General features: G+C 35.8%; 4 protein-coding genes across 7 annotated transcripts; 2 read left to right on the top strand and 2 right to left on the bottom strand.

The window, feature by feature from the left end:
• The first annotated feature begins 25,945 nt into the window (after positions 1-25,945).
• Positions 25,946-33,127, top strand: LOC110894213 (inactive protein kinase SELMODRAFT_444075). 2 transcript variants are annotated; one of them, XM_022141406.2, is made up of 10 exons: positions 25,959-26,099; positions 27,006-27,422; positions 28,250-28,404; positions 28,506-28,600; positions 28,688-29,718; positions 29,786-29,946; positions 30,180-30,256; positions 30,345-30,492; positions 31,050-31,199; positions 32,782-33,127. In XM_022141406.2, the coding sequence occupies exons 2-10, from the start codon at positions 27,233-27,235 to the stop codon at positions 32,968-32,970; spliced, it is 2,196 nt and encodes a 731-aa protein (XP_021997098.1). In that variant the 5' UTR covers positions 25,959-26,099; positions 27,006-27,232; the 3' UTR covers positions 32,971-33,127. The 2 variants fall into 2 exon arrangements, with proteins under 2 accessions (XP_021997097.1, XP_021997098.1); XM_022141405.2 differs by having other exon boundaries at positions 25,946-26,099; positions 28,506-29,718.
• A 1,049-nt stretch (positions 33,128-34,176) lies between these two features.
• Positions 34,177-34,984, bottom strand: LOC110894212 (PRA1 family protein F3). Its single transcript, XM_022141404.2, has one exon. It carries the CDS (start codon positions 34,913-34,915, stop codon positions 34,367-34,369), a length of 549 nt encoding a protein of 182 aa, XP_021997096.1. The 5' UTR covers positions 34,916-34,984; the 3' UTR covers positions 34,177-34,366.
• Positions 34,985-41,473: 6,489 nt separating this feature from the next.
• On the bottom strand, positions 41,474-59,548 carry LOC110894211 (protein FLX-like 3). Of its 3 annotated transcripts, XR_002566170.2 has the most exons (9): positions 59,404-59,548; positions 55,343-55,883; positions 54,662-54,807; positions 53,448-53,527; positions 49,442-49,523; positions 48,829-48,883; positions 48,438-48,643; positions 41,998-42,115; positions 41,474-41,918 (listed from the first exon to the last, which is right to left on the bottom strand). XR_002566170.2 is itself a non-coding variant. In XM_022141402.2 (5 exons), exons 2-5 carry the CDS (start codon positions 55,870-55,872, stop codon positions 53,204-53,206), a joined length of 840 nt encoding a protein of 279 aa, XP_021997094.1. In that variant the 5' UTR covers positions 55,873-55,883; positions 59,404-59,548; the 3' UTR covers positions 52,911-53,203. The 3 variants fall into 3 exon arrangements, 1 of the variants encoding a protein (XP_021997094.1); XR_004874505.1 differs by lacking the exons at positions 41,474-41,918; positions 41,998-42,115 and adding an exon at positions 53,147-53,287 and having other exon boundaries at positions 48,555-48,643; XM_022141402.2 differs by lacking the exons at positions 41,474-41,918; positions 41,998-42,115; positions 48,438-48,643; positions 48,829-48,883; positions 49,442-49,523 and adding an exon at positions 52,911-53,287.
• Positions 45,498-46,097, top strand: LOC110892492. Its single transcript, XM_035981197.1, has 2 exons — positions 45,498-45,603; positions 45,760-46,097. The coding sequence occupies exons 1-2, from the start codon at positions 45,498-45,500 to the stop codon at positions 46,095-46,097; spliced, it is 444 nt and encodes a 147-aa protein (XP_035837090.1).
• Positions 59,549-72,089: the final 12,541 nt, after the last annotated feature.

Below are 72,089 nucleotides of genomic sequence, written 5' to 3'. Positions count from 1 at the left end.
AATTTACAATAAGCTTTAGTGAGTTTGAAACTTCGAATGTCATATTATAAATAAATCTTGATCACTATTCAATCATGTTTATAACATGTGATCATATACACAACTTTAATTTAGCTGCTTCATTGAAGACTGTTTATGTACATAAACAATGGCATATTAATGTACAAAGTCAAATTGTACAATATATAATTGATATAAGATGTCTTCTCATCAAGTACAATATAAGAAAATACATATAATTAATTTGCCTTACTGTCATGATTGAATATTAAAATATATCAAGAACACTATTAAAAAGGTTTATGGTAATATGTAAAGGTGATGATTATACAATGCATCACTTTATATTATGTCTCTATAAGAAATGACTTATGACACAACCTTATGAAATGATATTTTTTCATCACTTGTAAGAAATATATAATTTTTTTATTTAACATATCATCTACATAAATTAAAGCATATAAAAGACGCAATAAATTGCAATAGTGATAAGCCTATTATTATAGGTTATGCTCTAATTTATCGACATCGTATGCGTTAGCTTTCAAATTAGTGGTGTTCTATAAAGGACAAAGTTGATATATAATGAAAGCCACAATAAAATCATACATCTTGATTAATAGTAAGATAACATTTATAAAGAAAGATGAGTAAATCAATATATGATTTTTTTTACTACTAAAATATAGCTATAACTTGTTATCAAACGGATTAAAAATTATATGATAACATCTCATGTAATGCCATATAAAGCACCAAATTTCTTATTCTTATATATCAAATAAGAACACTATAAACATATACTTATCATATTGTATTTCTAGTTAAATTGTTATGAACAATCACATTAAAATTTATATGTTAAATACAAGTTTTACACATCAGAAGTGAATGTACATGAACATATTAAATACTAGACAGACTTTTTCATAGTATAATAATCTGTCAACTATTGTATACTACAAATTCATCTCCATCAAACGTTATAATGGAGAGTCACTATCACTTCTTAATGATGTATTCATAACATAGTCGCTCTTAATGATGTATTCATAACATAGGAGTTAAGGATGTGTTAATGATGTATTCATAACATAATTAACAATATAATTAAAATTAATAAAGAATGAATTAAATGATATTCAATGACTTTAATTTCTAAGCATTAACCAACATTAATATCATTTAAAGCGTTCTTTAATTTCTTAAGAACACAATTGTGTCACACCCCTAATTTCCACGTGTCACTGATGGGCCCGGTAGGGGATTATCGTGACGTAGTTGATATCATCATAGTCAAACAACACAAATTATAATGCACAGCGGAAGCAAAGATAGATTTTATTTCAACTTAAATTATTGTAATATTCGAGTATCACAAAATGTCGAAATAGAATACACAGGCAGAATCAAATGAAAAGGAAACTTCATTTCAACAGACTTCATGCATCCTAAGCTTGCGAGACTTCTATGGATGCTTAAGGAGTGACCAGCCTATTACGCGTAGTACCTGCACTTATTCTTTTTGGAAAATACGTCAGTTTACACTGGTAAATACAATTTAACTGACTCATTTTGAAAATGTTTAAAACTGATTTAAATGCTCGTGGCATAAAACTTTTTATAACTTGGGATAATTATTTGCTTAATAATCTTGTAAAAGAATTACATGTTCGTTCTGCGTTCGGTAGCCCGGGTCATGCCGGGTTAAAGATTAATAGACACACCACTTAATATAATTCCGCCGCGAGACTTCTCTCGTACCGACGATTATACATATTGTACAACACTACGGGTGTACGCCTACACCCGAGTGCTAAGGTCGTGGCCATTCTTTGAATGATGCCAAGGATATCCGGGACATGGTCATTAAGCCCCCAAAGGCGTTAAACAAACAAAACAGCATTTTCAAACGGGTTAATTTGACTGCACATAACCAAGACCGGTTAAGGTCAATTCCCCGACCAAGCGGTATTTTATATACCGTACCCCAAGCCCGTATAGGGAAAATAAGTTAAACGTATTTACCTGAGCAAAGTATAAACCAAATATAACGAGTGCACGTAGCTTTTACTGGGCTCCTAGATCTGGAAATTAAGGTTTTAATAACCTATTAGAATCCTAACGGGTCTTAAGCTTAGACCGGTTAGTTTTATATAAAGATTACGGTTTTAAATGCACAATAAGGCGAAGACCGTTCTAGAATGTGGTTTTGACCAAACAAGCTTGCACACTTGTTTTATATGGGTAACATAATCACATTCTGGATTTTGAGAACAAAAAGATATGGTTTGACCCGTTTCGGCTACAATGGCCAAACTAGTCACATGAGCCGATTCGAACGCGTAAATTGCGTAACGAGTAACCATAAGAGTCAAATACAAGTTTCTGAAGTCAATATGCTTAAAATATGTTGTGATATCAGAATGATACCTTCCATTATGCCCCAAATGATTTTAAACCAAAACTATGCCTTATAAGGGCGTTTTGGTCACTTTATAAGGTGTAAAAGGGTTAAAATAATAACCTGAGTTACAGGTCTGAATATATTAGTAAATATACTTAATTTACTAAGTTATAACAGTAGGGTAGCAACTCTATGTGAAATTAATTATCTTTGACCTTGCTATGCACCGTAGGGGCATTTTGGTAATTTCACATGTGCCAAAAAGGTCAATTCTGGAATTCTGAGTTCAAAACATTTGCCTACTGTTTAAAATATAAAAATTCACTAATTACATCAGTAGGTTCAATCCCTTAAGCTTAATAAGGTTCTAGAGCATACTTATGTGTTAAAAATGCCTAAAAAGGCGATTTGGAGCCATTTCCGGGTTTTCTGTAGAAAACTGATATTTTTAATATTCCAGAAGGCTCAAAATAATTTATTTATCATAACAAATCAGTAGAAATTGATTTGAGGTCAAAAGGTTTTGTAAAACTCAATTTATGGCTAAAAAGGGTAAAACCGGCATAAACCGAATTAATCTTAGAACACTAAGTTATGCTCAGCCTAAAAATAAATAAAAATCACCAAAAATCCCAAAATATTATTTCAAAACAGCGGGTAAAAAGTTTGGTATAAAAATTTAGGTTTTGATAGGCTATAGGTAATTTACGCCATTTGATTAGTAAAGAAGCTCTTAATTACGCTATTGAGCATAACTCTTAATCTAGACCTCAAACTGACTTCAAATTTAGGGTGCAAGTATATAAATCAGTAGCTAAGGTGCCTACCCTTTTACATTTCAAAATTCACGTTTTAAGGTCAAATGGGCATAATGGTCAACATATAAGCGATTAACGGAAACATGCATGTGAATAGGATATCCAATGAACCAAGTTGTATAATCTCAGAGAGTTATACTAACATGTAAATAGGTTCAAAAGAAGCTCTAAGACAATCCTAATCTTGGCTAAAACGGGTCAGAACTGAAAGTCAAAGCAGAAGTCAAACTTTGCGACTTTCGGTTCCAAACCGAGCCTAAACTGAAAATTGTCGAGTTGAACATGTTGGAACATGTTCTTACATTAATTACCAAGTTATTTTAATGATCAAACAGGTTGTATGTACCCTACATTGCTAATTATGCATTAATTCGCAAATAAGTATTCTGTTGACTTTTTTTATAATAAGCTTTGACTCGACAATTAGCATGGTTAGAGTGGGAATCTGGAAATACCCTTTTAAGGGTTTGTTACCAACATAATTACCTACTTAAAGGTACTTTTAATTGGGGATATTAGTGAGTAATTATTGACTAATCCCGAAGTCAACCCTTAATTACGATGGTTTGACTTTTAGCTAATTAATTAAGCTAAAATGGACTAAGGATGATTAGGAACACTTACAAAGATCCTTAATAGGATTATGGACTTAATGAGAACTTGTTGTTGTCCAAGGAAACTCCAGAGAATGCTCCAAGTGAGTGACACAATGAATGATCAAAGTTCACCACACTTCACTCCCTTATATAGTGACCAAAAAGTTCTAGGATTAAGACATGGAAGTCTATGATGGTCACAAGATCACCCCAGGTGTCCCTAACAAGCTAAATACTGCCTAGCAAGTCCCTTGTTTCGAAAACCATCCTTTTAAGTCGGTGTAACTGGCTGAACAGGCAGCTGTCCATTTTCTGCTGCCAGCGACTGGCTTACGGATCGTAAGCCTAAACTCTTGCGGTCCGTATGCAGTCCTTGCGGACCGTATGCTCAGATGGTTGCGGTTCGTAACCGACCTTTGCTGAAAACGCCCAGATATGCATCTTACGGACCGTAAGCCATGACCCTTACGGTCCGTAACCGTTGGTCAGAGGACAAAAGTTTGAAAACTTTCAAGCTTTGACCATGCAACCATACAAGTCCGAATTCATGCCATCTTTCTCAGTTGTGGGACCTCCTTACACGGCCATTGCATGCTTGTAAATGCCTTACATGTTTCCTACTTTAATTTGGAACCTTGTGGGACTTGGAAATTGACGGAAGTTACAAGGAAAGCTTGAATTCTCATTATCTCCCATTTCTCACTAGATTAGGATTAAAATCAGAAATTATTGTAGTAACACTTATTAATAATCCAACTTCCTTACAAAGGATGGAGTTTTATTTATTTAGAATTAACCGGTAAAAATATATATAAGATATTTATCAAATAATTTATGGATCCTGGGATTTATAAATTCGGGTCGCTCAGAGGTGTTTTAATAACATGTCGCCCTTGGGTCGTTCAGAGGTGTTTTAATAACATGACGCCCTCTTAAAATCCTACCACGCATCTTTGTATTTGACCCGGTTTCTGACACATTTGTCCCACATGACACGTGTCTTTATTTCGTTGGACAGAAATTTTCAAGGTGTTACAAATTGGTTTATGCATAAATAAACGTATAACCAAATATTTAATCCTATAACATCACTAAATCCATTTAAATTATGAACTATACAAAATGAAATATAGTATATACATCATTTATATCTTACCACCAATACAAGCAGATATACCTAATACAATTGCACTGTTTAGTCCATAAATATTGAGTTCCATACTTTGTGATATTGAATTTAATTATTTTTTCATGAGTTCTAAAAACACATATAATATTCTCTAGATTGCAAATTAACTTCCTCAAATCAAAATAATTCAACAGTTTTACTTATAACTTAACAGGGTTAATATTTAACATCCTCAAATCAAACTAATTCAACAATTTTATTTACAACTTAACAGGGTTAATAAAGAAGGATAAATGTATGATCATGGTGGCTCAAGGAATATACAGATGAGCATCACTAGATTGTAAACATTTTAGTTTATCGATAGCGATCATGTGAGGAGATCAATGTTAATAATACTCATATTTATTGGGATAGAAGACAACCCAAGTATGTTTATTTAATATTTAGAGATCATGCAAAAATCACTAATTACTGACACCTTAATAATTAATTACTGAAATTTACATAAAAAAATCTAGTCCACATTATACGAATCCTTTTTTTTTTTTTTAATATTGGATCAACATCTACCTTTTTTTATAAGGTTGTATCAAATTCTTTCTGATTAGAATACTAAATATATCAACCAAAAATTTTATAGAAACCATTGTTTTTGTTAGTATCGTTTTGATTTGTTCAAATTAATTAAATAACATCTCAATGATTGAAATCTTCAATATTGATCCAAAAGATTTGTTTTATGATATTCAAAAATTTCTTTTCAATATTTTTATGGTAATATGTATGATGGCTTTTGGATGCTTGAAATTGAAAATATAAATTAATCATCCAAAGATTTAATATGGAAAAGTAATACAAGATTAATAATTAATAAATCTCATGAATCAAAATAAAGCTTACTTGTAGGATAGTCACGCCGACTAATAATCTTTTGAGAACTTTGATTTTTGATGACGACCTGGATGTGAATTACCAGAATTCCGTGTTTAGAGTCTCGTGCTGATAACGTGTTGTGAAACAACGACATACTAGCAACCAACGTATAACTATAAACATAAAGAACAAGTATTATAGAAAGTAAGAGAGAAAGAGAATAGGAGAACTCATTCTTATTCATGTGTATGTATGAAATACAAAAACCACTATTTATAGGGCAATCATTCAACACAACTTAAATGCCAATGGGAGTTAGGCATGTGGATAGTCATATCGTAAAATATATTTATAACAATCATAAAATACATTTATAACAGGTCACAATTTCAATCATTATTATTAATAATTTGGGCAATTGGGCCACTGTTTCAATCGGGCTTTTTTATTCTGCAAGTTTTGATTGGTTATTATTTTAAGGGTATTCTTAGTATAAAACCGAAAAAAATAAAAAAATACACTACGAATACGCACTTGAGCCGTAGTCCGTGCTACAGCTGCTAATGCATTTGGTCCGCCCATGCATATAGGTCATGTGGTTTTCGAACATTTACAGTGCATATATTTGTGTGAGTTCTGCATATTTTAGGAGATAGTTATTAGACCACCCGTAGTGGGCGGCGTCCGGCGTTTTCTACAGCCAAACACGCCCCATCACGCCAAGCACCCCACCCCCGTGGGCGTGTTTGGGCGTTTTTTCGCAAGAAATCACCCTCTAGCGTGATTTAAGACACACTCAAATGGAAAATCAATGGCCAATCAGATGTATCCCTCTTTTTCTTGGTCAATCCCCTTTTTTGGTTAGTTTTTTTATTTAATTCTTTAAACCCCTTTTAACATAATACCCACATCCCTACTACACCCATTTTTAGAAAAACGCCCAATAATGCACCTTGTTGACTGGACCGCCACATGACGGAAAACGCCCAAGGGTGGGGGCATTATTCACCCATACCACTACGCATGGTCTTAGTGAAAGAGAAAGATAAAATATTGTTCGTTTATCTATACTTGTAAAGACATTGGTCCCCTATATACTTCTAGGCGCTAGTCGGGCGGTGAGGTACCGCCTAGGGATTAATCGGGTTTAATAGGGTTTAATCGGGATTAATCGGATTGGACTTTTTAAGTATAATTTTACAAATTTTTTTATATATAGATAACTTTATACTTTTTATTAATAAATTTACAAGTTTAGGAGATAACTTTATACTTTTTATTAATAAATTTAAAAGTTTAGGAACCATATGTAAACTAGTGAAAGATAGAGGGGGTTAAATGTTAAAATACCTAAAATTAAATGTTCAAATAGGTTTATAAGTAATATTTGGGCTGTAAAACAATGGGCCAGATTCAAAAATGGGTCAAATTTTGTGTTTAATGGGCTGTAAAACATGGACCGATTAGTCCGATTTTGACTGCCTGGGACCGATTTTGACCGCCTAAGACCGATTTTGACCATACCCGCCTAATTGGACCGACTAGCTAAAAATTAGTCAGTAACTCACTGCCTAGAGCCTAGGCGCCGATTAATCGGCCGCCTAGGCCGATTTCTGTAACATTGGTTGTGGGTGCGGATTAAAAAAATGTAATAATAAAGGTATAAAAATATTATTTAATTAAAAAATAGAGGAAAAATACATTGAAATTTAGTATAAGTATATGAATAGTAATAGAGCAGCTGATGTGAATGCTCTTAATTAACTATAACATTCAAAAGTGTGTAATGGTTGAACAAAACAAAATGTGGGTGATATAGCTTAAAGTAATACATACATTTGAAGCTATAGATATATGGTAGTTGGTCTATATTTTCAACCCATTTTTTTATATTGGTTTAGAGATTGAGAGTCCTAAGGTCGGTGGGTGTGGAGGAAGGTAGTCCTTTGGGGATGATCTGTCACATAGGAGGTCACGTTATCAGGTGTAGGGGATGAACCCCTTTATATATATATGTATGTAGTATGTATATGTGTGTATGTTGGATAAGAAAGCAAGGAGGAACGTCGGGAGCGGCTAGGAGGCGACGTTGGCGACGGGGACGGACCTAACGACCCTCGATGACCCTGGGACGTCCCCCACACCCTTTTAAATTAATACACCTAATTCATATAATATCAAGGTTTTTGACGCCGTTACCGGAGATTACGGTTTCTTCCATAGAAAGACCCGAGTTTCATTTAAGGAAGGAAAAGAAAACATGTCGTGTTCCCGAGTTTCATTTAAGGAAGGAAAAGAAAGGAAATGACAGGAAAACTAGGCTAAATTCTTTAATTTTTCTTTCCTTCCGATTTGGGAGGAAGCGGTGGGAAAGTCATCTTTTTTTTCCTTTCTCATCATTTCCTTTCTCACTTTTGCTTTCTTTTCTTATCCCTCATTAAGTTAACTCGGGAACAGAGCGTTATGTTCACTTTTATTTTCAGTTTTCGTTTTTGCTGTTGGTCAGTTCTGTTTTAGGCATAATGGAAAACATGAAAACATACCTGATTGCAGCAGTACAGGCCAACAGAGAATCCAGATGGAGACGCAGCAACAGTGTTTGACATGATTGTCAGCTTGGTCTGGTTCCTCCTTAGGGTGCAATCTAATGATGGTGATGATAAGAAACCGACAAGGGAATCGGTTATGGAGAGGGAGGCAAGATTGATGTTATGTGCTATTAGGGTTTTTGAAATTGTCTAACCCTTTAACCTCCACATTATTCTCCTTATATATGCACCCAGGAGGAAACCCTAATTAGTTAATAAGAGTAATTAGGCCCATCAACAATTACCAACTAATTATTTAATAGGATTATTATATATTTTGATCCATATAATGTAAATGATTATAATGGCTACTAGATTAAATATTATACCATAATATATTTAATCTTACATTCTCCCACTTAGCCGAGTAATCATTTACTATGAGTATTAGATAAGCCTGATCAGGAGTTAACACTCATTTTAGCCTTAAACAAGTACTATAGCAGAGAAATACAGTCGTTGAATCATTATGCAACTCAGGACCCCCATTAATCATACTATAGCCTTAATTTAAGACCTAATCGTCATGATCAAAATACGCGTAAGCCCTTTGTTTGATTTGTAACTATATTTGTCTATATGCCATTATGCTAGCTTGACATATTCTTAGAGACACACAAAATCAAACTGATGAGGAAAATTAACTAATACTTAGTCATTCATAGTACGATATGCAATTGCGCACGACCATTAATTAATACCCGTCTATGAGCTCTCTTAACAAGACTTATGGGTAATAGCCCTTCAGTTATAGGATCCTTAAGCATATCATGAATGTATTCGATACAAAACTTAGTTTCCTCAGTTCGTTCATAAACGAATAATTAATTGCGTATCGAAACTTAATGCAGCACCTCTTGAACTGTTACTGTTCAAGGAGTTATGGTAGCTGACTTTATCACACTAATTCTTCAAAACATTAATTATATGGAGTTAATAAACTTATGAGTCCACTGATAAATTTCCAACAACATTTAGTGGCTATATTATGTCGTTATAACTTAGGTTGTTAATATCAGTGCATTATAACTCCTCCATGAGATAGGTTTTGTCTGCTGACATAAAGATGTACCTAGAATTACATTTTGTAATCTTTAAATATCACAAAGTTAGAGTAATAAACCGGTTTTAATTCTCACTTCTTCTTTAAATTTTAGTCTCTCGTTTCCTTTAAAGATATTGTAATACTCCATTAGATGCTACACATTAATCTAGACATATCTAGTGTGTTGCAATGTGAGTAATATCTAAACGAGTATAGACTTAAACTTACATAAGGCTTCCAATTAATGAAGCATAAGAAATAATTTCATTTATCCTATTATCCTCTATAGGAGAGCAGTATTTTGTTACATATGTAAGGACCCATTTAATGTTAAACTTATGGAACGAAACTAATGTCCCATTGGGTCTATCTCGGTACGTTATGATATCTATTACATAAGAGACATCTCTGAGATCTATTATATCAAAGTTTGTGTTAAGAATGCTTTGACTTATGTAACATATACTTGTCAAAAGAATATCATCTATATAGGCAAGTTTATCTTAGTTGCTCCCACTCATTTTGAGGTAGGTTCATTAATCCACTTGATTCTTGATGAAAACAATTACGTTAGCTTTTCATCACATTATGATGTTTGCATTAACCCATACATGGATATTATTGGCTTACAAATAAAGTGTTCTTTAACCTTCAGTTTGAAACTTTCAGGTTGTTTTATGAACATGTAAATGTGTTAGCCAGTTTGTTACGGAAAATTCTTTTAATGTTCATCTAATGTAGCTTTAAACTATTATAAGCTACTAGAACAGTGATAATTTATCTCTTCTTAAGTATAACCTTTGACAATCAATCATGCCTCTTCGTGTCTTAACGCTTATATCAGGATTTGGTTTAGTTATGAACACTCTTAGGTAATTCAATCAAATCCCAAATGTTACACGAACACATAAAATCAGTTTTACTAGAAAACTGTTTTATTCCATTCAGATGATTGATTTACGCTAATGGCTTGATTTTAAGAGATAGGATCATTAAACATTTCCAAAAATCCATTTCAACTTCATTAGGGAGGGTATGTAATCATCAAAGTTAGTAGGCTTTTAAACCTAGATGACCTCCTGAGTTGATTATGGGTTCATTAGAAGTTTCATTTTTATGGATTAGCTCTTGGTTAGGTTGCTATCATTTTCATTCTAAGTTTGTAAGGGTTGGTGCAGTATGGTATACAAGAGGCGTAATCGGAGTTAAATTCAGAGTGAAATTTAATGACACTCTTCCCCCCGCCTCTTGTATTCCTTGCAAAACATGATAAGGACTTTGACTGCTCCCACCGAGCTTAGAAATCTTTAGGAACTCAGCATGCTTAGGGTCAATATTTAACAACCAACAAATTCTAATAGAGAAAACAAATTAATGACGTTAGTCGTTGTGATTTCTCTTGTTGAGGATTATGTTAGTTTAGGTAAGAAATCTAAGTGTGCCCACAATTAAGCAACAATGAACCTTTTGTAAGAGTAGCATTAGATTTTAAGGAGACAAGTATTGATGGAATAGTGTCATGATGGAGCGGTGTCTTGTACAAGAGGTGTAAATTTAGGTAATGTAAAATTTTCACTCACCCACCTCTTGCAACTATTGCAGGTTATTATTAAGACACTTAATGCTCCCACTGATCTTTAATATCTCTAGAATGCTACAAGAGAAGTTTCAATGAGCTACGTGACGTGGGAACCTATCATATATACGTTAGACTTTGTTTGATTTCTTTAATGTCCAGATATCACAAGAAACTTTAGGGACATATTTAATAGAAATCTTATTAAGTACATATATGAATAGAGTTCTTCTAAGACAGTGGGCCATATGTGACAAAATTTAGATACAAGTTGGATAGTCTTTTAAATGATAAATGAATTATGTCTGGATATTCCATTTGGAATAAGTTCCGCGAATGTCAATGAATGACTTATGATGGACCCATACTTATTCCTTAATCCAAGTAATATTTAGGGCTATAACGTCATGATTTAAAATCACTTAAAATGAGATTAGATGAATAATCATCCTCATTAACCATGTTATGATTTCTCATGAATTTTGGTTCTAATGGATGAAATTTATAAGTCTCATTTTCCTTTTGTCAAATTCTCATTTGCATGATGACAAAAGTTGTGAAAAAGTAAGGTGGCATCTAGTTTCATCTTAGTAATGTTTCTATCCAGATATTTAGAACAAATAAGAGGAGAGTTTAAGATAAGTGTGACTTTATGTTGACTATGCAAACCTCACAACCTTCATATCATTGCTTAATCATGATACTATATTCTGATTAATATTCAGAATTTGTAAGGTATCGAAAAGCTTTGTTAAAAGACTGCTTATTATGGTTCTTATAGCCTTAACAGTTAGTTTTGTCACTAACTCTCATGTTAGTTATTTGTCGAGTTCTGGTAAGGAAACGTATGGAACTAGAGTCAACTAATCATGTGTTAATTGGAATATTAAAGAATTATCAGCCTTAAATATCATTAGTAAGTGACTATCTAATTAATTTGTCCAACTGTTCTTTAGAATAATGGATAGTCTCGTTGCTTATGCCTAGTCTAATTAGGGGTGTTCAAGATCGGATAATCCGATTTTCGGATATCCGAAAATCGGATATCCGAAAATTTCGGATAGTGAATATTGGCATCCGAACCCGAATCCGAACTTTCGGATATCCGAAAATCGGATATCCGAAAGTTCGGATTCGGATTCGGATGTCTAAACGGGTATCCGAACTTGAAAAAAAAAAACAGAAAAATTATTTTCTAACTAAAGCAAAACTAAACAACTGATAATAAATTCAAGCTTAAAAGTTCAAAGTTCAAACCACCACAAAGTATTCAAAACAATCCAAAGTTTTAAACAACTAAACATTCAAAACAAGACTTAAGTTCCAAAAGTTCTTATAATAAAAACGAAAAATCCAGCCACAAGCCCTTGTAAACATCCACTATTCGTCCCATGTAAACCTGCGATAACGTAACATATATTATCTATATATACAATATATCAATAATACATTTTTATATAAGTGAAATATATTTAAAATCTAACCATATTGGTATGCCAAAATACAAGAAACATTGGCCTGGATCATCCCTTGTAAACCTGCAACAACTGAATATATAATATATCAAACACATGTTCTATTCACATGGCATATGCAGATATGCTTTACCAAAAAATGAAAAGACACAATAAAAAAAACATTCTGCCCACATGTGAATCTACTAATGGAGTTATTAAAGTTAGGGTTGTAAAATAGTCAGTTACAAACCAATCAAACATATGAGAATTAGTTATTGGTTTAAGAATTTAAGAAATGCAATTCAGTATTGGACTCTTGATTTTTTCTATTTGCACGACCCATTAACATTTTGTCCATAACAAGTTTTAACCATTTGAAACGAGGTATAACTGGAATCCAACCCTGTTTTTTATATGGTCCCAGCAGAGGAAAATAAGCCCAGCTAAACTATTAACCCAAAATCACCTAGCCCAATAACCAGTCAAGAAACCCAGCCCAGTAAGCACTTAAAGATAGTGGGCTGAATTGTACAGTTAAAGATTAATAGCTTTGTGTTAACAGCTTCAAACTACAATATAATAGAACAAAAAGAAATACCTTAAACCGGCTCAGCCGGTTCAGCGGCTTCAGAAACTAACTCACAATCTGAATTAGATTCATTAAGATTCTCCATTGGAATAGGTAACTGTAAAAGAAAACACATAACAACAATTCAACAATCAAATATGGAAAAAAAACAAACTCAGTAGATCTAAATCTCTAATACATTAATGAAAAGTAAACATTAATGTAAAAATCAGTAGATCTAATATATTTATAACCAATACTATATCATATAATCGACCAACATTTTTCATCATCATAAAAAAGTCTAAACTGTTGAATAACCATGTTAAATTGTTAAAGCTTTTACCTTTTGAAGATCCGATGAAGATGTGAACTCAGAACAGAAAGCAAACAATCCGAAAATTAACAATCTGATGAAGATGGTATCTACATGAAAAAATCAAACGATCTAGATGAGAAAATCGAACCTTAACATCGGAAAATTAACAGTTAGATACAAGATCTAGATGAGAAAATCAAACCTTTTGTCACCGGATCGGAGAGGTTGACGTCGCAGGGGGGGAAGACCGGAGAGGTTGATGTTCGACTGTTCGTAGGGAAGACCGGAGCGGCGCTGCTTTGAGATCCAAAGAGAAACCCTAGTTTCTCTAAGTGTGAAACAAGTGAATACGTGTGGTGTGTGTGGTGTATTTACTTACTGGTGTATAAAATATATCTATTTTTATTATTTTTTAAGATTTCGGATTCGGATAATCCGAATATCCGAAAATCTGTAAAACTGACATCCGAATCCGAACCCGAATTTTCGGATTATCCGATTTTCGGATATCCGAAATTTCGGATATCCGAAATTTCAGATATTTCGGATACGGGTTTTCGGATATTTCGGATTCGGTTTCGGATTCGGATTTTTTTGAACACCCCTAAGTCTAATGGCATAATTATGCAGTGAGATTTTCCCTTGAAGAACCTTAACGTTGGGATTAGTACTTGTAATTTGTCTATGGACCTTAGAACAATCCTCTTTTAAACTATTAGTGGTTGTAAGGTGAATAACACCTTATTTTCCAGCTTCAAACATTTATTTCTTTGTACATATGTTGCTTATCAACACACTCATTATACTTTGGTACTTTTGAGTGTTATAGCTGATTTATAATGCATCAAATTGTACAAATGAAAAACTTAGTATGTAATGTACTGGAAAATGTACTTATTTCCATGCGTAAGCCCTTAACTTTATGGGTCATGGTATTGTACATTATAATGTATTCACATATACCACTTAACCTTATAATTTATAATTTTAAATGAAGACATGCACCTTAGGAGTTCTTGTGATTATTCCACAATTATAGATTAGTCTTAGGAAAAACTTAATCTGGAATAACTTTTTAGTGACAGCACTTATGTTACAGAGTTCTTGATTATCATAAGAGACATGATGTTTGATTTGTCCTATTCATCATGCTCTACCTTTCTTCTGTAGTGCTTTATTAGAAGAGAGCAATAGGATCATCGTGTCTTAAGAGATAATCAATGATTTAATTTAAGAGCTAATTCTTATAGAAACTTTAAGCAAAACATATTAGATTTAGGAATTAGAGTGGATGAGACATAAATTTATAGAAGAAAATTATAGTGAGTAAAATTATGGGTACCAAGAATAAGGCAGACAAAATGATCACAAAAATTAATTGAGGATCATAATATAAGGATCATTATGTGAAGAGGTTGTGATATGTCTATTACTAACATCAAAATAATAGACTACTTAAAGTTCTACTTAAACGAAGACAAAACAGCTTTGGCCAGAAGTGTAATCATTTAAGCATGTGTGCAAAGTGGTTGTAACAAATCAGCTTTGGCCAGAAATTGAGACAATCACTTTAGTTATGCACTTGTTAAGTATGCCATCTATGAAGGAATTAAATCAGCTTTGGCCAGATATTAAGACATTCATGTTTATGATGCACACTTAACATAGCTTTCGTAATACTTGAACGATAAGTAGATGCATCAAATCAGCTTTGGCCAGAAGTGATACATCAGAAGCTCATTCAAGTTAAGCCATTTTGGTTTTGTAAAACATTATTTGATCCTCATTAATTAACTAAGTAATTACAAAAACCAATCATTTAATAGCAAACCACCTGTTAGCGCGGATCGAACTCCGCGGTGAGTTCGATGGGGGGTGCAGGGGGACAGCGTGCCCCCGCACGGGTTCGGGGCGGAGCCCCGAGCTAAATCTTAGTTCACATTAGACAGCCTAAAATAATGAGGTTTCGAGTCAGGTCTCGACTGAGTTATGAGATCTCGAGTCAATTATGAGGTCTCGAGTCGCAACCTTGTTGTCTCGAGTCGGAACCATGGTCTCAACCACTATATTTTATGAGATCTCGACTCATGGTGAGGTCTCGAGTCGCAACCTTATGGTCTCGATTTATGACCTTATGGTCTCAAGTCGAGACCTTTGTCTCGAGCTATAAACTTTTGAGCCCTTATGATTTTGAGTCGAGACCTTATGGTCTCGAGTCGAGATCTGTTGGTCTCGAGTTGTGAAGGTTTAAGGACCTGATGATTTCGAGTCGAGACCTTATGGTCTCGAGTCGAGACTGATGGTCTCGAGTCGTAATCTGATGGTCTCGGCTCATTAGAAGGTATCTCGAAACTTCCTGTTACAGCTGTGAATGTGAAATACAACTGAAAATTCGAATTTTAAGGGATTGTATGATAATATTTCCTATTTTAGTCTGATTTACTTTTACCAAAATATTTCGAAAATCATAATCTGTTTATCTAATAACAGTTTTCGAAAATCTTAAGAGGACAAAATCAGATCAAAATAGGAAAAAACACTTAATAATCCGAATCATATTCCAAAACATAACAGAATTTTCGAATTTTCCTAAGAATGTGATGAACCCTAAAAAAATAAAACATGAATTCTGGAAACCCGAAACCTGAATTTTTTTAAGGTTTTAAAACAGATTTCGGTCATAAACATAATCCAGTTGACTTTGAATGAACATATAATTAATCATTTTCCCGAAAACAGGGATCTTGAGTCGATCTTCATGACTCGAAACCGGCTGTTACAGTTTTAAAGTTACAAAAAAATCCGTTTTCCAGATTTCTATCCGAGAATTGATGGATACGAAAACAGAACTGACTAATCAACATATGCTCTGATACCACATGTTGGTCAGTTCTGTTTTAGGCATAATGGAAAACATGAAAACATACCTGATTGCAGCAGTACAGGCCAACAGAGAATCCAGATGGAGACGCAGCAACAGTGTTTGACATGATTGTCAGCTTGGTCTGGTTCCTCCTTAGGGTGCAATCTAATGATGGTGATGATAAGAAACCGACAAGGGAATCGGTTATGGAGAGGGAGGCGAGATTGATGTTATGTGCTATTAGGGTTTTTGAAATTGTCTAACCCTTTAACCTCCACATTATTCTCCTTATATATGCACCCAGGAGGAAACCCTAATTAGTTAATAAGGGTAATTAGGCTCATCAACAATTACCAACTAATTATTTAATAGGATTGTTATATATTTTGATCCATATAATATAAATGATTATAATGGCTACTAGATTAAATATTATACCATAATATATTTAATCTTACATTTGCTCCAATGTTATCTTGCAGATTCCTTAAAGTATGTTCACCGTGAAAGTGTTATCAACATGACAAAGGCAAAAACCGAAGGCTGACTTTTTCTTGGGTAATCCTTTTCTCCAAACCCTATTATCCATAAAAAAAAAAAAATATTTCTTGGATAATCCTTTTCTCCAAACCCTGTTATCCATAAAAAAAATATATAAAATCTATCTCCCAGTCCACCTTGAAGAATGTTCATACCATGTGTAGAAATCGAAAAGGTAAATTTCCTAGACCTGTGGATTGAAAAGTGGTGGACCGAACTTTCAAAACAGCTGTACTGGGTTTGCCCCATACAAAAATAACGTATGTGTGTTTAAATTTTTACAAATGAAAGATTAGGTTGTATTTTAATGTATAAAACCGTTGTTAAAAATGAAGGCATTTAAGTTCCAATCGATCTATATATCCATAACCTAAGCCTTATCAACACACGTAAACAAGAAATCTAGCAACTAGATTAAATGACTAAACTAGACATTTTATCAAATAATTTGTTACTATTTAACTCATTTGATCACCATCAGTGACTCAATCCATCCGACTCAATTCAATGTTTAAGCAAGTTTTTAGAAACTAAATTAGTATTTTCATGAACTGATGTGTTATTTATTTCACTATTAAGATCGACGATGACTGATTATTTTCATTACTTTATATCAAAAACGTATATTTTTTTTATAACAAGTAATAATTTTTATATGGAAGTGGTTTCTGAAGTTGTTAAAAAAAGTCCTCGAAAATTGCAGTGCAATAATATTAAAATAATCGAAAGTTGTGTGGACATGATCCGTGGAGAGTGGACTGGAGCCGCTCGCCGAAACCACCACAACTGACAACCGCGACCGTGTCAGACCACCGCCGTTCATTATTTATTACCGCTACTGTTGACACCTTAACGGAGGTCTCACTTCTATGGGTAAACTTAACGGAGAAAGTAACGGTGATAGGGTGTCCCTGAATGAATGTGTGTCACCGTTACTGCATTGATTATTAGATTTTAAAATATTATATTATATATTGCAAGAGGGGACTAACGAGGTAGATTTTCATAGCTATAGGCCATGGTTTATTCTTTATCTACGATTCTACCCCTTGTCTTTTATATCGATTTTGTACATGTGTTTTTGGAGACTAATTTACTATTTGATTATTATTCTTTTAACAATAATTTTATACATATTTTTTTTTTTAAATTTCTACTCTTTAAATAGTTATGTTTAGAGAATTTTGTTGTTTTATTTCTTTATGTATCTAACCAATGTAATGTGGTTCTAATCTGGGGTGTAAGTTTATAACAATTCCTGTATTGGTTTATCATTTTTTCTAACAGCTAAAATTTAGATGTGTGTTAGTTAGTTGACCATTATTTAATCGATTAACTTAGTTGGAGAAAATAAGAAACTATGTTGTAATTAGTTAGTTGACTGTGAAGTGGGGCTAGCTCACTTGGTAGAGGCTCTTGCCTTTTAGTGGAAGATTTTAGGTTCAATCCCAAACAAGAGTGAGTTAGCCATTCAAAAAAAAAAAAAAAAAATAGTTAGTTGACCACTAATTATTGGTTTATAAGTCATTATAGTGCTCTAGTGATAACGGGTATTAACAGTGACGGAGCCAGGATTTTTTTTTCATTGGGTCCATTTTTTTCGGTGTTCAAAATTTTCATAACAAAACGTTAAAATTTTCGGGCTGGTCCTTGTTCGGGTCGGGTCATAGCGAGGTTCGAACTAGAAAAAGGAAAAACAAGCTATTTAAGGATTGAACACATGACCTCTTGTTGGTAAATAGAGGGATTTACCACTACACCAGGTTTCCTTTTATTTTTATGGTGTCCACCTTATTGTATTTATGGGGTCCGTATACAATTTATCATACCGAATCTACTAATTTTTTTAAAAACATTGGGGTCCGTGGACCCCGACCCACTCTATGTGGGTCCGCCCCTGGGTATTAAAGTTTCACCTATGGTGGGTCCGTGTGAGTTTTGCTCTCAAGGTCTCAAGTTCGAGTCTGGGTGATAGGTTTTCTCATTGAGGGGTTTAAATTGGGGATATATTGTGCGAGGGGGCTCTCTAGGGCGGATCCGGTTAAGAGAACGTATGCTAGACCTCTCAACATTCGCGAATAATTCACACCTTAAAAAAACAAGGTTTAGCCTAACAACTAATTTAGGGGCTGTTTGGTAGCCTGTGAATGGTCATTAAGAGCCTACTTTTTAATGGAACCATTAAGAATTTTACCAATGAAAAGGTAGAAAAATGTGACATGTGATGATTTATCATTCAGATGTTACCTCTTAATCATTCAAACTTGAGGTTACCTCTTATTCATTCAGAGGTTTTAAACCATTAAAATGTAGCATCTGAATGGTCATTAAGAGGCTACCAAACAGCCCCTTAGTTATTAAACATAGCTACAATAACCCTTCCCGTACTTTATCATGCATCATAATGCATTTAGCTAAGGGGGTGGCAACACTTGCCGAATTGGTAGTACCATATCGGTTAGAGGGTTGGGGTTGGGGTTGTAGAACCCGATAAAAAATGTGTGTGTATAAGCTAGAGATAGAGAGAGTAGTGTGTAAGGAGAGAGAATAGTGTAAAAATACGGAGTCTTTGTTTTAGGGCAGTGATACCACCAATATTGTGTTTTGGGATAATTGAAGATAAAAGTAAGAAATTCCGTGTACATTTCCCGATCCCCTTAAGATTCGAACGAGTTTCACTTGTTTTAGAACACAAATATAACAAATTAGAGGACATAAAAAGGGATTGAATAGTGTAAACTGTTTTAAACTCAGTTTAGTCATAAATTGCTTATAAATATATATATATCCCTCATTTTATAGGAAACAAAATGACATTTAATAGACCTATATCATCGATGTGTATATTATGTTGTTATGTGTCAGCTAGCTATTATCATCGACATTTGACACAATGTCTAACGGTAGGCATGGTATTATGACGTCCAAACAAGTTGCAAAATTCATAATCAATTAAGGCATTCTTATTAATGCCACAAGTGTGGTTGTATTAACCAACCTTTACCTTGTTTTAGAGTGGTCCATGCCATATATATTCCTTGCAGCCTTCAATGGGTTTGGACCGTTTGGTTGTACTGCTTAGTGTATATGATATGCATGCATGCCGGATAGGAGCGGGAATGTTCGGTCCCAACGATAACTTTGCCCCCTTCCTATCAGCCCTAAAAAATGGTTGTGAGTAGTGAATTTATCACCGAACCTCCTAATTGTTTTATCGGCTTTTAATTAATTTGTTATTGCTAATTTTGTTAATATTTTTTATTTTCACTTAACTTTTAATTTAATTTAATGTTACTATAATAACTTGTGTTCATTACCTTTTGAAAAAAAAGAAAAAAAAAACTAAAAACATAGTTTTGTTTATTATTTTTTATCAATATTTCGATATAAATTTTAATGAAAATCGAGTTTTATTCAAAAATAAAGTATTTTTGGTCTCGTAAACAGTTTGATGTGCTTGACTCTACATTTCGAATTATGATGAAACCGGTTACCAAGTTGTATTTAAAATTAATTTTAACGACACCAAAGTTATAGTTTCTAATAAGTAAAGTTGAAATGTTTAATCATGTTATTTTTAATTCATATTTGTTTTATGCTCAATAAAAGGTTTTATGTGATCTTATCTTTAATTTATAGTTTTAGACCTTTACCACAATGATGCTGTCCATAGATCAAATTATTTCGTGGATTGGATTTCACTTGACTGTCTACGGTTCCATTGCGTGTGCTCGGGGTAGAAGTTTTGTATAAATTTATCGCCATGCTATTAAGTATTTTGATTTAAGTTCTTTTCTTTCTAAGAGGTGGAATAGAATAACCCGGTTGAAGCGTAATGATCATACGTCTGTAATGCATTGTCTGTCCCATAATGGGTCCCATTCTTCTAGCCTTTCCCCGAAGTCGATGACTATTCATCGCGATTACCTTGACACCAAAGGTTATAACCCCGTGTATTACACGGGTTGAATAAATAAATATTATATACTAAATATAAAACAATATATTTTTAAAAACCTCATTTATTAAACGGGCTGAATAAATGTAATTTTTTATATTAAATAATAAAACAATATATCTTTCAAAACATTTATTATTGTTGTTAGTAATATCAATGATTTTATATTTGTAATTTTGTTTGGTATTATTTTATTAAAAAGTGCATGTTATACATATAGTTATATTATGTGTTAAGTTATTGATGTCATCCAAAATATTTTTCGATTTTATGCCACCATATAGTTAAGAATTATTAAGTGAATATTCAATTTATGATAGTTATAATTTACTTTTTAATGTACAGTTAACTAATTTTGAGTGAATGTTCAATTTAATTTTAAAAATATTGATCTCCTAAAGAAAATATAGAAGTTCAATGGCTACACAATTTGGTGACTAAAAATTTAAAAAAAGAATCATAGGCTAATCGTAAATGTAATTAATTAATGGAAGTGTATGATTTGATATAAGATTGATTCAAACATGAATAATATTAAATACGGGTATATTTAAATTTTAACTTTGTAGATAATATCTTACTTAAATATAATTATAAAAGATTAAACTAAAATAATAATCATCTATAAGTGATGGAAACAATACATTTCTGTTTTAGTTAATGTGAAATTCAAATAAATAATAAGCCTTACTTCAACATTTTTTGGAAAAATTTAAAACAATACATTTCTCTTTTAGTTAATGTGATTGAGTAATACAATTGTTATCAAGTTTCAATATTATTTCACTAAATTCATTCATATATATTTTCCTCTGTAATTATAAAGCTATTTAAGTTTCAATATTGTTCTAGTGTTGTAAAACAAATGATAGTTGTTGTAATAAAATGGCATACATGGAACAAGTATGAAGCATTTTTTTTATTATTCAGGAGTTTTCTTTTTTGCAATTACCTCATACAATAAGGGTTTTTTTTAATAGCTAAACGTACATGTCTTTAAAAAACCAGACTTTTTGCAATTACCTCATACCAGAAACAAAACAGGGGCTAGAAACTGAAAGTCACTCACAGTACAAGGATAATTAATATAGTTATAGATAATAACAAAGTTTGTATTTACTTCATTTTTTTTTGAACGGCAAATTTTATTTACTTCATTTATAATTAACGAATAGTAACAAAGTATCTTTTGTTTTTATCGGGAAGGATCCACTAAAAAGTGGATTTTCCCTAAGTATAGGGCTGCAAACGAACCAAACGTTCAGCGAACAGTTCGTGAACCGTTCGGCGGGAAGTTCGTTTGTGTTCGTTCGTTTATTAAACAAACAAACACGAACAAGAAATTTCGTTCGTTTAGTTAAATGAACAAACATGAACAAAGGTCGTGTTCGTTCGTCTATGTTCGTGATCATTCGGTAGCGTGTTCGTTTGTGTTCGATAGTTCATTAGTGTTTTTAGTTTTTATATTTATTTAAATACTTTAAAATTTCGACAAATTAAATATCTAATAAGTGTGAGTGTATTATATATTCTGTTCATGAACGAGTTTTTGTGTTTATTTGTTTCCATTTGTGTTCATAAACATTAGTTTGTGCTCATTTGTGTTCGTCAACGTTCATTTTTGTTCGTTGCCTAAAATTAACAAACAAACACAAACGAACACGAACAAATTCCTTTTCTTAACAAACGAACACGAACATAGAATCTCGTTCGATAAGTGTTCGTGAACGGTTCGCGAACACATATATTTCTTAACAAACGAACACGAACAAGGTCTTGTTCGTGTTCGTTCGGTTCGTTTGCTGCCCTACCTAAGTAGCCTAGAAGGACTGTGATGATAACATGTGACACTCCTAATAAGTAGGAATGAAGGACATTTTGGTCCTTATAAATAGGAGTGAAAATGATATGTGGCACCCTTTTTGTTTTTTAAAAATACAAAAAAAATCCAGTACAAAAAAATCTAGCACAAAAAATATAGTACAAAAAAAATATAACACAAAAAATGTAGTACAAAAAAATATAACACAAAAAAAATCTAGTACAAAAAAAAATACAGCACGAAAAAATTCAACAAAAAAATGTAGTAAAAAAAATCAAGCACAAAAAATTTAGCACAAAAATATAGTACAAAAATCTAGCACAAAAATGTTATATAAAATAGAAATACAACACATTTTAGTGGGTTTTTTAGTCTTCATATTTTATATAGCCTTAAGTTAAAGATAAAAAGATGCTCGATTTTACGGTGAAATTTTTATAAAAAAAATAATGTCGTATAAAAAAGTTATGAACGTTTAAAAAATGGGGGTAGAAATGTGGAATAAGCATGTGCCTTGCATGTGCAGAGAGAAAGTCCATAAATATTATTTTCCTAAGATACCCTTACACTCCTCCTTTCTCCTACACTTTCATCTTAACCATAGATTTGAAAAATGAATGGTTAACATTACAAAAACATATATACATTCTTCCCAATGAAAGTAGCTTATGCAAAATATGAAATAAGACTCTAATTAATGGGGTTTCTATGTGCTCATCGATGACTAACTAATAGGTAACTTTTTGACACGAGACAAAGACATATTGTTTGCAAATTACCTTCATATGTGAATTTTAGAGAGCAAGGGGTGGAAATAGAAGAACATGACAAAAGTATGCAAATTTGATGTAGATTTATTCTTGACCTTTGGTATGTCATTTTAAAAATTTATACAAATTACCATAAGGGTAGAAAACCTAATTTCTTTAATAAGGTAGTATAGGTTAATGAATAGTAACAAAGTAGATTTTGTTTTAGATCAATTTTTTTGAACGACCAACGAATCCTCCAAATGAGCTACTACACTCGTCTCTGAACCGGGGAAAACCCTCACCTAGGGCCGAAGCCCGTAAACACTCGCCAAAGGCACGATAGTGCGGTGAGATAAAACCCGATCAGTTCAAGTGTTGAACTAGCGATCTCCACTTATTCGGCTAGTCTCCCATCATCACCAGGTGCCCTAAAAAATAACGGGGAGGACACGAATCGAACATGGGTCCATTTGAACATCAAGTCTCTCTCTTGCAACTCTACCACTATCTCATTGGCTGTTTTAGATCAATTAATTAATAAATATTAATAAAGTTTGTATTTACTTCATTTATAATGATTGAATAGTAACAAAGTATCTTTTGTTTTAGATCAATTAATTAACATCTATAAAACTTCGTTTATAATTAGTGAATAGTAACAAAGTATATCTTTTGTTTTATATCAATTAATTTTAACATCTATAAAAAGATGTGTACATATATATTTTGTGGAATAACATAAGTAACTCTTAATTACTCCTATGGCTAAGTGGTGGAGTTTGAATAAAAAAACAGTGAAGGTCGAACTCTCGACATCCAAATAAGTGGGTGTCAGACTCTTAAAAATCCAATAATTTACATTTTTTCCCGGTAAAACTAACATTACGAATGAAAAATCAACAAGGACCGAAACACCAACAAGCCACAAGAAAGTGGCGCCTGTATCAAGGTTATTCTTTTGGACAGAGAGAAGACGTGTTACCATCACAAACATGTCGACTTATTTAAAATTTAAAAGTTATGTAACAAACAAACAGGTAATAAATGCACTTGTACTAGTTTAAAATTTTAAAATTCTTGAAAAAAATTAACCTATAAAATATACCTATTTTCAAACATGTTCAGGTTAACCATATTATCTCACGCTCCTCGACGGAGACAAATTAAAATGATGTACAAAAGCCAAACTTTTAACCTCTTCCTTGGTTTATCTACGATGTTCGCTGTCTCATTCAAAATTTTAGCTATTTCACTTTCACCCCTTCTTGTTTTGTTTTCTTACAAAATCTACCCTCTAACTCACTATGCATAACTCTAATATTTACTTCTGTTTAGTGTTTACTAATAATAAAAACTAGGAAATCAAATATAACTGTTAGCTCATAACCATCTTAAATAGAAATGAAAATTCTATAACTAATGGAGGAAAAATCACCAAATAAACACACATGAAGATAACGTATTTAGAATGTGTTTAACTGACCATTAGGTCCTGAGTTCGATTTTCATAAGAGAGTTTTTCCAAATTTATTAGGTTTAATTCTAAATTGGTGTATAGACATTATTGCCTAATGAATATGGATATGATCAGATAGTTCCGCTAGTAGCACGATGATACTCTAGTGATCCGTCAATGATCCAGATTTACTGTTAAAAAATGCAGTTAACTCATATAAAGAGTACACTATTTAGAGGTACGCAAGTCAAAACCCGAGCTCAATTCGTTAAAATTTCAATTTGAGTTAATACACATGAGTTCAAGCTGATTTCATATACAAATTGAAGCTTAGCTAAAGACTGAAATTTATATACTTATATACCATGCTTGATTATGTTAATAAGATTAAACAAATCTATTACTTTTTTTTTTGGAACAACACAAATTTACTACTAATATAATATTTATAGTATTATCTATATTGTCCAAAATTATATTACACACAATAAATTTATGATATATGAAAATAGCTCACAAGTCAAGCTCAAGTCTCATACACTACTCGAGACGAGTCAAAATTTTTGAACTCCTACTCAATAAAAAGTCTTGTTTGGTTGAAGAAGTTTGAAGCTTTTAGGTTAGAAGATTGAAACTTTTGGTTAAACGCTTATACTAGTAGCGTTTAGAAGGAGCGACAAGCTTTTAGTAAAAAGTGACTATTTTAACCTCTAAAGATAATGAATTTTTTAGTTATGTCAATTTTGGTCATTTTATACATTTTATTAAAAACCTCAGCTGGTCTGCCAAACACCTAAATACATCTAAAAAGCTACAGCCACCGTCTACCAGCTACAGCTACCAGCTTTCAGCCACTAGCCAACAACTTCTAGCCACCAGGCACCAGCTACTTTTGCCAAACATACTACAGTACACCTGACTACACTCGTTTTTCTTAACGTTTGAGTTTTAACACCATAGTTTGCTATAATTCTGAACTTCACGGGTGTAAACGAAAATATCCAAATTTCGATAGAACCACGTCTCAAATTAATCAATCTTTTTTCATGTTCTCGATAATAGTAGGTTTTACTGAAAACGAAGAAAAAGGTCAGCCCTGTAGATTTACCCAAAACGGAGGGCATTTTCGTCAACCCAAGTCTCCTAGCAAACACAATAAAACCGTGAGTGAAGATGAAGAAAAACATCACACACACACACACACAAACATCTCTCACACCTTCACTTCACACATCGAACAAGAAGATAATCCTTTAAATCACATCACATTCACATTCAACACCTACATATTTTCAGATTCCTGAATCCAAATCTTCATTACACACGGTAATATCATATATACATATATATATATGTATACACACACTGACACACACAAACACAATCTCTGTATGTATGTAGTTACTGTAGCTGATTTTGTTGAATATATTCGAGATTTTCGTCATGTTTTTGTGTTTTGACTCATGAATTTCGTGCTTGCATGATTATACGTTGAGTTTGTTTTGTATCAACTCGGTATGAAGTTGAATCGGTGAGTCGTTAACTCGTGATGTAGTGTGTTGTGTTAATCTGTTATGTATGATTTATATTTTTATCTAGTAAGGAGGAGTTGTAAATAATCTACGGTGGATATTCATCGGTTAAAGTGTTGAGTCGTATCTTGCATTGATGTGAAAGTTACAGCCATAGACATTTGAACCTCAATGTCATGTCATTTGATTGATTTATTTATTTATTTGTTTATTAGTGTGTCAGCATTTATTTTTACGGTTGAGAGCTAAATATTTTTTTTATGTAATGGTAAACTAACCTACTCCTAAATACTCGTGTATACGTGTACTTGGATTTGAATTAATGGGACGTTGAGAGCTAAATGTCACGGAGTTATCTTTTGAGGTTTAGTGTGGCATTCTCGGTTGCCCGGGGATAAGCTAATCCATCCCGCTCTTGATTTGGGTCACTCGTTTCGTCCTGTCTTTTGGACTTATCAAGAGAGTGGCAACAACTCTCGACTAGTGGTGCGTTTGTCGGATAGAAACGGCTAGGCACGTATACTTTCTTAATCCGTTGAGGCCGTTCATGATAAAGTCCTGGATTAGCCGGTGAACCTAAGCATTCAAGTACAAACCCTAGCAAAACGTCCTTCAAATAATTGGCCCGTGACATAAAAGTCTTTTAGATTTTGGAAGTTCACCTTCGATTTGTTATTCTAACTGTCGATTTGAATTACAGTGTGCGGAAAGCAGCGTTTGACCGTAAACGTGTTTCGAACAAGTTGGTTTCGTTTCGGGACAGAGAGGACAATTCAGTTGAATTTGTTTGTGCATTGAAATTGTTGTAGAACCATTCTGCTTTAGTAATTTATGCACTGTTGTTATCCTGTGAAGAAGTTGTGGAATTGGTGTGATGCATTTTTCGGGCCGGGTCAATTGAAGAAAGAATATCTGAAGTAGTGAGTTATGGGCTCAACGGGTAGAGAAGAGAGAACGGAGAAGCTGGAAACGGGTTCGGATGCTGCTGAGAAAATAGTAGTTGCTGTTAAAGCATCTAAAGAAATCCCCAAGACTGCTTTGATTTGGGCTTTGACTCATGTGGTTCAACCAGGGCATTGCATTACATTACTTGTGGTCTTGCCTGCACAAAGTTCTGGTAACATTATAATACTTTTATGACCATATTTTTATTTTGAGTGAATTTCAAGGATTGCTCTTTATCTTTATACCTATTTACAGGCGCTGTCCTTTATGTTCAAAATTGACGAGTTTTGTTCTTTATGTTTTCATATCATACACTTTGTCCTTTAGGCCTAAATCAGTTAGTTTTTTCCAGTTAAATTTGGTCATGTGTGTGCAAAGGACATTTTTGCCAATTCAAAGGTTGCAGAAGCTTTGAGCTGTAAATCTGCCATTGAACTTACCTTTGAATTGACAAAAATGCCCTTGTGTGCAAAGCACATGACCAAATTTAACTGAAAAATCTAACTGGGTTAGGCCTAAAGGACAAAACGTGTATGATATGAAAACATAAAGGACAAAACTCGTCAATTTTGAACATAAAGGACAACGACTGAAACTTCCATTTGAATGCAAAACTCACTCTTTGAAACTTCCATATTGATACAAGTCAGTCTTGGTCGGTTTCCACTTATCTTCATGTTAAACATAGCATGTGTTTGCGACTTTGTTTGTGTATATATAGTGGCATACCTAAGATTTATTTTCTGTGGGGGCAAACGAGGGCCTTAACCAAACTTTCAAGGGGACGAACAAAATATGCTTGTTTTTTTTACGATCACAAGACTTTGGGAACCGTGAAAACTGTATAATGCATTTGTGCTTTGAGTGTGATACACAAAACGGTTATGCACTCGCCTCTGTTTCTCCCTCCCACCGCTTCTGACTATCATTTATACACTATGCATTATGCGGTTCTCAACATAATTGGTGAACCAAACAACCCGTTTTTCTCTAATGTAGGTAGAAGATTATGGGGGTTTCCGAGATTTTCTAAGGACTGCGCTAGCGGCAGCGGGAGATTTAATATCGGAACAAGCTCAGATCAAAAGGTCGAGATTGCAGATTCCTGCTCCCAAATGATCCTTCAGCTTCACGACGTTTATGATCCTAATAAGGTTTTTGTCTTTCAATTCAAAGGGTTGGTTAACCCATTGTTTGATACTTAATTATCTACTTGGTTGATAGCGTAATGTTCCTTGTGCGGATTGTATTACAGATAAACGTAAAGATAAAAATTGTGTCCGGATCGCCATGTGGAGCAGTTGCCGCGGAGGCCAAGAGAATTCTAGCTAGCTGGGTTGTATTGGACAAGTATGTCGAATTAAATTTGCGAACGTTTATAACGTTTACACTCTTTTATTGCTTTCACTTACATTTTGGTGAATATAACTTTTGCAGGAAGCTCAAACATGAACAAAAGCAATGTATGGATAACTTACAATGCAACATTGCGATAATGAAAAAATCACAGCCGAAAATTCTTCGTCTGAATCTAGTCGGTTCACCTAAGAAGAAACCCGAAGCTGACTGCCCATTACCTTCATCAAACAAACCGTCTGAAAAACTAACGAAAAACCGAAACAAATCTCTCGAATCCGTTCGCGGGTCTGTCGTTACACCAACAAGTAGTCCTGAGGTCTTTACCGCAACTGAAGCCGGAACCGGAAATTCATCAGTCTCAAGTTCTGACCCGGGGACTTCACCGTTTTTTATCCCGGTAACGAATAGTTCGTTAAGCAAAGATAAAGCATTAGCCGAAGAAGAGAGTCGGGATCTCGTAGAGTCGAGTTCGGACTCCGAAAGCGAGCATTTGTCGTCAACTTCCTCTAGCTTACGGTTTCAACCATGGATGGTGGATGCTGTCGTATCCAGCTGTCAATCGGTTCAAAACCGCGAAGAAGGTTCTCGACGATATAATTCACTAGCCGAAACGTCTACATCTCACGACATGTTCCGAAGGTTATCAAAGATTGATAGAGATCGCGAGCATGGAAGCCATAGAAGTGAAGTGGAATTTAACGGTAACGTTAGAGAAGCTATATCTTTGTCGAGAAATCTACCGTCGGGCCCACCTCCGTTGTGCTCGATATGTCAGCATAAGGCACCGATATTTGGGAAACCACCAAGGTGGTTTACTTACGCTGAGCTGGAGCTTGCGACCGGAGGATTCTCGCAAGCTAATTTCTTGGCCGAAGGAGGATTTGGTTCAGTACATCGAGGGTTACTTCCGGATGGTCAGGCGGTTGCCGTTAAGCAACACAAACTAGCAAGTTCTCAAGGGGATCAAGAGTTTTGTTCAGAAGTCGAAGTGCTGAGCTGTGCTCAGCATCGGAATGTGGTTATGTTGATTGGATTTTGTATCGAGGATGGGCGGAGGTTGCTTGTTTATGAATATATATGCAACGGGTCATTGGATTCTCATCTTTATGGTAAGTTTTGAACCACCAACCTCGTTTACATACGCCTAATGTATTTAACTACATCTTTAATGTCCAGGACGTCATCGAGATCCGTTAGATTGGGCAGCAAGACAAAAGATTGCAGTTGGAGCAGCCCGAGGCTTGAGATATCTTCATGAAGAATGCAGAGTAGGTTGCATTGTGCATCGAGACATGCGGCCAAACAACATCCTTATCACCCATGATTTTGAACCATTGGTACATTCTTCTTTTAAGTACATAACCCTTAAATCCTTTTGAGGTACATTGCAATCATATTTAGATGTAACCTATGCGGTTATAGCGGTCCAAAAATTAAATAGCAGTCAAGGGCCGATATTTTGAGATATAGGTTATAGCGGTGGGATATCGGTAATTTTATATCATGCAGAATACATATATATACATATATAAAACGTAAAACATATCATTTTTTTTTAATATTCTTGAAGGTAGGGGACTTTGGTCTAGCAAGGTGGCAACCTGACGGTGACACCGGAGAGGAAACAAGAGTAATCGGAACATTTGGGTTAGTCTTTTAACGCGATTCCATTTCTTCTGGTTTCGCACCATCTCCATAATATAACGAACAATAATAATTTATTTTGTGGTTATAGATACCTGGCTCCTGAGTATGCACAAAGTGGCCAGATCACTGAGAAAGCGGATGTATATTCCTTTGGAGTTGTACTGGTGGAACTTGTTACAGGACGGAAAGCAGTGGATCTTTCCCAACCTAAAGGCCAGCAATGCCTCACAGAATGGGTTAGTTTTTAGCAACCGTTAAAGTTAATAAACTGATATTTTGACCTGTTTCTCCACCCGCCTGAACCCCCCATTTTGTCACCTCTAAAATATTATATCATATATCTAAGAGTAAAGTACACGAATGGTCCATGTGGTTAACCAAAATTTTGTATTTAGTCTCTAGTTTTCCCAAACTACATGGATGGTCCAATGGTTTGTACTTTGTAACGCATTTAGCCCTCAACTTTTGCCAGAAGTACATGGGTGGTCCCTATGGTTTGCATTTTGTAACGCATTTAGTCACTAAAAGTTGGGGACTAAATGCGTTACAGAGTGCAAACCATAAAGACTAACTGTGTACTTTTGGAAAAGTTGAGGACTAAATGAGTTATAAAGTGCAAACCATAGGGACCATTCGTGTATTTTTTTAAAAGCTAGGGACTAAATCCAAAATTTTGGTTAACCACAGGGACCATCTGTGTACTTTATTCTATATGTAACTTGAGGTCCATGTGTAATTAGAGACAGTGATTAACACATTTCATCTTAATTTTTGTTTCTCACATCTTTGATAGGCACGCCCATTGTTGGAAGACGATGCCATTGATGAGTTAATCGACCCACGGTTAGGGAACTCTTACTCGGAAGAAGAGGCGTATTGCATGTTGCAAGCTGCTTCTCTGTGCATTAAACGAGACCCACAATTACGCCCTCGTATGTCACAGGTACATCTTGGTCTTAGTACTCTTCTCTCTCTCACACACACACAGTGAGGGGTGTGAATTTATGACACGGCACAAAATTTGCAGGTTTGGGTTTAGTCTAAATGGATTCGGGTCAGTTTCAGGTTGAATCCGTGAACCCATTGTGCTAGACAGGTTGGATTCGTGCGGGTTGACCCATTTAACCCATACATAATATATCTTAACTTTCTTAAATTGTGTTTTTATGTCGTAACGTAAATTGGTTGGGTATTTTGTGCCATGATTATAACTTAAGTTAAAACAAAAATCGAGATAATATTTTATAATTAAAATGTAATTGTTTAATATACATTTATCTTTTTTGTTGTAAAGTTTTAAATTTAAGAGTTAAATGCCATTTTAGTCCCTGTGGTTTGGATCATTTTGCCAGTTTAGTCCAAAGGTTTTATTTTTCGCCTGTGGATCCAAAAAGGTTTCACCGTTGCCATTTTCGTCCACTGGGTTAACTTCATCCATTATTTCGGTTAACGGGAAGGGCAATTCGGTCATTTTATTTGGCCGAATCGCCATTCTAGTTAACAGAATTACATATAAAATGACCGAATTGCCCTTCTCGTTAACAAAATAATGGATGAAGTTAAGTAGTTAACCCAATGGACTAAAATGGCAACGGTGAAACCTTGTTGGACCCACATGTGAAAAATGAAACCTTTGGACTAAACTGGCAAAATGGTCCAAGCCACAGGGACTAAAATGGCATTTAACTCTAAATTTAAAATAATAATAATGGTAATATGTGAAAAAAAAGTAACAAAATTTGGGTCAAATGGGTTGTGTTTTGGGTCAACCCGCAAATATTCGTGTTGTGTTCGGGCTCATGTGTCAGATAAGATTTTCGGGTTTGGGTTGGACCCGCAAACCCGACCCGTTTAACACTCCTCACACACACAGAAACGGGTCGATGCAATCATTTTTATTTACATGGAATGGGAACCCAGTTGATGTAGTGCGTGGTACGATAAATGAAGATTACACGTTGATTCTACGAATACCCGTGTAGTTCTTCCCCAACCCCCAAATTGTAACCCCAAAGGCCACGGAATTTGAAGTGAAAAAAAAAACAGTTTTCTCAAAATTCAATTCTGATTGTTCAAATGACTAGGGCAATACATAAATAGAGACAGAAATTCGAAATGGGCCCTAAAAAGACAACGGGCCAAACACAAGCCCAAAAACAAAATGCCCAAAATACTTGAAAAAACATAAAAATGGAAAAAACTAATAGAAATAAGCGTTTTTTCGGCCCGGACGATGACCCAAACCGCCGTAGGCGGTTTGCAGCAAGATAGAGCTTGTTCTCACGTTCGAATCGCCTGCTCGCACGTCCCAAACGGACCCCCGTAGCCCAAGTTAGAGCCATTTTAGTGAGGCCCCTTTGGTTACGCGGTCTTGGGCCTCCAAATACGAAATAGCCCGTTCCTCTACACTTGGGCCCGCATCACCAGTTGACCAAAGTCCAAAGTAAAATTTGAACCTTTAAAGTCCAAATTTGCACACAAATATGAACCTTGTATTGAAAATTTGATGATAATTTTGTTGTCAGGTGTTACGGATACTAGAAGGGGACATGATCATGGATTCGGGTAATGACGTTGGGAACAGGAGTGGTAGAATTTACATGGATCATCAACAGAGTCCGATTCAAGAGACATTCGAAGGGTTTAGCAGCAAACTTTCTCTCGACTCAACGAGACCTTGTCGGCATAGACAAAAAAGCCACGACTACATGTGAAGATCCAAGGTAACGATGCAAACGCCAAACACGACCAGCTTTTTTGTTCATTTTGTATGCTTTTGTCCTTGTAGAGGACATGCTTAGTTAGTGTTTTGTAATTTATCTTGCATGAAGTAAAAAGTGCACAAAGTGTCGGTTAAATTCCCGGTGAATATATCTTTTGAAAGACAAAACAAGGGAATCATTATTATCAAGAATGGTATGCATCTGCGCAAAACCCGACAGATTGGGACTTGAAAGTTTGTAGATATTGGTACAGATTGTATAGAGCTGGCAGGGTATCGGTTCGGTCCTAAATCTGACCATGACTCGGACTTAACTTGTGGCCTGTTCTTTTAAGTTCAATTAATGATATCGGGTTTCGGACTGGTCTCAGTTTGAACCAGATGGAGACCAGTCCGAGATCCAGTTTTTCCTACCAAGGAGCAGACTGATTATGTCGGTATGGTTTGGTGCCGGTTTGGTTTTGTGGTCTCGTTATGCTATATCGTTGGTCATTCTAATATCAGATATATGAAAAATGAAGTTCTTTTTTACTAGTTTCAAGACACCGGCACCCGCTTTTATACATTTTTTGGGCTGCAATCCTAATCTACTTTGCATCAATAATTCTAAACTACTCCCTTAGGGTTGTTCTTTTTTATCCGAAACCCGACCTGAGTCTGAAGCCACCGGAACCTGAATTAGAGAATACCCGAAAAACCCGAACCCGACCAAGCTGAACCTTAAATGGGTTGGTTATCGGGTAAAATTTTCCCAATCAAAAACCTGAAACTCGAACATTTATTGTATTCTTTTTATAGATTCTTTTTATAGACGCGTTCCGTTTAAAAATATCATCAAAATTCAAAAATCATTTAAAAATATCATCAAAAGTTTTGGGACTTTTGAACACATTATCATACCATATTTTTAAATGATTTTTGAATTTTGATGATATTTTTTTAGTGGCATAATAAATTTTGATGATATTTTTTTAGTGGCATAATGAACTTTGATGATATTTTTTAGTAGCATAATGAATTTTATATCTAAACCCGCAAACTGAATAACCCGACCCGATGAACCGAATAACCCAAACCTGAAAAACCCGAGCTTTTATCTGGTCGCTTTTCCCTAGCCAAAAACCCGACCCGAAAAACCCGAGACCCGAAAAAAACCCCGAAAAACAACTCCTAACTCCCTATGCATACATGAAGTTGCTTATAGCAAATGTTTGAATTATTCTATCAAAGTCAAATTTTAGTTTGGTGTACAAATTGAATCTCATATAAACAACACACATAGATACAGAGGTAATTTCTGTTCAAAAATCCAAACAAACAGATGTGGAAATTAACAAATAAACACAGATCACCAATTTATCACACCGAAAAAACCGAGAAACTACCTTCTACGACGAAGAACCAACCGCATAACCACCCGCTTCAACATCATCATCACACAAGTCATCCGTCCGCCTCAAAACCGCATGAACAACCACAACCGCCGCTCCAACAACAACCGAAGACAATATATTCTTTGTAGCGTCCGTAAACAACAGCAAAACGATGGTTACAACCGCTAGAACCGTCAACACCACACCATCATCAATCACGCGGTTAAAAACCATCAGCGGCTCATCGCGAAGGAAGTAAAAGAACAACCATGCTGCCATCAACACACCTAACACGATCAATGATATCGGGTGCCATAACAGGCTTAGGAATAATATTATTAGCATTATTATCGCGTAGTTCATTCGGAAGTAGTTTATGTTTGTTTTGAACCGTGGAGTCGCTTCGGAGATGGTGTGTGGGAAGTTAAATGAGGCTAGATTGAACATTAGTTTCCATGGCTGGCGAGTGCCCAGGCCGGTTTTAATGGCTTGTTTTGCGCGGGTCAGGTATTCGAGATTGGTGGCGCCGGTTGAGGCGGTTGGAATGGTGCCGTAGGTAGTCATTGTTGCCGGAGATTTGTGAACGTTTGGAGTGCAAAATGAGGAGGAAGATGAGGGTGTTGATGTAGAGGGACAAGGTGCTAAAGCTGGCATGTGATTTCCACAAGGTATATACTATATAGTATATACTATAATGCTATTGGTTGGACGGCTTGGTTTTTGACTTTATTTTTTCAAAGAAAATAATAAGTTTTGTTTTTCTTGAAAAAGTTTGTTAAAATCATTTTGGCGTATAAAACAGAACACATGTCCATATCCCATGGAAATGAGATTCACATAATCACAGGCTAGGAATCAATGTGTTGGGCAATGAAATGTTGGTGGACTGGTAAGGGAGAGAATTAGTGTTTTAGGGGACCCAGGTTCGATTCCTACTCTTTCTGTAATTTTCTACGGCACCTGGTGATGATGGAAGACTAGGCGAGTAGGCGGAGATCGTTAGTTCGATCCCTCTGAGCGGGTTTTACCTCACCGCACTGTCGTGCTTTTGGGCGAGTGTTCACGGGCTTCGGCCCTAGGTGAGGGTTTTTCCGCGGTTCGGAGACGAGCGTATCCCAATGTGGTGAATTTCGTCAGTAGCCTATTTGAAGAATTCATTAAACGTTTAAAGGAAAAAAAAAGAATAAATGTGTTGTTTGTAACCCGTACCTTTTTAGCTACGTAAGCTTTACTTCAACACTTATCGGATTTTGGTGCACCCCAAATATTACTTGTTTCGAGAATCTTATCCGTTCTCTCTTAACTTGTTATATTTAAATATTTTTTTTTTCTAGAATGCATCTATTTGTGAGAAAAAAAATTAAAATAATGACTCGTTACATTTTAAATTCGTCAAAATAAAATTAAATACATATATTTTTTTTGCAAAAAGTATGTGCATGTTACATAGTCAAATTTGCATTTCTTTTACAAATAGCATACAAGTGTGGGGATGGATAGTGACTTTTTCGTGCTCTCTTTTACATTTACAAGGACTTTATACATCAACATGATGTTGAGTGACTTCTTTTCGTGAAATATTAGGAAATGTGTTTGTTTTTTCTCTGATATTAACAATAACTTAATCGTAACATGCCCATCTTTTTTAGCTGGTATACAGATATTACCTAAACACAACAAATACAAAGGTCGGCGGGAATAGTGCCTCCAATTGATTGGAGGAATGGGGCGGCAAGGGGAATAGTGTCAGGCACCGCACCTGCCTGCTGCCTGGCACTTTCTTATTGGCCCAATTAGTTTATGATTTTATCCCCGTTTCAAAATTATGATTTTGCCGTCCGTTTAAAGTTACGTTTTTGCCCACAATTAAAAATATATTCACCCTTTTGCCTCCAGCTCAAAATTATGATTTTGCCCTCGGTAGAAAAAATACGATTTGACCCTCAGCCAAAATTAAGGTTTTGCCCCAGTTCAAAATAAAAATATGTTTTCCCCCTAGCTAAAAATTACGATTTTACACCAGTTTATTATTTTACACCCACTTTAAAATTACGTTTTTTCGTCTCCAGTTTAAAATTACGTCCCCCCCCCCCTAAAAACAAACATATGCTTTTGCCCCCCGCTCAAAATTACGATTTTACCCTGATTTCAAAAATACGTTTTCGCCCCCAGTTCAAAATAAAAATATGGTTTTCACTGGTTCAAAATTACGATTTTACCATCGGTTTAAAATTATGATTTTGCCCACAATTCAAAATAAAACATAGTACTGTTTTTTTAATTGGTTGAGAATTATTCGGCCATCGCCCCGCAACAAGAGCAGGGCATCAACTAATTATTACAACAAAACTTTTTAACTAGAAGGGTAAATAATGAACAGAAAAACATATGTTCTCATGATAACCGGAGTTGATGTATGATATAGGATTTGACAAAACTCAACAACCCTTGGAACGAACCCATTGGAAGGAGATTGGGGTGAACCAAACCCACACTACGTGGGACCGGTGAACATAGTTGGCAACCAATGTGGTTCACGTATTGTTTACAAGTGGCTCATTCAATCAATTATCACATGTGATTGGCTTAAAGCTTAATAAGGGAAGAGCCAACGATGAGTTGTCAAAATATATTCAAAGAGTGTGTTTCGACATCTATATTATTGTCCCTAGTGTGCCACAATAAATTATTTGATCACTACTTGATTGTTTATAGAAACTTATAAAAATTATATAAAGATAATTGAAGATTGGACAAAGATCTAAATAATACCATTTAGATAAAATTCTTTCAAAATCTTTATTTTAAGTTTTATGTTTATAGGTATTAAAAAAGCAATTTACACCTATAAACAATATTAAAAGAGCAATTTACACCTAAAAAAAATTCGTGCCCACACTCTACCGACGAATGAATCAATATTAGGAATAAGCATGATAACATCACAATGCAGTAACGCTTATAGATTTCAAAACTCATTCATTTATTTGGTGCATAATCGTGTTGATTGTTCCATAAGAATCAAACGAGAAATCCAAAAATTACATCAAACAATCTAAATATTTTTTTTTTTTTGAATGACTAACAAATCCTTCAAATGAGCTACTGGGAAAATTCACCACATCAGGAGACACTCGATTCCGAACCGGGGAAAACCCTCACCTAGGCACGAAGCCCGTGAATACTCGCCCGAAGGCACGACAGTGTGGTGAGGTAACACCCACTCAACTCAATTCAAGGATCGAAGTGGCGATCGACTCCTACTCGTCTAGTCTCCCATCATCACTAGGTGCTGGGTCACTTGGAACACCAGGTCTCTCCCTCACCACTTCACCACCAGTTCATTGGTCAACCAATCTAAATCTATATTGTTTTTTCAATCCTACAAATTAATAATTATAATAGGTATATGAGTAATTTAGGCTTTGATATTTCTCCAATGATTTCTAGCCCTGTATATTCTTTCATCTCCTTGAGGTATACTTTATCCTTTCTCAACTCTCTCTATGTGTTACGTCACTCACTTTTTCCCATTTCACTCCACCTGACTCTAAAAATGATTTAACCCGGTTAAATCCACCTAACCCTACTTTTTAGTAGTTTTTGGTCCAACAATTTTTTTAATTAAATCTCTTAACATCCCGTTGACATATTAACAAATAATCCCTTTAACACAAGGAGGGAGTAATGTCGACATGTCACCCTTAACGCCCCCAGTGTTAGGGTAAACCCAAGGGCCTAAGATTTGAATGGCACATTTTTTTCACAACCTGTGACTTGCATATGAGCAATTTTTGGCAGCATGCATATGTACATGTAAATTTTGAAGTTAAAAAAAGAAAAAAATCAATGGCATAAAATTTTTACCAAGCAACATGTAACATAAACACAGCTTTAACTGTTAACTTATTTAACTCACAAAACTATAACAACGGGAAAAGGTGGTTACTTAAAACAATGAAACATGATATGCAAGTAAGAAACAAAAACACAATTTTGTAAACACCTAAATGAAAAAAACACGCTATGCACATATGCATTAGGTTCAAGATCAAGCAAAACTCTTGAAATGTATGTGGTTCCTAGTATTATAGCCGTTATCACCTTCAGAAAGTATGCATGAAAGGAAAATACATGTGCATTATACCTCCAAACAAAGAAAATAGGACGCATCTTATGGAAGAAAAGAACAAAAACATGGTATGCACATTTAAGTTTATATTACTCTTGTAAGGTATTAAATCGTCATGATGCGCATACGAGCTTAGTGTGCCCTAATGTCTCATTTATAAGCTTTGTACCGATTAGAGAGAAGGATGCAATAGAGGAGCGGAGAGTGACTTCATTTTCAAAGACTGAACCCAAGACCTCCCCATCCCAAACCTAAGTGTTTCAAAGGCTTTGCCTTTGCGAAGGGACCACTACCCTAAACACCGGTGCTTTTATTTGTGAAGTGTGTAGGATTTTTTGGAAAGTGCAACTAAAGAAGTCCACGTAAAATTAGTCAGGAAACCCTTTTTTTAACTGCAAATTTAGATCACTGACAAACCACTGGTAGGGGTGAGCAAAAGGGAAAACCCGACCCAACCATTACCCGACCCGACCCGAGAACCGATTAAACATAAAATACAGAACCGATTCACTACCCTAAATATAGGGTCGGTTCCGGTCATAAGTCCAAGTCGGGTTTCACCATGAAAAAAACCGAGAACCGACCCGACCCGACCCTATTCTATATGAAAAATTGGAACCGATTTAAATACCTAAGTACTTGGGTTCGGGTCGGGTTGGGTATTTTTCGGTTCGGTTCTCGGTTATTTTCGGTCCGGACCTAAACTTGCTCACCCCTAACCACTGGAGTATCATTGTGCCACCAGCAGAACCACCTGATCATATCCATCTTCACAAACAACAATGCTTATTTCCTTAGGGGGCGTTTGGTTCGCGGAATGATTTGGAATTGGAATTGGAATTTGTATAGGAATTAGAATTTGAAGGAACTGGATTTGGAATCTAAACATTCCAATTGGAATTGGAATCTCAATTCCATTCTTGTTGTGTTTGGTTGTCAAATGAATTGAATTTCATCACCCCGGCACCCACAACCACCAGTTCGGGTCAAAATGGTAAGGATCAAAACGGTTCGCGTCGAAACGGTTCGGGTCGAAGCGGTTCAATTCGAAACGGTATTGGTCAAAACGGTTCGCGTCGAAACGGTTCGAGTCGAAACGGTTCGCGTCGAAACGGTTCGAGTCGAAACGGTTCGCGTCGAAACGGTTCGCATCGAGACGGTACACGACGAAACGGTTCGACTCGAAACGGTACGAGTCAAAACGGTTTGCGTCGAAACGGTACGGGTCGAAACGGTTCGATTCGAAACGGTACGAGTCGAAACGGTACGGGTCAAAAATGTTCGCGTCAAAACGGTACGAGTCGAAACGAGCATGGGTCGAAACGGTCGAAGATTCCAATGAATTTATTTTAATTCCTTTATATATAGGAAGGATTTTGAATTCCTTTAGTTAAAGGAATTTGAAGGAATTCATGCCTAATTCCAATTCCATTGTCAACCAAACACATGAAGATTGAAATTGAGATTCCAATTCCATTAAATTCTGTAAACCAAACATCTTAAGGGCCTGTTTTGTATGAGGTAATGGAATGGACGAAGGAATGGAATGGACGAGGGAATGCAATAGATCATTACCATTCCATGTCTTGTTTGGTTACCATGTGTGAATGGAATGAGTTATTATTGTGTATTGTTCGGTAGGCAAGAAAAAACGGAGTAATAATCAGCGGGGAGTGGTGGTGGTGGTCGGTGGTAGTGATTATGGGTGGTTATAGGTGGTGGTGGTGGGTGTCGGCGGCGACGATGGGTGGTGGTGGTGATGGCGAGTGGCGGTGCGGCGACGACGACGAGTGGTGGTGGTGGCAAGGTGGTGGGTGGCAGCAGAGGTGACGATTGGTGGCGGTGGTGGTTGCGTCGACGATGGTGGTGGTGGGCGGCGGCGAGTGTCGTTGGCGGTTGGTCGCAGCTATGGGTGACAACGGTGGCGAATGGGTGGCGGCGGCGGCGGTCGGGGTGAGGTGGTGGCGGGTGGCGGCGATGGCGTTGGTGGTGGGTGGTGGTGGTGGTGGGTTGTGGCAAAGGTGGTGGGTTGTGGTGTTTTGATGAATGGTGCAAGAGGGGTTCAAAAAAAAAGGGATGGAATGGAAAAAAAAAACATGGGGAATGGAATGAACGATTTTGAGGGAATGGAATCCATTTTGAAATGGGTGATTCCATTCTATTGACCAACCAAACACCCTTTTCTTCATTCCCTCGTAATCATCCATTACATTCCACCTCTCATTCCTGCATACCAAACACTACCTAAGTGATGGAATTCAAATTCCAATTCCCTTAAATTCCATTGAATTAATGTAAACCAAATGCCCCCTTAGGGTTTTCCAACGACATGTCTTCTCAGAAATGAGAATGAAGATGTAGGTGTTTAAAAACATCTTGAATACATGAAACTATAGAGCATTATTTAGGAATTATTAAATTAAATTAGTTATTGTACTCTCTCATCCTTTATTAAATCTCATTAATCTTATATACTTTTATTAAATCTCATTAATCTTGTATCTAACTACACGAATGCCAAGCTTTTTAGGTATGGATCAAATAATCGAATTGTCCTAATTTGATTCACATGGTTCTCACAAAAACAATGATTCTCATTTGAACCACTTTAAATAAAAAATCGTGTAAACCTTGAATGCTTTTAAGCATGATTGTCTAGATATAAATATTTGTTGGTAATCAAATATATTTCTTTTTTTATCCTTAGATCCTATCCTAACGAATCTATATATTTATAAAAATCTGTTTCGTTTGTGGCAATCATCCCCTCAATATGGTTGTTCTGCTCCGATTAAAAAATAAGTTTGATTAACAATAATATAATTTATCACGATCTCATCCTTATTCCTATATTATAACACAAAATAACAAAGTCCTATGCAACTAATTAATGCTACAAACCCCTACACGTCAAGAAACGACCAACCCTCACAATTTATAAACTTATGGGGTACGTTGTCAGTGTCACAAATAAAAAAAAACATATTTAATTTAGTTTGAATGGTCTGATGTTATAATCACACCAATCATATATTATGTTTTCCTCCAAACTTCAGAGAACGTTATTTACATTGTTGGATATGATGTTCGATATAGCTTTTGAACCAAATTATACATAAATAATGTTAAAAATTTTAAGTAGATATCAGAATATGAGTGGTTAAAAACAGCTCAAAGTGTATGCTTAGTTTATAAAACCACCCCAAACATCACTGAAATAACATAAATTGATCCTATTTGGCACACTAAATGTTTATAAATGGATTAAAAGTTATGGGTAAAGTGTATTGGTTCAACCAAATCCAACCGTTAGTGGCCCATTATCCAACCCACCCGTTTTGCCACCTCTACGGTATTAGTCCTCAAAATAACAAGGGTAAATGAAAGTACTGATTAAAGTTTACCTTTTCCAGTGCACAAATCCAACTGGAAAACCTGCATATGTGAACATTAAGTATATCAAAAAAATATGTCATCAAGTAGTCATGACAGTAAACATGAGTTGGAAACAAACCTTACATGATCCTTGTGCTCACGCAACAAATACAACAATACTAATCACCCTCAAGACAAATTGTTCTAACCTCGGGAAAGTCAATATTAATTCTCATCACTTGTTATAAAAGTCAAACCTGATTGACATTAACAAAAGGGTCCTAATAAAGACACACCCCAAAATCTTAATTTCTACAGGCCGTATAGCGTTATATAACCCGTATAGAATAATCTGACATGACAAATATTAGGTCGTATAACATTCTATACGGGCCGTATAACATTATACGGGTCGTATACATTATATGAGATTTGGGTTGTATAACATTATATGGGCGTATAACATTGTATACAGGGCGTATAATGTTATACGGCCCGTATACATGGAGACAAAAAAACATTCTCTGCCATTTTTTTTGTGAAACAATCAGTTATACGGCCCGTATAATTCTATACGGGCCCGTATACATCTAGGGGTGTGAAAATAAGATTTTAGTGCGTGGGAATAGTGGGAGCCTAACAAAAAGCCACATACAAAATTGCCACAAGATACTTGATTTATATTGCAGGTTAGCATAACAATCCTAACATGATTCTGGGGTAAGCGAAAGAAAACTGTTAAAAATAACAGTAAATAACGGAGATCGCAAGATGTGCTGATAAAAAAATGGGTTATTTTCAGTATCGGTAGAAACTAGAAAGGGCATTGACTTGACTTGCAAATACCTTTCATCCTTATTTAAAATATTGTTAAATATTTACTGTGTTAGTTATGCTACAAAAACTGTTACTACTATAATGATTGAAACCTTCGATTAAAAAAAAGAAGTTAGGAGGTTCTATGCATCAGAAATAGACTTTTGGTGAGTTTCAACCTGTTTGACCTGTTCCTGTTAGCTTAACGTAAGGATTTGACCTGTTTTACATCACCCATTTATAGTTAACTAGATTTACTATATATAATTAACTAGTTAGAAACCCGTGTAGTACACAGAGGAAAATAAGAAAACGATTGAGGAATTTTAATATAAGTTGACCGCAGGTCGTGGAAGTAATGATTGTTAATGCCCTTGTTTTTCATACTTTTAACTCTTTTTTCTCTCCGTACATCTCCAACGTCCACTTTTCTTTTGCCGGAAACATCACTTTTCCGGCAAATCTTTTCTCCTTTCCTAGCAGGTCACCGGAAACCCACCGGAGAAATTTCGTTCGGAGCTCTGTTTTTTTTCTCGTTCGGAACTCTGTTTTTCGGAGCTCTGTTTTTTCTGTTTTTCTAATTTTTCTAATTTTTCTCTCCGTACAAGGCCAACGTCAACTTTTCATTTTGCCGGAAACATCACTTTCCGGCCAATCTTTTCTCCTTTCCTAGCAAGTCACCGGAAACCGTTTTTGTCACCGGAGAAATTTCGTTCGCAGCTCTGTTTTTTTTCGTTAAAGTCAGAAATTTGGAAATTCAGAGGGTATTGGAGCGGTTTTTTTTGTTGGATCAGGTTGTGATTCAGTGGATTAGAGTGGTTTGGTTGATGATTCGGTTGGATCTTGCGACGGTTTTGTGAGTTTTTGTGTGTGAAATTGGTTTTGCCAAGGAAAAGCAGAAGAATTTGGGGAATTTTTGATGGTGTGTGAAAGCAGGGCTGAGGTGTCGGTCAGGAGTTGGTAGAACTTTCGGCGAATTGGTTTTAGATACATCTCCGGCGAGCCTGACTTTGCGGCCAATATACTTTTGATCCAGTGGGGCTGAAGCTTACAGGCTATACCAGGTGTTTTTTATCCAACTTTTCAATCAAGTAATATCTCTATATCTCCATATATTTAAGTATACAATATTAATAATATCTATATCTCTATATATATTTACGTATACAATATTATATACATGTAATATAAGTTTTCTATTATAAAACACTCTTTGAATTTGAATTAAAAATAAAAATAAAAATAAAAATACATACGTTTATAATATTATATAATTATTTTAATTTAGTTTAATACTTTTATTTAGTAAAATAAAAGGTCTTTGTTATAATACATTACTGTAATACATCACTTATTGTGTGAGCTTACTTATAACTCTTTATTTGATCATTAATTATTGAATTTATACGCACCTTATTGATTAGTGTTTGTTTTGTGATCACCCATTGACGCTGTATACCCATTGTACGTGTTCTATCGAGATTTTGCGGTATCGATTTACTTGTGACGCGTGTGCTCTTTTAGGTTTATCAGGTGATTTGTAGCAATCATAGACGGTAGATATCATGACTTTTCATTGAGATCGTGTTCGAGGACGAGGGGTTCAGGGAGGGGAAAAGAAAGGGGGTATAGTTTGCGTGTGGCTTCGTGGAATGTAGGAACCCTTAGTAGTAAGTTGTTGGAGATCATAGATACACTTAAAAGACGTAGGGTAGAGATAGCGTGCCTTCAGGAGACTAGGTGGAACGGACATAAGGGGATGAGCGCAATGGGTACAAGTTGTTATATTCAAGGGCTGGGCTGATGGGGTAAGGAATGGGGTAGGATTTCTAGTGGCTATAAACTTGTACAAAAATGTGGTAGAGGTGATACGACACAAGGATAGGATCATGGTGTTGAGATTAGTACTAGGAGAGGAAGTAGTGGCAATTGTTTATGCTTATGCTCCACAAGTGGGATTGGGGGATCAAGAGAAGAGAGATTTTTGGGACTGCCTAGACGGAGTTGTGAGGGCCATACCTAGGGAGAAAGAATTTTCATAGGAGGCGATTTTAATGGCCATATTGGTAGGCATAGTGATGGTCGAGGAGGAGAAGTGGCTTTAAGGGAGAGAGATATAAGGAGGCTAAGAGAGAGGCGAAGAAGGCAGTGTCAGAGGCGAAGAACGCAGCTTACAAGCGGATGTATGATCGACTGGAAACAAAGGAGGAGGAGCATGACATGTTCAAGATTGCAAAAGCTAGAGAGCGTAGAAGGCAGGACTTAGGAGCAGTGAAGTTTTTAAAGCGAGAGGACGGGTGCGTTTTGGTCAAAGAACACGACATTAAGATGAGATGGCAAGCGTACTTCTACAATCTTTTCAATGGCGGGAGGGATTACCAACAAGAAAATGATGATTCACCTACTCAAAGGCGACTACGAAATAACGACCACTGTCGACGTATCACACGGGATGAGGTGAGAAAAGCCCTTAGAAAGATGGGAAGGGCTAAGGCAGCTGGGCCAGACAACATACCGATTGAGGTATGGAAATGCTTGGGAGAAGGAGTTCATTGGCTAACTATTTTATTCAATCTTATTTTCAAATCTGGGAGAATGCCAGATCAATGGAGGAATAGTGTAGTAGTTCCTGTATATAAGAATAAAGAGGACGCCCAATGTTGTGAGAATTACAGAGGGATTAAGTTGCTAGGACACACTATGAAATTATGGGAGAGAATAATTGAGACGAGAATCAAAAGAGAAACTCAAGTCACGGTAAACCAATTTGGTTTCATGCCAGGGTGATCGACTACGGAAGCAATACATATTCTAAGGAGATTGATGGAGAAGTATAGGGAAAAGAAACAGGATCTACACATGGTGTTCATTGATCTTGAAAAGGCCTATGACAGTGTGCCACGTAGACTGATTTGGGATAGTTTGGAGAGTAGAGGGGTTTCTGGGAAGTATATAGACTTAATTAGGGATATGTATGTTAGGACCGAGACTAAAATGTCTGGGCGCCTGTAGGGGATACTGATTTTTTCCCTGTGGAAGTAGGACTTCACCAAGGGTCTGCTTTGAGCCCTTTTTCTATTTGCAGTTATCCTAGATGAGTTGACAAAGTTAATTCAGGAGGCTCTCCCGTGGTGCCTAATTTTTGCAGATGATATTGTGTTAGTTGCTAATAGTAAACAAAGCCTGAATGCGAGGTTAGAAGAGTGGCGAGCTACTTTAGAGGGCAGAGGTTTAAGGATTAGTCGATCTAAGACTGAGTACTTGTATTGTGACTTTAGTGGAGTAGACAACGACGAGGACATTCAGATCACCATTGACGGTCAAGTGGTTCCGCATGTGACTAAGTTCAAGTATCTAGGATCGTTTGTTCAGAAGGATAGGGAGATAGATAGTGACGTTGCCCACCGCATCCAGGTTGGATGATGTAGGTGGAGAGCTGCCACTGGGGTATTGTGCGATAGGAGGTTTCCAACTAAATTGAAAGGGAAATTTTATAGGGTTGCAATTAGACCTGCTATGTTATACGGAACCGACTGTTGGGCCATTAAGGATGTACAAGCACGCAAGATGGATGTGGCAGAGATGAGAATGCTAAGGTGGATGTGTGGACACACAAGGTTAGACCGGATAAGAAATGATGTTTTTAGGGAGAGGTTAGAAGTAGCTAGTATATCAGATAAGATAAAGGAGGGAAGATTGAGATGGTTTGAACATGTTAAGAGGAGGCAGACGATATAGCTAGTTAGAGTAGTTGAAACTCTCGAGGTGGAGGGATTGAGGAGTAGAGGCAGACCCAAAATTACTTGGGATGAGCGAATTAGGCAGGAATTGCAAAGATTGCACCTCTGAGAACATGGTCCATGATAGGAGCTCGTTGAGACGTAAGGATTAAGGTTAAGAATTTCTAGGGGAGGGTACAATTGTGTTTTAGGTGGTGTACGGTCGTAGATATGTAACTATGTGTATAGGCTGTTTGTGTTGGTATATTTGTCTTGTTTACCATGTACTCTTTCACCACTCATGTTTTTTTTGGTAGCTTCACACACACACACACACCCCTCATGTTATATTTATTTCTTTCTCGAGTGTTTTGGAGCCGAGGGTCTCACTGGAAGCAGCCTCTCTATCCCTAGGGGTATAGGTAAGGTGTGCCTACATCCCACCCTCCCCAGACCCTACCAATAGCTTTTGCTATTTGTGGGATTTTACTGGGCATGATTGATTGATTGACCGCTTGTCGTGGATCAGGCTAGGTTAATAAAAAAGAGGGAAAAACAATGTTGGGGTCATAGAATTATTCCATGAATTAAGTATAAAGATATAATAGATATTAGATACGATTAAAAAACAAACAACTACAATAATAATATAAATACATATTTCGGGATGCATTACATCGGGAACCAATGTTTTATTGGGGAACCATTTATGGTTAAAAAAAAGTCAAAATTTGGGATGCAGGAACTTGATCTCGAAAAACTGCAAAGAGTGATTTGCAGTGTACATTATGATACCTATGTGGCCAGAAGGTAGCCACGACTCCCGTGAGTGAATCGGTACAGGATACGTTACATTGGACACCAAAAACAACAAAGATGATGGATGGTTTAATAGGAAAAGTAATAAGCAATAGTGGGGAAATTGGCATCCAAAATATTACTTGAAAGCAATAAATGGTCAAATAGGTGGAAAACAACCCATAATATTTGTAATGCATAAATATCCTAAATCATTATTAACATAAGTTACTATTTATAGAATATTAATTTTGTTATAGCTTTTGGCATATTATTTACTACGGATATTCTGGGCAAGATGTGTTCATAACAGGTCAAATGTGTAAACAAAATAAATTAGCATAAAACAACAGGCTGAAGTGCACTTTTCATGCATAGTACCTCCTAAGTCCTTTTATTCAAAAAGCGTAGATTGTTAACTGTAAAAATTTTATAATCAGACTTGGCCTATTAATTAATTATAAAAAGAGTAAACTGCCATTTTGGTCCCTGTGGTTTGGGCACTTTTGCCATTTTAGTCCAAATCTCAAACTTTTTAAATCTGGGTCCCTGTGGTTTCACTTTTATTGCCATTTTAGTCCAAAATTCAAAAACCTTCTTTTTTAACTGTTGAAAACTGGTTGTTTTGTCTTTTTGTGCAGGGACATTTTTGTCCATCTCAGGTTTTATTATAACATATCAATAACTAATAACCAGTTTTCAACAGTTAAAAAAGACAAAACAACCAGTTTTCAACAGTTAAAAAAGGGGGTTTTTTAATTTTGGACTAAAATGGCAATAAAAGTGAAAACACAGGGACCCAGATTTAAAAAGTTTGAGATTTTGACTAAAATGACAAAAGTGCCCAAACCACAGGGACCAAAATGGCAGTTTACTCTTATAAAAAAGTAATAAATGGCAAAAAAGTGTTTCAGACCAACCCAGCTCAACCTGACAAATAATCACCTGTATTTAGCTGTTATCCAATTTTGGTATAAAACATCAACTTTTACGTTAGAAGGACCGGAACCTGTTAATAATCAGTAATCCAAAACTAGGATGCTTCTAAATTCAACAATTAATTACTGAAATCTCAAAAAACACCGGGTGCATCACAATGCTGATTAATCTTTATGGTTTTCTTGATAATTATTTTTCAGTGGATGACACTTGCGTGTTAACAGGATGGGCAACGAGACACAAAACTTGCAATAGGATGCTATCAATCAAGTGACAATAGCAAACACACAAATAAAGAAATGCTTACCATATGCCATTGTGGTATGAACATAATGGAAGAACCGAGAAGTTTGGGATGTGTGGTGATGGTGTGTCAACTCGGGATGCTTATGTGGCAGATTTATTCAGCTGATAAGGTCGTTGACAGGGAGGGCCTCGATCTTGTCAGCTACCCTGCTAATGTAACACAATAGGGGATTGCTGAGAACAGTGTAGACAGTGGCGGCCACTTTCCTGACACAAAAGCACAAATAAAAGAAAAACGATCACAAGTTTAACAACCAATATTTATTACATTGACGGTAAGAAAATGCAGGAAGACCTATCGACTGAGAATCATCATGTAAAGTGCGATAACCGTATTCAGATATAATGTATCCGATTTAATGAATAAGCCATAAGGAAGAGATTCAACATACCTTTTCAGGATAGCTTCTCGTGAAAACTGAGACAACCATGAAGATTGCTGTAAGCCTGTAATGCAAGTTTATAAATATAATATTTTAGAACAAAACTTCATAATAGCTTTCAGCTGATCATTTGTACCCAGGCCCCTTGTTAATTTAATTAAACTCATTATTGAGAATTTTGTCAAGTATTTTGAGTAATACATGAGATATAATATCATTTAAATTTGAAAAACAGCATTCAACTGGTGGCAAATTCAGGACGTGGGGCACCCAATCAAGTGTGAAAAGACTTTAAAGTTTAAACCAGAAAATCTAAATCAAAATGGACATAAACATGTTATTATCAGCTTCGTTCAGACCCCTTCATTGCAATTCTACTAGTTATGACATGTCGCAAAAATAAATGCAATCAGAGAGAGATGCTCCCTAGGGAGATGTTTAAAAGAAATATCATTTCCCTTTCATGAGTCGACTAAAAATCATCTTTCTGTGAATTCTGATTACTTGTGTAATTCTTTCACGCCATATAAATATAACATATTGAAGAGCATTTTAAGATGCATTTAACTTTCTCCTAGTTGTTTATTTGGTTAATTGTAATAGTCAGGATTTAGCACCTTACCTATTTTCGTACTTCAGATATAAATCATACTTGCCTTGCCAAACCATAAAGAAATGCATTTCACGTCTAGAACAATGTTCATCTGCAACAAAACAATCGGAGAACAAATATTATGAGAAAAATAGTTTATATAAATTGCTTATTTAAAAAGAGCCTTGCAACATATGATAACTGCTTCAAAGTCTAATGTCTCACCAAACTACGTATACACATGAAAATGAAGAGAAAAACTAAACTATGAGTCTAATTTTAAAAATTGACAGATTACGTCCATATCCAAAACTAATAATTCATCTATCTTGATGAAAATGATGTTTAAAAGTGGCCCTAGCCATAGCTACTTCATATTTACTGGTGGCTTTCCACAACAACAGGGAAGAATATGCAACTATAGATGCCTTGTTATCCATAACTTGTTACTATGAATGCGAATTAAAACCAGACCCAAAGCCTTAAGGTATATTCATATTCATCCATAGAGAAATGGAGAATGGCATGCCAATAAGATTTAAAAGATTGATTTGACTTGATTCGTGTATCATACTAACAGTCCGGCGGACATAGTGATATAGTTGCTTTGCCTGCAAGTCGCAACACGAGCTCATAGTGTTCCAAAACATGTCGCTAAAATTGGAGGTCACTCAATATAAACCTAGCATCTCTTTTGCACGTTGGTTTTTTTTTTTGAACGGCAAGCTAACGTACTCCCATGTACTCCTATACCAGCACCTTGCAGGATTTGAACCGTCCACCTCGGGAGGCACCTTACCACCACACCATGTCCCTTGGGGACCTCTTTGCACTTTGGTGATGTGGGATTTCACTAAGGTGTTACAACTCGGTTTATAAATAGAGTTTATCACCCCTTGAAAAAGACACATTACCCATATCCGATTATAGCTCTTGGTACAAGTATAACTTCATCAACCGAAACCCTAACCAACCATTGCCGCACTAATAGAGACCTTGTTCCTAGATATTGTGTGCACGTAAGCAACTCTTGTTCATGAAATTGAGCGATTTATCCAATCAACCTACTTCAATTAATATCAGTTGTTTGAATGAACGCTTTTAGGGAGTCTAACATTGGTTGCTCTCTTCAACCTTTTTTAGTTCTATACTTATCCAAGAACTACTCGTTTGGTTCCTCGTTCCCATGCATGTCGTCATCCACCACTAGAAACCATATCCAATTGGTTATGTTCCATTATAGGACTATCAATACTATTCCCATGTAAATCCCATTCATGCTTTGTCTTCGTGTTTAAGTCTTCTTCGTATTTCAAATTCACAATCCCGATTTTTCTTGTTCCAAATTTGGCCTTATTGCGACTTGTTTCTATTACTACTACTACTCCACACCAAATCCGATTGAAGGCTTCCTCGAAATTCTCCATGTGTCACCCTTTAATCCCGCGAAGCGCTCTGAAGTCCCAAACACAAATTGCACTTGTCGTAGTTCATCTATTTACCTTCATGATGTGCACTAATTGTTCGTGACCTTGTTCTTGTTCTTGAGTACACGCATCACAAAACCCCACCATCCCTATTGCTAGTCAGTTGCACTTTCAAAAGCAATGTATCACACGTTTGAGCACGCGTTTGGGGGTTTTCTCCCTCGTAATCAATTGTCCGCTAAAGTGAGAAAGAGACATATTCAGTTTCCTAAACAAGTTTATCTAGTTCCCTATTTGCAGCCTTGTATCTTTATACAAATAAAGGCCATCACCTCATGAGAAAGAGACATATATCTCTTGAGATCTCATTTGTGATTATAGGAAACACCTCATGAGAAAGAGACATATATCTCTTGAGATCTCATTTGTGATTATAGGAAACAATTAAATCCAAAGCAATAAACCTACTATAGAATGACCTTAGAAGCATGGTGTGCAAAGTCTAGTCATTTGTAATCTCTTCATATCGTACTGTGTCCGTATCCAATGTGCCATACTGCCATCTCATGCGCAAATATTGATGCACTTGAGTCTCATCAAGGCGAGTTGTTTATCAAATTGCAGTATTGCCATTGAAAAGAAGACCATAAATCGATTCTCGTATGTAACTCATTGACCATCCAAAAGTTAATCTCATAAAAGATGACATGTGGAACCCGAAAGCATGTCTAATCTCATCACTCCAAGCCTTCTAAGATCTATCTAGTAACAACACAACTAAAGAGTAGATGAAACCTCAAGTTGAATAAGGTGGAAGGTGAATACATGCTTTACTAGAAATTATGAGTTGAAAGTTCATTTCCACATTGGAGAAACCCTAACTCCTAGAAAGATGTGAAGTAGTATGGATAGAGAGAACGGAGTCGGATAAAAAACACAGTTCTATTAGTATGCAAGTTAAATATAGAGCTATAGGTAGTTAGGTATAGTTCTATAGTGAGCAAGAACCTCGTACAAACATCAATCTAAGTAAATAAAGTGCAATATGTATATGTAGCTCAAGATATATTTACGTATAAGCAAGAACCAATTTTACCCACGAAACTGAGACACGTACTTGTCTATCATAAAGTACATACCAGAAGTTAGCCCCACGTCAAACGCCACATCAGCCTTCTTTCAAAGTTCAATCTAGCCACCGGACAATGCAAATTGAGCAGCTCGCCTTGGATTGGATGTCTGACTACTGAGCTATATTACAGCATTATTAATAAAGAAATAAGCAGATCACACCAAAACAAGATACACGAGACTGCAAATGGTTTGTCTGAACTGCTGCAGACAGATCAACAGGGATGTCAAATTCTTCACGATTATTTAACAATGTGATGGGCCCTGATTCTCGTCTTCGAAAAGCTTTCCATATGAGAACTGGCTAATAGTTTCTTCAATACAAACTGGTGAATGGTGTACTGATACTGCTACCAATAAAACCTACTTATGACTGGGGTCATCAGCTATTCCTAGTAGCGCTAAATCTTTCAGAAATACTAAATCACCAAATCACTAAAAGTCCCTAAGACTAAACAAAAATGTACCCTAGATGTCTACTTATACAACTGGTATCCTAATATAAGATGCATTATCTTCTGGACCAATACCCTAGAATCTAGATGCCTACTTATACCACCTACGATACTAAACTCTATAACTTAGCATTCACTAATTTCTTCAGAACCTGCGATAATTAGAGCTTGAAACATGTCTTCAGTCAATAGAATCTCTGATTTGTTTTCTATAACTTTAATCCTCCGAATGACAGCTTTCAGTCTCCATGTTTCGATACGGATAAGATATGTAGCATGAATGCGATAACAAGAGCTTGGTACAGGTATTCGGTCAATGGTATTTCTAATTCATTTTCTACAACTTTAATCCTCCGATTGACACTTTGACAGCCTTCAGTCTCCGTGGTCCGATACGGAGACAATAATAGATCAGATAAGTAGCATGAAGAATCATTGCTCCAGAAATTTTTTAGGATGTGGTCATATAAGCTAAAGAACGTGTCGTCTCAAAAAAACAAAGATTCAAGAAGATGAAACCATATGGATCAAACAATACAATAAAGCATCGAAAATCTGGTAAACTAAAACTAGGTGATAATCAAGCCACACAAGTGGCTTATTGTCTCCATAAGTTGTAGTATAGCAACCCAATTCTCCAAATGCACTTAGTTAAATAGCTTATAGCTAATAGTTCAAATAAAGGGATTACTTAATTAAACGCAAACATTAGAGAACCATACGCTTCTACCAACTTAATATGCCTTTTTTTGCAATTTGAAACATAAGCCGTCCACATTTCAACGACGAGTCACGCGAGATTTCTCGGACCCAGCCCATTGACCAGAACTTGAACCATACAACGGACCCTTGTCAGCAGCACCCTGAGGAATGATGGAGACACTTCATTCCACCAATTTTAAGTGAAAAGCACACCCCAAATTTGAGCCAGCCCATTTAAACCAAAAAAAAAAAAAAAAAAAAACGTTTTGCCTATTTTGCCACCTGGCCAGGTATAAGTTTGAGTGATATAGCAAGTAATACCAGGTGAACGTTGTATCCGTCGCCATAAGGAGGAGGAAAACGGTCATCTGAGCTTCCATATTTCATCCCATATGACCCACCTATACAACAAGATATCAAAGAGTCATGAGGAGATACTGGGAATATTAGACTTAAACAAGTGTAAAGAGAAGTTTCACAAAACTATAATGCAACGAGTTTGAAAAAAAGTCAGAGAAATGTGTTGGAGATGAACTATAAGGTAACATAATCTTTTGTCTCAAATCCGTTGTAAATTAAAGTAAGAACTACACTATAAACATCAAAAGAACTTTTAGTTAAAACAGCAAAGCATAACCACAAACACAATAGACTAGTTATCCCGTTAATGATCTTGATCTCATGTATTTAAAGGATTACGGCTCTTTCCCTTTTTCTCTTATCAAGCAGAATAAAGTATTAAGTTGATGACATGCAAAAAGTATATCAAAACATACTGAAGAACAAATAATCTTCAACACAGATCAGTTGATTACAAGGGTGAGACCGATGCAACATTATAAACCCTAAAGCCACCAATGATTGCATAGAAGAATCCTACATAACACAAACTACTGCAGATTGAAGAATCAGTTTATTATAGAAACTTGTTAAGAGATAGGATAGATAGTGATCTGAGTTTATCTAGTTTCCTTTTTAGGCCTGGCATCTTTTAAAAATAGAGGTTATTACCTCAAAAGATATAAACACATATAATTCCCGAATCCCGAGATTTGGATTACAAAACTAATAAGATAAGTTGGATAAAATTCAGATCTATCTGCTACTTATAGGATTACAAAACTAATAAGATAAGTTGGATAAAATTCAGATCTATCTGCTACTTATAAAAATAAAGGTCATAATTTTCTCGAAACAAAGTTGGTAATCTAATTTACATCGAAGAATCTTAGCACATAGGAAAGCATTTCCCACTAAGAACTTATTAATGTGCTAGAATGAAGGCACAAAAGATTATGAAATTTGTTCTTGGACAAGGTCTGACTTATGTTATATTTTGATAATATGAACTTACTGAATCAATCAAAGGGATTGATTTAGTTCCAGTATTCTAAAAGTACAAACTAAAAAGGAATGACTTAAGTGAGTACCAAACTACCCATTACGGTTTAAGGTAGGCTTCCTTAACGTCAGCAAATGGAGCAAGTAACTTTAGCCAAATATAAAGGTAACTAAAAGGGTATAATGGAGAATACCAGCACTGTGTGGTCCAGCATCAGTATTTGTAAGTTCCACACGGAGCTTTTCAACTTCACGCGCCATAGAAACCAAGTTCTTCTCCATTGCTTGTCTTTGTTCCATCAGCTCTATATTTCCTTTCTTCTCATAATCAATAGCAGCTCTACAAGACGCAGAATAATGTTAAGTTTATAAATTTATGTTAAGCGTAAAATGTCATTTTCGTCCCTAAGGTTTGGTCAGTTTTGCAACTTCCGTTTAAAGGTTTGTTTTTCCTCATCTGGATCCAAAAGGTTTGAAATCATGTCATTTTCATCAGGCTTGTTAACTCCATCCATTTTTCTGCGTTAAGTCAGGGATATTTCCGTCTTTTTTGTTAACTTAAAGGGCAATTCGGTCTTTTGAATACTTGTATGTTATGCTAAATGCTTGTAAAAAGGTGAAAAAGAATGAATTACCGTTTAAGTTAACAAACAAGACGGAAATACCCCACACTTAACAGAGAAAAATGGATGAAGTTAACGAGCCGGATGAAAATGGCAAGATTTCAAACCTTTTGGATCCAAATGCGGAAAAACAAACCTTTGGACTAAAGTCGCAAAATTGGCCAATCCTCAGGGACGAAAATGGCATTTTACTCTTTATGTTAAGTAACTGTTTAGCTATTTATGCTTTAAATATAGAAGAAATATAGATACCTAGTATGCAAAAGCTCCTGGAGAATTCTCTCATGCTCGGCTTTTAAAGCTGGAAGTTGCTTAGTATCAGTTTGCAGTTTTGCAAGGTCTTTTTTGAGAATCTGAACCTGCCCAGATAAATCACGCCTTATAGAATTTAGCCTCTCAACTTCAGTATGAAGTTGTGCAGCCTCATTTTTCAAAGGTTCAGTGGCACGAAGATCAGCTTCTAGTTTCAAAGCATTGTCAATCAGCTTTCTCGAATGTATTTCATTTTGTTCTTGAATATCAGCAATTGCATTATTCATTCGCCTAAGTTCCTCTTTGGCAGCACCCAAATCTCGTTGTAGAGCAATTCTGTCTTCAACTAACCTCCTGTTTTCACCCAAAAGCCTAAGTATTTCATGATGTTGGATTTCAAGTTCTTCCTCCAGCATGGCAGGATGAGGTGGCATAGGTCGAGGCATAGGGGCCCGCGATGGAGGCCCTCCTGAGATATACCCATGCCGGTTGTCATATGCGTCACGAGGATAACGGTTTCTTCCTGACATCTGATATGACCCTATAAGAATGAAAAATAAAACATCGCATCAGGTAAAAGTGTAAAACCACAAGCGTGCAAAACACCCTAATATGTAAAACTAGAAATGTAAAAATAGATAATATAACTTATGTTCCTAAACCGGGTTAGACATCGCAACACTACCGTTTGTTTGGTGGTGTTTCTGTATCTAAACAAACCATAGACTATCCTATTTTACCGTTGATGCCATCAAGGCTCAAGCATTGAGGTTTCTGTATCTAATCAATCCTCTCACCTCATCCTTCAGCACATGTGTGTCATATCAACAGTTAAAATCCATAATATAATCATGTTTTGCCTATCAAACACTTATCCTAATTCCTTCAGCCACAAACCTAGCATTACACAATTGCCTATCACAAACAAACACCATGAGTTTTCATTTCAATTTTCATATTGAAATTTTAACCTAATTCAACAGAGAAGAACATATATTCTTATAGAAAACCATATGCACAGCAATCACATAACTGCTTAAACTCATCACAAACAATAAACAAGCATCAAACAATCATAAGCTGAGAGAATTTGAACAAACCAATTCGAACTAAATCCACCAAGCGATTGAGATAGATCTAGATGAATTTCCTTCGCTAATTCAGAGCAATCTTCGAACCCTAGCAATTGAACGATAGATCCGTCGTGTATTGAAGCCCTAAGCAATCTTCGAATCAAACAACGTCTCAAATTTGAATCGAACAGCGTCACTATTTTAATCTTCGAATCAATCGTTGATGTTAGTGATTGGTGCGAATCGAACAGGACCGAGCCAACGTGAATCAGCAATTGATGAGAATTTTGGTTGAATCAGCGATTTTTGTGCGTGAATTGTGGTTGAATCAGCGTCTGGTGAAAATCAGTGTATGAAGATTTAGGATTTTTGTGCGTGAATGTGTGAATCAGCTGGTGAGATCAGATTTAGGGTTCATCATCATGAACAATTGCGTATGGTGAGATGAGAGAATGTGTGCGTATGGTGAGATAAAAGATTTAGGGTATATAAAGTAGAGAGTATTTTTGCCACCGTAGCAAATGTGAGGAGTTAATATTTTTGCTACCAATCTGGCATGAAAAATAAGTTTGCGCGTGAAAAATGGGTACTTTTTTGCTAGTGCTTTTTGCAGTAGCAAATTTTGGTGGTGTTTATGTATCTAAACAAACCATAGACTTGCTACATTTGCTAATTTTGGCATGAAGTTGATGCCATCAAGGTTCAAGCATTGAGGTTTGGCTTAGAATTTGGGGGAGTGAGAGAATCACATGAGATACTGTACATGAGTCAATTAGTTCGAACTTCGAAGCGAAATGCATAGACATTGCGTTAACATGTGCATGATTAATATGACAAAACACTTGAAGACAACTTGTATCTGATGTAGCCTTATCTGATGATTTAAATGTCTGTGGCGGTGTGGCCTATTCTTATAGAGTTATAGTAATATGATAATATGTATAAACAGAAGAAGAAAGTTAATAACTTATAACTATTTAATTACTGCTGCTAAAACGGCTTCTAACCAGCTTCTAGCTCAAACATATTAGCTATGTAGTCCGAGTGTCAGCATCGAACATGTGCCTTATCCCAATGTCAATCTCAAACATGTTTCCTTACATTCCTGTGAGATTCAAATATTGTTGTCCCGATAATTTCGAGAGGCGAAGTAGGGAAAACGAGTCTTTAATGTTCCCAGATCTCCGAGGGCTGAGATCTGGTGTCCGCCCGCCCCATTGTATCAGTAGCTTGACAAATGACAACAGCAACAACTCTTTTTCTAATGATACACATATCCTACATGGCTATAGGTTCAATTAATATTGTTCCACCAGAGACTGTAAGGAGAATGTTAAAATAATAGATTGATTCTTTCCAAATATAGCTTTATTGTGAGATGCCTTAAAGACGTTGTGAATCTTAGCACTATGCAGCTTACAATTATAGGCTACAGTTTTATATCTCAATCACTACTGGGTTAGCCCGATGAAAATAACAGCCCAAAACACAACTCATTCATGCATGCCATCTCTAGCAACAGTGCACCTATGTTAATCCAGCACCAGAGCATCTAATCATTCGTACAACATCAATCAAGAGAAACGACAATCCATTCATCTCCAATCAAGAGTTTTGTCGTAATGATCATGCCAATAACAACTCAAACAATGGATGGGAAAATGACGAACAAATCGAAGGCAAAACTCTAGTATTAAGAAAACCTACAGTAATTGCGTGAAAACAACGGGAGTCTTCTGTAGAAACAATATAGCGAATCAAATCAACAAAATTATGCAACACAAACCTTGATTTCTGAAGTATATAAGCTCTACGATATTGTTTATGTAATGTACAAATAGATAGCATACATTATGTCACTACTTTAGTAAGAGAAGATGGTGTGCCAACAATTACCGGATATGTTTTATCTTAACTTAAATAATGTCAATACCATCAATGCGCTATGATGACTTGCTAAATTTATTAAAATACTTGCAAGACGTTAATGCCATCGAGGCTCGTGCATTTAATTTGGCTTAGGATTTGGTCATGTCTCATATGGCAATCTGAGTTAGATGAGGGGGTGAGAAAATTACATGAGAGATACATGAGACAATTAGTCCAAAAAGAAACTCATAGACATTATTGTTAACATTGCCATGACTAATATGACAAAACGCTTGCAGAGAACTTATATCTGGTGTTGCCTTCTGTGATGATTCACATAGTAATATGATAAATGATTATATGTTTAAGCAGAAGGAGAAAGTTAATAACTAGTTAATTACTACTGCTGAAACGGCTTCTAACCAGCTTCTGGCTTAAACATATTAGCTATGTAGTCCAAGTGACAGCATCAAACACGTTCCTTATCCCAATGTCATCTCAAACAAGTTTCCTTACATTCCTCTAACTTTCAAAATTTACTGTCCCAATAATTTTGAGTGATGAAGCTAAGAAAACGAGTCTTTTAACCCTCCCATATCTCCGAGGGCTGAGACCTACCGTCCACCCATTGAATCAATAATTTGACAACAGCAGCAACTATTTTTCTAACGCTACACTGTAGAAGAACATTTAAACATGATACGGATTCTTGCCTTAAAGACATTGTGATCTTAGCATCCTAGGGCAACTTACACTTATAGGCTACAATTCTCTATCTCGACTACATTAACCGACGAAAATCACCGTTAAAAAAACAACTCATTCATTGCAACTATATAACCACTGCACATATGAACAATGTTAATCCAGCACCAGAGCATCTAATGATCTAATCAATCAACACAAACTACAATTCATTCATCTCCAATCAATCGTTTTACCATAACACTCATGCCGATAACAACACATTCAATTGAAGGGAAAACAACAAGAACAATTAAACAAATCGAATGCAAAACCCTAGAATTAACAAAACCTACAATAATTGCGTAAAAACAACGCGATTCTTCTGTAGAAACAACATATTGAATCAAATCAACAAAATTATGCATCACGAACCTTGATTTGTGAAGAAAGTAGATGAAATTCTGCGATATTGTTTATGTATTTTGCTTTGTTGAGTTGAAACCTCCACACCTGAGTTTGGTTAATCAGGTCGGTCAAGAAAAGTTTGTTGGATGCAATGTGTGTTTTTGTGCTGGCTCCGTGCGACGTCGTTTTGTGGTTGTTGGGCTTTAACGGTGCTTTAGTAATGGTCAAGACCCAATGGATCAATGGTGAGCTAGATCCAATGGATCAATTATTTGTGGTGCGACGTCGTTTTGTGGTTGTTGGGCTTTTACAAGTATGCAAGCCCGTAAAGACTATAAAGAGACTAGGCACGAAACCATACCTGGAAGAAGCATCCGAAACTAGGGGTGTTCAAAACCGGATATCCGAAAATTCGGATATCCGAATTTCGGATATCCGAAATTTTCGGATACCAGATTTCACTATCCGAATCCGTATCCGAAATTTCGGATATCCGAAATTTCGGATACGGATTCGGATAGTGAATCGGATATCCGAAAATCCAACTTTTTATTTAATTTTTATTTTTTTATTATTTTTTTCATATTCGGAAACGGATATTTTGGATATTTTGGGATATCCGAATATAAGTTTTCGGATATTTTTCGGATATTTCGGATATTTTTCGGATATTTCGGATATTTTCGGATATTTTTCGGATATTTCGGATATGTTCGGATACTTCGGATATTCGGATATCCGAAAAAAATGAAAATTAAATTTTCGGATATTTCGGATATCCGAAATATCCGAAAATTTTGAAAATCACTATCCGAATCCGAATCCGAAAAATTCGGATATTCGAATTTCGGATATCCGAAATTTCGGATATCCGATTTTTCGGATATTTCGGATTCGGATATCGGATATTTCGGATCGGATTTTCGGATACGGATACTTTTGAACACCCCTAATCCGAAACCGATTATTGGAAAAGTCGGTTATTGTAGACCCGATTTCGTACCTGAACCTACCCATAGGGTATGGATTTTGATAAAAAGAAAAAAGAAAGCCTGACTTAGAACTGTCACGGCCCCCGACCCGGTTTGACCCGTTTCAGGAGCCGCGGGACAGAAATCCCGTGATATTTATTTATGTGATTTTAGCAGCGGAAATTTTAACATCAGGATCGTTGTAAAGCTAAAACTTTTCCCGATTATTTTATTTCACAATTCGGGATAAACCCCGATAATTTACAATACATAAGTTTTAGTGATAAATCCTTATTTCAAAACATATTTCTTTATTTTATACTGAGCCACTATTTTAAGCTTGAAATGCTCCTCAGCACTTTTCCTGATTTACAGTAGATCACCTGAAACATGTTTGAAAAAGGTTTTGTCAGCGAGGAAATACTGAGTGAATCATTCTATTTACTGAAAACGACACATTTGTTATAATTTACAGTATCAAGAGTTTTTACATATGTTTATTATCAACCAACTTTCAAGAATAGGTATTTGTCACAGACCATCTCTGTGACTGTGGTCATATCACCATTGGCTGTCCCAATGAGTGACGTATATCACTTATTTTTAGGCTCGCCCACCTAATGTGAATGAAACAATAATAATACTGTGCACAATACCCCACATACCGGCTGTAATTTGGTGATTACATAAACTTAATCACTGTAATTATAACTCTGAAAAATGATTTGGAGTATTGTAAAACATTTGATAAAAAAAGAATGACTCACATTGCAGATTTAGTATGGATAGAATATGATTTAGCCCTGTTAACCTAATTTCAACAATAATGCACACAAAACAGGGTTAGTGATCAATACAGCAGTTACGATAACTCACGAGATCAAATTCTCACAATGAACGACAAAGTGCCATACTTAAACATTCATCGATTTAACGACGAACGACAAAGTATAACCCTAATGTGGGCAGCACTTAAACATTCTTTGGATATATTGATCTCGGAAAATGAATCGTAATAGCGATTGAGTAATTACCCTGTTCCGCGGCAGTGATTCGATATTAGTGTGTGTTTATTTGTAGTAAAATGACCTTAACTCGACGTACAGACAACGATTTTACGTCGTTTCAACTCCCAGATTCAAGTCCCAAGGCCCTCTATTTATACTGAAAATTGGCTTCTCCCTCGTGTCGCGGCAGAATTCGGGGAACCTCCCGCGTATCGCCTGGGATGCCAATTTAGGGTAGGGTAGGTTTCGTGTCCAGTAGCTTGGGTGAGTTGACAGTTTTATTAAATTCAATTCAGACAACGAATAATAAGGATAATATCGATTAGGGTTTAACCCCCCCTAAGTTTTAGGGGCCCTGATCCTGATTCCGATTGTTTCGAAAATTTTAGGGTAAGTGCAGAATTACTTGGGTGTCTCAATTAGGGTTTCCTTATTGAGTAATTATTATTATAATTACGGATTTTAATGAGAGTTGTTACATCCCACCTCATTTCTGTCACGGCCCCCGACCCGGTTTGACCCGTTTCAGGAGCCGCGGGACAGAAATCCCGTGATATTTATTTATGTGATTTTAGCAGCGGAAATTTTAACATCAGGATCGTTGTAAAGCTAAAACTTTTCCCGATTATTTTATTTCACAATTCGGGATAAACCCCGATAATTTACAATACATAAGTTTTAGTGATAAATCCTTATTTCAAAACATATTTCTTTATTTTATACTGAGCCACTATTTTAAGCTTGAAATGCTCCTCAGCACTTTTCCTGATTTACAGTAGATCACCTGAAACATGTTTGAAAAAGGTTTTGTCAGCGGGGAAATACTGAGTGAATCATTCTATTTACTGAAAATGACACATTTGTTATAATTTACAGTATCATGAGTTTTTACATATGTTTATTATCAACCAACTTTCAAGAATAGGTATTTGTCACAGACCAGCTCTGTGACTGTGGTCATATCACCATTGGCTGTCCCAATGAGTGACGTATATCACTTATTTTTAGGCTCGCCCACCTAATGTGAATGAAACAATAATAATACTGTGCACAATACCCCACATACCGGCTGTAATTTGGTGATTACATAAACTTAATCACTGTAATTATAACTCTGAAAAATGATTTGGAGTATTGTAAAACATTTGATAAAAAGAGAATGACTCACATTGCAGATTTAGTATGGATAGAATATGATTTAGCCCTGTTAACCTAATTTTAACAATAATGCACACAAAACAGCGTTAGTGATCAATACAGCAGTTACGATAACTCACGAGATCAAATTCTCACAATGAACGATAAAGTGCCATACTTAAACATTCATCGATTTAACGACGAACGACAAAGTATAACCCTAATGTGGGCAGCACTTAAACATTCTTTGGATATATTGATCTCGGAAAATGAATCGTAATAGCGATCGAGTAATTACCCTGTTCCGCGGCAGTGATTCGATATTAGTGTGTGTTTATTTGTAGTAAAATGACCTTAACTCGACGTACAGACAACGATTTTACGTCGTTTCAACTCCCAGATTCAAGTCCCAAGGCCCTCTATTTATACTGAAAATTGGCTTCTCCCGCGTGTCGCGGCAGAATTCGGGGAACCTCCCGCGTATCGCCTGGGATGCCAATTTAGGGTAGGGTAGGTTTCGTGTCCAGTAGCTTGGGTGAGTTGACAGTTTTATTAAATTCAATTCAGACAACGAATAATAAGGATAATATCGATTAGGGTTTAACCCCCCCTAAGTTTTAGGGGCCCTGATCCTGATTCCGATTGTTTCGAAAATTTTAGGGTAAGTGCAGAATTACTTGGGTGTCTCAATTAGGGTTTCCTTATTGAGTAATTATTATTATAATTACGGATTTTAATGAGAGTTGTTACATCCCACCTCATTTCTGTCACGGCCCCCGACCCGGTTTGACCCGTTTCAGGAGCCGCGGGACAGAAATCCCGTGATATTTATTTATGTGATTTTAGCAGCGGAAATTTTAACATCAGGATCGTTGTAAAGCTAAAACTTTTCCCGATTATTTTATTTCACAATTCGGGATAAACCCCGATAATTTACAATACATAAGTTTTAGTGATAAATCCTTATTTCAAAACATATTTCTTTATTTTATACTGAGCCACTATTTTAAGCTTGAAATGCTCCTCAGCACTTTTCCTGATTTACAGTAGATCACCTGAAACATGTTTGAAAAAGGTTTTTGTCAGCGGGGAAATACTGAGTGAATCATTCTATTTACTGAAAACGACACATTTGTTATAATTTACAGTATCAAGAGTTTTTACATATGTTTATTATCAACCAACTTTCAAGAATAGGTATTTGTCACAGACCAGCTCTGTGACTGTGGTCATATCACCATTGGTTGTCCCAATGAGTGACGTATATCACTTATTTTTAGGCTCGCCCACCTAATGTGAATGAAACAATAATAATACTGTGCACAATACCCCACATACCGGCTGTAATTTGGTGATTACATAAACTTAATCACTGTAATTATAACTCTGAAAAATGATTTGGAGTATTGTAAAACATTTGATAAAAAGAGAATGACTCACATTGCAGATTTAGTATGGATAGAATATGATTTAGCCCTGTTAACCTAATTTTAACAATAATGCACACAAAACAGGGTTAGTGATCAATACAACAGTTACGATAACTTACGAGATCAAATTCTCACAATGAACGATAAAGTGCCATACTTAAACATTCATCGATTTAACGACGAACGACAAAGTATAACCCTAATGTGGGCAGCACTTAAACATTCTTTGGATATATTGATCTCGGAAAATGAATCGTAATAGCGATCGAGTAATTACCCTGTTCCGCGGCAGTGATTCGATATTAGTGTGTGTTTATTTGTAGTAAAATGACCTTAACTCGACGTACAGACAACGATTTTACGTCGTTTCAACTCCCAGATTCAAGTCCCAAGGCCCTCTATTTATACTGAAAATTGGCTTCTCCCGCGTGTCGCGGCAGAATTCGGGGAACCTCCCGCGTATCGCCTGGGATGCCAATTTAGGGTAGGGTAGGTTTCGTGTCCAGTAGCTTGGGTGAGTTGACAGTTTTATTAAATTCAATTCAGACAACGAATAATAAGGATAATATCGATTAGGGTTTAACCCCCCCTAAGTTTTAGGGGCCCTGATCCTGATTCCGATTGTTTCAAAAATTTTAGGGTAAGTGCAGAATTACTTGGGTGTCTCAATTAGGGTTTCCTTATTGAGTAATTATTATTATAATTACGGATTTTAATGAGAGTTGTTACATCCTCCCCACCTTAAGAAAAATCTCGTCCTCGAGATTCACTGAAATAGATGAGGGTATTTCCGCTTCATTTCTGACTCTAGCTCCCAAGTATATTGTAACGCCCATATTTCTTAATCCGAAAAGTAATATTACCATACTATTATTTAAGAAAAATTCGGGCATGACCCGTTCGTAATAAGAACGATTCCCTGTAAGATCATCGTGTAAGAACTTAAAGATAACGCAGCGGAAAAATAGCTTTAAAAATTTCTTTACGATCTTAAAACAATACACGCATTCAAGAAGAAGCTTACAAAATTCACTTCCCTTTTTACAAATTAATGCGTTACAAAATTAAAACTACGTAACCGTTCTTTCCGTACAATCCTTGTTATTCGACTCGATCTATGCCCGCTTATCTTCGATAGTGGTAGAAGAAATCCGTGTAGTACCTGTGGACATCACATACAACTTAACCATTAGTCATTGACAACATCATACAACAATAATCTGGTACAATTAAAAATCATATAACATTCAACAACATAAACTTTGATTCATTCGACTATCCTCTCGGATTCCTTTGTTTCGAGTCCGGCTTCCAGGTTCGGCTTCAATTCTACAAGAGTCTGACGTCCTCATTCCTGCATTACATTCCAATCTCAAGCACATCATTAGTAACGTCCATACTCAAACGTATTGAAACCATGTATACATGCATACCTGTCCCATTCTTTTCATAGGCGATAAATCCTACTTCGTGCATTCGTATATTCATACGTCTAATCATACGCACCTTCATATCTACACATCTACTTACCTATATACATAACTACATGCTTACATAATCATGTCTACACATACTTTCTTACATTCAATTCTTGATTAACTTATTCACATTCACTTATCATACTCGTACATTAATTATGGAGTGCTTAGACTTGGATTTATGATCCAAAAACATCAAGGAAACATTCAAAATTATGTTTGGGAGGCCCATCGTAGACCACGGTTAATATACCGAAGCTTACGGTACACAAAATAACTTAATTAACAAATTTCAGCATTTTAAACATGTGGAGGCCGTCGGCGACGACCCTATAGGGCGTCGGCGACGGCTATTAGTTTTTCGCGTAGCCAGAAACCTCCGTAGACAGGAAAATTAGGCGTCGGAGAAAACTGAAAATGCATAAGGCGTCGGCGACGGCCCATAGGGGCGTCGGCGACGGCCTCTAGTTTTGCCATTTTTCTGCTGTGTTGTTTTTGTCGTTCGCACGCACAAAAACTTGCATAGCTTTTAAACCGTTTACCTGATTAACCTCCCGTTTCTTCCTACATGATTGTAAACTAACATTCTATTATGTGAACTTAAAATCCAACATCCGGGTTAAGGAAATTCTTAACTTATACATTTTCGGCTTATTATTCATTACAAATTATTCGACCCGTCATGCATTTATCAACAACTCATATGTTTACACTTAAGGCTCACATAATGTTAATGTTATAACACCTTACACTAACCGGGCACATGAAATACTATCGACATTGCTTGTACAAACGTTCCGTGCTAAAGTATACCTTCACTTTGACTCATTAACCTAAGTCCCCATTCTCGGTTGGTGCACTTACGTGCAATTTTATCCATTACCCGGTTACATACCGTAGCCATTACTTAGACATTATTCGTCAAATCATTACAACTTTATATTGTCCCATTCGGTCTACTAAGCTAAAATTACCAATTTCATACGACCAAAACCATATGAAACTTCAAACATCATCATGCTTAATCAACTAACGCTACTTTACTTAAATAAAATAAGAAGTGATTACAGAAATCACTTACCTCGTGCGTCCGAGTTCATGCATAGCTTCCGTTTTTAGCTTTGACCCATTGCCCTTCCATGCTCGTGTCCATGTTGACATGGCTCCTACGCTTTCAGGTTATCATCAACACATTCTTGTTAGCATACATCATTGTACTTGATAAGGAGCATACATTTGCATAATTTCATATTCAACTTGCATTGATCATTCATTAACATGTATAGCTTATTTCACTGAAAATATGCTGTTTGGGGACGTCCGTTTACTATACTTACGAGCTTGCAAAAATTACAATATTTTTATGAGACGTGCCCCTCGGAGGGGTTATCCTTGTGTTAAATTTTTAGAGTCCAACTCTCTACCAAAAATTTATAAAAATTCATTTACTAAGCTGCAATCAGATTCGTCACTTCTGACTGCAGCTTACGGAAAAATTCATTAAAAATTCCTCGTTTATCCGATTGACGAAATTCCAATTGGCGATTCTTCTAATCGCTTAAAACTATCTACAGTAACAATTTGAGACCATAACTAAATTACTAAATTGAGTTATGACATTCGTAATGGGCTGCAAATTCTGCCAGAAAACACAGCTTGAACCTTTGATACGGAAAAATTCATAAAACGCTCAATTTTCATCGAAAAATGCGATTCCAGTGGGGTTTTAAAGATATTTCCTGGAATTACCTTTTAGACTCAAGAAACACACGTTTTTATCACGTTTTGTTCAGGTTACAGCCAATACAAGTCGGCTGTAAATTCTGATCAGGAGCTGTTTGAATTCAGCTTTCAATTTAAGCATGTTCTTGACATCATAACACTAATTTTTAGCAATCAAAACCCTAAAAACATCTCATACATGAATTTAATATCAACAAAAATCTGAATCTACTTGAGCTAAGCATGATTTTAACATATACTTGTCTAGGGTTTACTCCTAGACACTACTATGTTCCTATTTCATCCATATAACAATCATGCATCAAAAATTTCTAAATTCTCTAAGTTCATCAGAATTTCAAGTAGAGATTTTCTATCAAATTTCACATACCTTATGACCCCCTTGCAATGGAGTTCACCAATCTAGGCTCGGATTTCGTTTTGGAATTAATCTTGGCCTTCAATTTGTGAATTTTTGGGTGAGTTAGGGTTTTGGAGAAACCTGATCGCCCCCCTCTACGTTCTGGTCGATCCACACACCAGTGTGTGTGTTGGATTTTTTTTTTAATTTTATTTGTGTTTAATAAAACTTGTTTCATATTTGGCACTTTTAACCCTCCTACTTTCATGAGATTTTTATTTTGGATGTTTTTAACACTCTAATTTATTATCACTAAACTCTTATCTAACTAGGTTAGTTTTATCACTAGTTAGTTTATCTCGTTAATATCAACGTCGGATTTATAATAAAAAGGATTTATGTTTTAGGGTGTTACATACACCCCGTTACCTCGGGTCTTTTATAAGCTTTATTTCCTCCAAAGCTTTGATTCACTTTTTAGTTAATATTAGGCTTACTTATTTAGATCCTAATATTTACTGCGTTTATTTTTATCACTACCGTATTTTACCCGTTTATTTTCGGTTACTTTATTATAATTAATAAACCCGTTTTTGGGGTGTTACAAGTCTACCCCCCTTAAAGAAGGTTTCGTCCCCGAAACCTCTTTCATTCCTTCTATAACCCGTCTAGTCTTACTCTTCGTTCGTTTATTCATTCAGGTTACATTGGACGACTTACATAGGTATGTTGTGAAGAATTGACGTTTGTGACACATCCCATATTCCATAATTTGAAACTAACATCCTTTCTAGGTTCCTTCATGTCCCTATGTGAAGTGAGCGTATGATAGTATGCATTACCGTAAACATCCAAGCATCAACATTCTAACATAACTATCATTTTTAAATCTCATTATCCGTACTTGTTATGAGGATCAATCATTAATCTACTTTTCTACCGCCACTTGAACTACTTACAACCTTATGTCTAACCTTATATTTAATCTTTCACATTACTTCCTTATACTAAACCGGCATGTCGTGCAAAGAGCAACATATGAACATTAATCAACTAGTTCCAAGTTTTCATTCAGGGTCCTTAAATCTTCCTCTTATTGAAATAAATACTTTCTAAAGATGACCATTGCTAGTCGGTTATTTCATACTATACTATATTTGTCCTACCATTCATTTCATTCATATGTACAAATAATTCACAGATTCTTACCTTTCAATCTAAAATTAAACATTTTACTAACCTCACCTTCATTGTATAACTTAACGATCTGCAAACCGGATTGGCCCGCTTCTGAATGAGTCCGTGTCAAGGCCGGTTCGATTCCCTTCCTTTCATGAATGGCTTCCGCTCATGGGCTTCCTTCTAACAATATCTTGTTTAAATGAACATGGCCAACAAACCTAGCATCAAGGTTAGCATTTTCCGTTGGTACTTATCATTATTACATTCTTTCCAATTTATTCTGTTTAGTGTTATAAACACCCACAATTCCTTCGTTTTGTTAATTATTTCACCGACCCATTACAGTTGGCTTTCCAAGGTCTAACTAACGTTTCTTAATTATCATGGATGTAATGAAATACACGATTGTATTTCTTTCCATTCATGCTTACATACAAGTACTTTAATACATCCTTTCCGTTCTTCTTGCAAAACTTACCCTTCCCGTCCATACTTAAGTTATTGTTCGGGTCGTAGCCCGTCATTCATTTTGACCCACAAGAGTCATTTAGTAATATACCTTTCATGTAACTTGCTCACCACTTATTTCTTTCAGCTAAGGTTTCTTGCTACTACAATAGCTTACATTGGCTTTACCTACATAGTAAATCAAATACTTCATTCTAACTTTACTAATACCTGCTTAGCAACTATCACTTACTTTGTTTAACTTGTTTGGAAATCCAATTGTAAACTACATTCTGACCATATGTCTACCAACTACCCATTTCTGGCACATCCCTCTCTAGTCGAACTATAAGTCCCTACTCAAAAGAAAGCATAAATTTTGCATACCTTGCGCGAATCGAAACCTTTGACTCGTTATCCATAACTTACGATGGTTATTTCTTTCCAATCTGTGGCATTGGATGATCATGCATTATGTTCGCCTACAATTATAAGACTTGACAATTTAAAACATTAAATATCGGGTTCAATAGCAATCCCCATTTGACCCGTATGACTCATTTATACATCTCAACCATCTTGCATACAACGTATTCACATAAATATTTATATAGATAGAAGTTCAAAACATAACTTAAGTAATATCCGCTTTCTAAAGAATATTTACTTGTTTGGTACGTAATTACTTACGAATTTAAACATTTCATTCTTATAATTCATTCCCTTCTATGCTTTGAATCCGTCTCGCGGTTTCTAACATATCATTCATGCTTTCATTCCTTTCATGCTTCGAATCCGTCTCGCGGATTCTAGCACATCATTCATGCTTTCATTCCTTTCATGCTTCGAATCCGTCTCGCGGATTCTAGCACATCATTCATGCTTTCATTCCTTTCAAGCTTCGAATCCGTCTCGCGGATTCTAGCACATCATTCATGCTTTCATTCCTTTCATGCTTCGAATCCGTCTCGCGGATTCTAGCACATCATTCATGCTTTCATTCCTTTCATGCTTCGAATCCGTCTCGCGGATTCTAGCACATTATTCATGCTTTCATTCCTGAAAGTCTTACACTCCTCTTCACCCCCACGTCCACCTACTACCTAGTTCTAGCGGACATACCTGTAACAATTATCACGGTCTCACGAACGTCATATGTTTCTTGTGTACTGGCCAGGTACACGATCCACATACTAGTTTCGTGTCTTCGTGTAATCGCCACCTTATGTCCGAAGAATTAAGTTTCGGCACGTGTAGCATTTTCAAAACTTCATTACTATCCCATTATTATCTTTCATTTAAAATTCTTCTTCTGTTGATAGGTTTTACCATTACATGTACTTACATATATTGAATCTACATACCTGGAACCAATTTATCTTACTGCGTGCCTTGGTGTCGGTCGGAGACCGTAGTCGTGAATCATCCTCATCCAAACAACTATGCTTATCTTACACACAACATAATGTTAGTTTCTTCATAAACATACTTAAATTCATACTTAGATTTGCTTCTACCTTTAGATCTTGATCGAGTCTTGGATTGTACGGGTTCCTTGTCACAAGAGCACACAGGTTTGAGTTCAAGTATTTGCCTCCTCATACTTAATTTCCCTCAAACCAGGGCTCTGATACCAACTTGTAACGCCCATATTTCTTAATCCGAAAAGTAATATTACCATACTATTATTTAAGAAAAATTCGGGCATGACCCGTTCGTAATAAGAACGATTCCCTGTAAGATCATCGTGTAAGAACTTAAAGATAACGCAGCGGAAAAATAACTTTAAAAATTTCTTTACGATCTTAAAACAATACACACATTCAAGAAGAAGCTTACAAAATTTACAATATTTTTATGAGACGTGCCCCTCGGAGGGGTTATCCTTGTGTTAAATTTTTAGAGTCCAACTCTCTACCAATAATTTATAAAAATTCATTTACTAAGCTGCAATCAGATTCGTCACTTCTGACTGCAGCTTACGGAAAAATTCATTAAAAACTCCTCGTTTATCCGATTGACGAAATTCCAATTGGCGATTCTTCTAATCGCTTAAAACTATCTACAGTAACAATTTGAGACCATAACTAAATTACTAAATTGAGTTATGACATTCGTAATGGGCTGTAAATTCTGCCAGAAAACACAGCTTGAACCTTTGATACGGAAAAATTCATAAAACGCTCAATTTTCATCGAAAAATGCGATTCCAGTGGGGTTTTAAAGATATTTCCTGGAATTACCTTTTAGACTCAAGAAACACACGTTTTTATCACGTTTTGTTCAGGTTACAGCCAATACAAGTCGGCTGTAAATTCTGATCAGGAGCTGTTTGAATTCAGCTTTCAATTTAAGCATGTTCTTGACATCATAACACTAATTTTTAGCAATCAAAACCCTAAAAACATCTCATACATGAATTTAATATCAACAAAAATCTGAATCTACTTGAGCTAAGCATGATTTTAACATATACTTGTCTAGGGTTTACTCCTAGACACTACTATGTTCCTATTTCATCCATATAACAATCATGCATCAAAAATTTCTAAATTCTCTAAGTTCATCAGAATTTCAAGTAGAGATTTTCTATCAAATTTCACATACCTTATGTGTAACACCTCGAATTTTTGTGTCCAATGATGTGTTAACACGTGTCATTTGATTACACGTGGCATCTATAATAAATAAAGGACTAATTTTGACAAACCTTGAAAGTATATATAAATTCGAGGGTTATAAATGTCAACAAGGGTAAATATACTGTATAGTATCCCTAAATAATGCTTAAACCTTCAAACGAATAAATTATAGATCGTACAAATATAAAACGCGGAAGAAAGTGGGAGATTACAAACTACAGGGGTTAACTGTGTCAACATGTTTAATAATACCTCTGAGTGACCCTTTAACGTCCCAAAGACTTTGTAACGGTATTATACCCTCACTAAAATAATATATATAAATTTCGCGAAGTT

This window comes from Helianthus annuus, chromosome 12 (genome assembly GCF_002127325.2).
Source record: "Helianthus annuus cultivar XRQ/B chromosome 12, HanXRQr2.0-SUNRISE, whole genome shotgun sequence".
Lineage (NCBI taxonomy): Eukaryota > Viridiplantae > Streptophyta > Magnoliopsida > Asterales > Asteraceae > Helianthus > Helianthus annuus.
This window is presented reverse-complemented; position numbering and strand designations above follow the sequence as displayed.

What these genes read in the sequence shown, in the direction of transcription:
- LOC110894213 (XM_022141405.2), top strand. Translation starts at nt 27,233, where the DNA reads ATGGGCTCAACGGGTAGAGAAGAGAGAACGGAGAAGCTGGAAACGGGT. An exon ending in AGCAATGCCTCACAGAATGG is followed by an intron (nt 30,493 to 31,049) that starts GTTAGTTTTTAG and finishes CATCTTTGATAG; the next exon opens with GCACGCCCATTGTTGGAAGA. An exon ending in TACGCCCTCGTATGTCACAG is followed by an intron (nt 31,200 to 32,781) that starts GTACATCTTGGT and finishes TTTTGTTGTCAG; the next exon opens with GTGTTACGGATACTAGAAGG.
- LOC110894212 (XM_022141404.2), bottom strand. Translation starts at nt 34,915, where the DNA reads ATGACTACCTACGGCACCATTCCAACCGCCTCAACCGGCGCCACCAAT.
- LOC110892492 (XM_035981197.1), top strand. Translation starts at nt 45,498, where the DNA reads ATGGAGAAGTATAGGGAAAAGAAACAGGATCTACACATGGTGTTCATT. An exon ending in GATTTGGGATAGTTTGGAGA is followed by an intron (nt 45,604 to 45,759) that starts GTAGAGGGGTTT and finishes TTCTATTTGCAG; the next exon opens with TTATCCTAGATGAGTTGACA.
- LOC110894211 (XM_022141402.2), bottom strand. Translation starts at nt 55,872, where the DNA reads ATGTCAGGAAGAAACCGTTATCCTCGTGACGCATATGACAACCGGCAT. An exon ending in TGCTGGACCACACAGTGCTG is followed by an intron (nt 53,528 to 54,661) that starts GTATTCTCCATT and finishes CTTGTTGTATAG; the next exon opens with GTGGGTCATATGGGATGAAA. An exon ending in ACGGATACAACGTTCACCTG is followed by an intron (nt 53,288 to 53,447) that starts GTATTACTTGCT and finishes ATCATTCCTCAG; the next exon opens with GGTGCTGCTGACAAGGGTCC.